At 37.7% G+C, this 57,867-nt stretch overlaps 1 protein-coding gene across 2 annotated transcripts; it reads left to right on the plus strand.

Annotated features, from left to right (window-relative positions):
- The first annotated feature begins 16,592 nt into the window (after positions 1-16,592).
- On the plus strand, positions 16,593-41,352 carry LOC128218265 (uncharacterized). 2 transcript variants are annotated; one of them, XM_052925880.1, is made up of 2 exons: positions 16,593-17,036; positions 24,347-25,521. In XM_052925880.1, exons 1-2 carry the CDS (start codon positions 16,702-16,704, stop codon positions 24,822-24,824), a joined length of 813 nt encoding a protein of 270 aa, XP_052781840.1. In that variant the 5' UTR covers positions 16,593-16,701; the 3' UTR covers positions 24,825-25,521. The 2 variants fall into 2 exon arrangements, with proteins under 2 accessions (XP_052781840.1, XP_052781841.1); XM_052925881.1 differs by lacking the exon at positions 24,347-25,521 and adding an exon at positions 40,993-41,352 and having other exon boundaries at positions 16,599-17,036.
- Positions 41,353-57,867: the final 16,515 nt, after the last annotated feature.

Consider the following 57,867-nt stretch of genomic DNA (forward strand, 5'->3'; position numbering starts at 1 on the left):
TCTGATTCTGACACCAGTATATCGGATTCAGAAAGTCAATCTAAGAACAATTCACCCACTGGGGCTTTAACTAAAAAAAACAACGTGATATTCAGCAAAAAATGAAAGAAGTAGGTTTGCAAATTTCAAACACCACAATTTCATACGCATTAATTTCAAATGAGCATTTGAAAAGGTACTCTTTAACGCTGAAAACTAGGTCATATTCAGATAAACATCAAGATGGGTGTCTGAAGAATATGCTGAGAACCATGCAGTTCTTTTCGAATGATAAAAATCTTAACAATTATGACCCGCGCAATCTGTTTGATACGAAGCGAATTCATGACTTTTATGATGCGCTTAAGAGCGGTACCCCTTAAGAGTGTATGTGTAGCTTCTGAGACAGTAAACAATTATTGTTTCGCTCTCACGTCTGTGATCAAGGACGAGAGTACAAACATTCAAAATCCGCCCAAATTAAGGGACGTGTTTCAATAATCACATAAGACGTTTATTGATGAGACTAAAGGTTTGAAAAGTAGATATACGTCTTCATTAAAAGAAAGAAGACGGGAATCTGAAATCTCTCCTGTCGACTATACAAAGACTTTAGCTGAGAACGCGTCTAATCATGAATACTTAAAAAAAGAAAGCCGAAAAAAATCTTAACGAAACTTCAGACTTTCCAGACGCTACAGATCTCAGAACTGTAAACATGTTTTTCTATTCGCATTTCCTGCAGTCCGGTCAGCGACCGTCCGCGTTCGAAAACATGGCATTAGACGAGATTAAGAAATGAGATAAAAGAAACCAAAAAGAAATAAATCTAGGCTCTAATCCGCTAAGTCGCTACTTAGCCACGGACGAACATAAAACCGGCACAACATTCATAGCGAGAGAGTGTGCCTTTTTAAAAAAATGATGGCACATGTCAACTCCTTCTTCTTTACAAAAAGAGCAAAATACTATTGTTTCTCAACTCTAAAGGAAAGCGTATTCGATCCGCGTCGAGCGATTTTCGTGACATATGTGAGCAAGAATACTTGCCTCACCATTCTTCTACGGCAATAAGACACGCGTTGGAAACATACAGTAAAAATAAATTTACAGATTGTCTACAGGGTTGTATTGCAGGGGTATTAAGTCATTCTTTAAAAACCACAAACAAGGTATACGTTGACGACCGGAGAAGTGAATTCTATGACGGCATTCGTGCTCTCGATTCAATGTACGAAGTCACTGGGAAGACTGGTGGAAAAACTAATGTCTGTAAACAGTTCTCTAAGCCATCAGATACTGTAAGTTCTACCACCGAACAAACACCAGGCACATCTTACCTAATCCCAGCAGGTTACGAAGGTTTATTGCCGGGCAACACAACTAGCTCACAATCTCCTTCACTGTCTGTCTCGTCTGCGGGTTCGGATACAATTCATGGTACTTTGGTTGAAAACAGAAATTAATTCATAAAAATATTTTGGCCTGATATTCAAGCAGAAACGGAAACGCCAAGTGCTGACGAGTACTCAAACTTGTTAAGAAAAATCCACAATTCAGACTAGGCACAACGGTTAATGACAGAAAAAAAAATCAAAATGCGTTTCTAGGATTAGTTATTAAAGAAAGAGCTGTCGAAATAGTTGGTCGAGAAAAAATAACTGATGCCAATTCTAAGTTCGAGGCATTACTTAAAGAAAGAAATTGGTTTTCTAAAAAAAAGCTTGTCCGAATGTATAAAATTGTATGAGGAAAATAGTCCAAAAGAAACGGAATCAGCGAAAAGACTGAAAACGCCTTATTAAGGACACAACCATTTTGCCCTCTATTGAAAAACAAGAATGGCCCGCAATTTCCCAATGTAAAACGGAGTTTAAAGGTACTGGCATCAAATCAATCGCTGATATAGAGGCGGGAACAGTTATTTGTAATTATCACGGAGAACTTCTGCCATTCAAAGAAGGCCATTAAAGATATTTAGAAAATACGTCTGACCAAAATGTGTACATGTTTAAATTTGATTTTTGCGGTAATGTGTATTATATTGATGCAAATGAGGATAAATGTAAATGCCACCCTGGCAAGACTCTGAAAGGTCGGCTCATCAACCATCCGGAATCTAATCCAAGCATAAAGCCAGTTGTCTATCATTTAGAAGATGAATATCCTATCATATTATTTATTTCCCTCAAGCACATAAAAACGCGTGGAATTATATTTCAACTACGGTTGCAAAAATGACAGTATGTCGGCAAAGTTAGACTGGATGTCAGTGTAAAAGTAAAAGAATTACAAGATGCCTGCACCCAGTACTCAAAACTTTTTGAATCAGCTTGCGTTTAAAAATGCCCCTAGCCAGCCCAGCATATCACCAAATGGATAAAAAAATTATAGTGTTATAACACATTGTATTCGTGAGTTGAAGTCGCTGCATGCACTTTGCAGGATTTCGTTAAAATAAATATAAAGGTAATTGTATTCGTTAGTTGAAGTCGCTGCATGCACTTTGCAGGATTTCGTTAAAATAAATATAAGGGTATTTGTATTCGTGAGTTGAAGTCGCTGCATGCACATTGCAGGATTTCGTTAAAATAAATATAAGGGTAATAGTATTCGTGAGTTGAAGTCGCTACATGCACTTTGCAGGATTTCGTTAAAATAAATATAAGGGTAATTGTATTCGTGAGTTGAAGTCGCTGCATGCAGTTTGCAGGATTCCATTAAAATAAATACAAGGGTCATTGTATTCGTTAGTTGAAGTCGCTGCATGCACTTTGCAGGATTCCATTAAAAAAATACAAGAGTCATTGTATTCGTCAGTTGGAGTCGCTGCATGCACTTTGCAGGATTTCGTTAAAATAAATATAAGGGTCATTGTATTCGTTAGTTGAAGTCGCTGCATGCACTTTGCAGGATTTCGTTAAAATAAATATAAGGGTCATTGTATTTGTTAGTTGAAGTCGCTGCATGCACTTTGCAGGATTTTGTTAAAATAAATATAAGGGTAATTGTATTCGTGAGTTGAAGTCGCTGCATGCACTTTGCAGGATTTCTTTAAAATAAATATAAGGGTAATTGTATTCGTAAGTTGAATTCGCTGCATTCACTTTGCAGGATTTCGTTAAAATAAATATAAGGGTAATTGTATTCGTTAGTTGAAGTCGCTGCATGCACTTTGCAGGATTTCGTTAAAATAAATATAAGTGTCATTGTATTCTTTAGTTGAAGTCGCTGCATGCACTTTGCAGGATTTCTTTAAAATAAATATAAGGGTAATTGTATTCGTAAATTGAAGTCGCTGCATGCACTTTGCAGGATTTCTTTAAAATAAATATAAGGGTAATTGTATTCGTTAGTTGAAGTCGCTGCATGCACTTTGCAGGATTTCTTTAAAATAAATATAAGGGTAATTGTATTCGTGAGTTGGAAGTCGCTGCATGCACTTTGCAGGATTTCATTAAAATAAATATAAGGGTAATTGTATTCGTTAGTTGAAGTCGCTGCATGCAGTTTGCAGGATTCCATTAAAATAAATATAAGGGTATTTGTATTCGTGAGTTGAAGTCGCTGCATGCACATTGCAGGATTTCATTAAAATAAATATAAATGTCATTGTTTTCGTGAATGGAAGTCGCTGGATTTCTTCAAATACATCAAAATGCATAACCTGTTCAGATATTGAATCCATCTTGTATGTATGTGAGTATGAGAGAGATGAACATGGGTTGAAACTTATGACGTGGTTGTGGTTTTGATTCTATTCTTATCAAAAGGGTTGCATAAATTGTCAATATTTAGATCGAATATTAGCAGGAATTTAAAGAAAACACAGCTTATAGTTACATTCAGTTCTTTTTGGTTGTTTTTGATTGGTTACAAATGGGTTTTTGGCACTAACCATCTAAATTCAAAATTATGGCCGAAAAGGGTTTGCCTCCTCGTGGCTCGGCTGGGAACAAAACACACAAAGTGCAGACTGTCAAAAACAGCAAACAAGCTGGGGATCATTTTCTTGTATAGCTGACAAAAATAAACTTTATCACTTAAAAAAATGCAATGATCCTAAGCTTGGCTAATATTATTACACTGTATGTGTTTTGGCTAAATAACCCGTAGCAGGTTTCTATTTCTCTAAAAACATGAACACATTTTATAGTTATATAAATCATAAATTGATTTAAACAATGACGCCACGTGCCCCTCCGTGCATTATTTCATCACGAGTGGGCACACAGGAAGAACCACCGACGTTCCATAAGCCAGCTGGATGGCTTACTCACATGAAGAATTCTTCGCCACGCTTGAACCCAGTTAAAAGAATCTAACCACTCGGTCACGGATGTCCCTCAAATGTTAATGTAGACCTACAGGTCTCTTCATTACCAATTCATTCCACCTTCTATGTCATTTAAAACAATACAAAAAAATGTGTGATCAAGGAATACATGCGTATTCTATAAACAGAATGACCACTTATATACATGATTTTGCATGACGTACATTATCATTATCGACATATTTCTCAGTTTTTGAATAAAGTCATAATTTAAAAGTGAGTTAGATCAAGACGGTCTACATATTTCTGAATGCATTAAATGTGTTTTGTATCAGTTTTGTAGATCACAGCTTCTATCGATTCTATGAATTATTGCACAAAACTTTCTCTGGGAAAATAGAAAATATAGCATTTCATATGCTCTAAATAGCTTTCTGCTAATAGTCCTAAAGTCTTTGTAACTTACTGATTTAGGAGCTTTGGTTCGATCCCTACTATACTGATATTTTTTGTGAAGCAATAGTATACATATAGTTATACATGTGTCATTTGAGTGATCAAAACCTGCATAGTATAGTTGAATAAGTAGCACCTGCAAAACGTGCGCTGACCCACGTCTGACTCCAGTTATGTGTATTGGATCATGAATTTGTTTTGTGCGTGTACCAGAATCATGAAATAAATACATCATTGACTTTAACTTAACAATTCACAGAAACATCTTCTCCTAAACATCTTCATCAATGTTGTGAAATCTTTACGGTAATGATCCTCCAGTCATTGTTTTATTTTCATTTACCTTATTTGTATACATACTTGCAGTTACAATTCCACCTTAAAAACGGTTTCTTAGTATTGTAGAAACCCTTTGGCTCGATATCCCAGGGACCGGCCAAAATACTTCTAGCCTTGCGAATATCGAGCCAAGTGGGAATGCTTGCAAAGAGTAAAACAAAAGCGGTTCTTATCATCCAGTTCTTGCCAACGAGAAAATCGAGCCAAGAGTTCAGCGTTGTCATGACGTCATATTTGTCTTTCGCTGAACGTAAAAAAATCGGCTTGATTCGCAAAGGAAATTCGCTTTTTTTATATTTTTCTACGATACCAGGCCCCAAGTCAACTGAAGTCAAATCTCAAACTCATTCTCAACTCATTTTACCATAAACGTGTACTTAATTCCATTCGTATGATCTTTGATTATTGTAGCTCATTATTTAACATTTTGAAAATCAGCGAGACTAAGCCAAATGCCGCGTATATTGTGATTTTTATTTTTTTTTACTTGTTTTGACTTCTGCAAATCAGAGATTACTTATGGTGATGATTACAAGATGATTTTATGAGTAACATATTGTGATAAGCTGTGATTGACAGTACTTTTATGTTTTAGCTGCGATTGACAGTACATGCATGTGTTAAGCTTGTTTCTGAACTTGACTTCACTCAAATTTTCAATAAGAATCTGCTCTTGATAGGTTTAAGCCTTTACATTTTCAATAGCTTATAAAAATGTACAATTTCAACATGACATCATATCTTATACTGTTTCACGTGTGCAAAACAATTTTAAAAACTTAGTCTAAATTAAGTTATATATCTTGTCTTGAAAGAACAAACACCAAGTAGCTTTTGGCAGAATTTTGTAAATCCAAGCCTGAGGTCATTCCATCTTTAATGCTTGTCGGCACAGGGGGTATTTTCTGTCATATTAAAAAAATATTAACAAAACAGCTTCAACATGAATATTATCATCATTTTGTGGACATATAAAAATAAATGGATGTTTTTCTGTGATGTTTAAGCCTTAAAACGTGAACAAGCCTTTAACTACACTAACATTTTATAAGATGTTCTTGCAATAATGTGTGTGTCTAATTGTATGTGTTTATTTTACTATTAATCAAACAAAATAAACATATATAACATGTTTGAAATATTTAATTTGTTCATATTTTAAACAGTTTGCGTAGGTCATGAATGCATTGTTCCATACAAAACATATTGCCTTGCAATTTCTCAATTTTAAAATGCGTGTATTCATAGTTGAACAATTTAGTTAATAAATTATTGAATACAACTTGGAGAAAAAAAGTTATTAATTTATCAGTTGGTACATATGTATACTTTTAAGTATGGTGTTTATGATGTGTATGAACAAACTATTTTACATGTACCTCAGTATTTCAAGACCATTTCGAATGAATAATTAAGGAGAAACAGGTCCTAATCAAAATTATATTTTAAGTATCTATCATTTGTTTCCAGTACACACACTTGCCCGAGGGTCGGATTTTTCGACCCGGACCTGAAAAACATGGTTGATATTTTTTCTTGCATATGTAAAATTATAAACTTGTGGAAAAGTTGACGTAGAAAACACACTTTTGTACAGTTCACCAAAAAGGGCGTGCGACGTAATTTTAAATCACTAGTGACGTAAAATAGTTCCTCTAAAATGAGAGAAGTCTAGTGGAATAGCCTTACACCTTCAAACTAAAGCAAGTATGTGCCTTGCCTGAAGTTTCACCTCGCATCTCGCGAGATCCTGGTTTCCAATTTTCCCTTGCACTAATCTACCAGCTGGGAAGCAATATAAAATTATACGGAATGCTGTTAGGGCCATCGCCTATGAATGTGTTAATCTGAAACACGATACTTGATAGTATGATGAAAACGAGAACTCACGAAACTACGACAATGAAAACGCGACAATACAATGATGAAAACGCGATAGTACGACAGCGATACTACGGCAGTTCGATGGTGATAATGCGACTATCGTTTTTCACCATCGTATTGTCGCATTTCACCAGCGCTTACATAATCGTGGTATCGTATTGTCGCGTTTTCAACGCCGTATCCTCGCGTTTTCATCATCGAACTGTCGCGTTTTCATCATCGTGATATCGCGGTTTCATTATCGTACTATCGCGCATTCATCATCGTACTGTCGCGTTTTCATCATCGTACTATCGTGTTTTCATAATCGAACTGTCGTCTTTTCATCATCTTTTCTCAAAAATAAATGCATTGACAACCCTGTATAGAATTTGACGCTTAGTTTCTCATGACTTTTAAGTTTTAACACATTGTTTGGAAGAAAAACATATAAGTGTTTGAGTCACCTCTTTGAAGATGAAAGGCTTATTAGAATCGATATGTCTGAAAGTCATTAAATTTAAATCATTTATAAGCAAAGATGCTTTTCAATACCTGTCATACACACAGATCGCAATTCAGTATGCATATAATATAATAAGACTTAAAGGCCCAATCCTTGTTTTAAAGGGACTCACTCATGGACTGTAAAATGCACTTTTTTAATTACGGAATAAAGTGTGACAAATCATAAGGAGTGTTAAAAGTTAAAACAAAACTACCAAAAGCCCGAACCCTTCAGCAAATGGCGATTGAAAATTAATAACGGCTGTGGTGTTGGTTGATTGATATTATCTCGTGTTGTCATCAATGTATCCTTAAGATGTTAACATATCCTCGTCACTTTTTAACGTCCCGGTGGCCGTTAGGACTAAACGGATGTACTCTTCTTTTTTTCTTGACGTTACCGGCGTGGGGTCGAACCCCACTAAAACCAAAATACTTTTTAATGCTATAATTGTATTTTTTTCTGCAATTTCGATATCATAGAGTCAAATAATGATACAATAAGTGTTTCATGATGCATTAACAATAAAAGTAATTTTTGGTAAAAAAGACATGAGCGAGTCACTTTAAAGTGGCACTCAGTAAAACAGAATGTCCTAGCCAGAGCGTTAATAAAGCTAACAGAAATATACCTGAAGTACTTGAAATCAGTCTTATCTTGCATGCAAATTGCTCAATTGACTATACATGTATAATATATAGGAAATGTATTAATTGGTACCTGAAGTTAATGTTTAATGTCGCTGTCTGTTGGTAACCATACACAATACGGTGTACTTTAAGTATGTGCTGGCTGATTTCTAATACGTTCAAAAAATAACAATCGACAACACATCATACATTAAGTTATGTACAGTTTGTATATTTGCTATTTTGTTCCAATTTTAATGGATGTTAACGCCATATTTTGCAATCTTTGAAGGGCCTAATAAAAAACATTTATTTTTGGTAAAAATAATTCTGGACACAAAACCCTTTCAAGTGATATCAATATAATATAATGTCACCAGGCAACTGTAGTTCACATCTGCTTGGGTCGAATACCTTTTTAAGGTTGTCGTATAAACCCGTTGGCTCGATAGCCCAGGGACCGGACGAAATAATTCAAGTCTCGCAAATATCGAGCCAAGTGTGTATCCTTACATAAAGTAAAAGATAAGCGGTTCACAACGTTCAGTTCCAGCCAACGAGGAAATCGAGCCAAGCGATATCGAGCCAACGGATTTCGACTGGATGATTTATAAAATATTTCCTACGAATGGTATAAACCATTCATATATACCAAGAAGAGCGAGTTTGGCACTTTAAACATAATGTAGTGAAAGGACACGTTTCACTGGTGGATCCAAGGGCGGCGCGCCCGGCAGACCCCGCCCCCCCCCCTTAAATCTCAAAAGTTAACTTTTTATTTAAATGTATGAGAAAAGTACACCAAAAAAGCACAATTTCGGACTAGAAATTGTTAAAATTTGTTTGGGGATTGCCCCACCCTCAACACTTTAAACCAAATGCATTTTGGATCTGAGGGAGGTGCGCAAGTCATATGGTTACGCCCCCTAAGTTACGCCACCTGTAGCCGTCCCTACATTTTACTTCAACAAATGTCTGACGCTTCTCATAACACAAAATATTCGCAGACTGTAATGAGTTTTATAACATCAAAGAATAGAAATTGTGTCAATACTTGACAATGTTTGTACCTGCATTTCAGAGGTAAATGGGGACCGCATTTAAACTGTATAATTGTTATATTTTATACTTATATTTTACAAATAACATATGTCGAGCGTGATTTAATGCCTAGTGTTAACTTGAACTAAACTATTTACGTATTACATACAAATGTAAACGACTTACCTGGTATGCAAATTCGCGCCAAACACTAAGATTGTTTTTGTTATTTTTGCTGCTATTAATACACAGTGATTTGATGGGAATGAACTCCTGCTTTGGTGCCATTTGACCTGTACACAATTTAGTGACATTTAACCTAAAATATTATTTTTTCTTCATATTTATCAAAGGGGTCGCTCCTACCAACTATCTAGCATAAAATAACTATGAATTAGTGCAAATTAACAATGTCAGAAAATCTCAAAATCCTATTTAGGCATTTCGAGATTTTCTGACATTGTTAAACTGCAGTTATAGCACTGTCACACAGGACACTTATTTTACGTCCGTCCCGGGAGACGATTAGTATTTTATTTTAAGTGGCGCGGCGGGGAGTCGAACCTGCGACCCCTGGATTGACAGTCAAGTGTGTTACAATAGACCACGGATCCTCCACGTGTGCTATTTGTATTGACGAAGTATCCTTTAATTGGTTCATTGAATGGTTAAATGCCAATGAGGGTCGTGTTTACTGGCTGTATATAGGCAGGGGCGCCCTTAGGCATACTCTAGTACGCACGAACGTACAATATAATTGCAATCTACGTTACCCCGAAATGGCAAGTGCTTAAATCCCTACATCAAAAACAAAAATCGAAGACTAACGGATTGTATATCTGATATATTGTAGGAAGACATCTTAAATGAAACTCAAAAAGTGTCCGTGAAATCCAAATGAAATTATTCGCGGTTCTAATTGTTTCTTATTAATTATAGTTGTTTGTGCTAGAAACCGGTACTTGTTAGCGGGAATATTATTCTCGTGCACGATTTTCCGTGCACGAGATTTAGGTTCAGTATATAAGGCTTGTGCGGGGCGTATTCGTCACTCGAGGTTTATTGGTAGCACTCAGCAGGTGTATATTCCCACCCGCCCTCCAGCGAGAGGACTAGGTATAGTGAGGTCAGTGCGGCGATCTAGCGTCATACAATAGACGTTCGCATATCATTCCGTTCTGACGTACCTATACGTTACAGATACTACCTATATGGCAAAGACGAACGAATAAGACAGACTCAATCTATTTATCTTACAATGTGAAATTTGCTACCAATTACAAACCTTATTCCTAGTTTTGTCTTGTTGTTTTGATTTGGTGTCTGGAACAAGTTTGATTAGCGAATAATTGTTTTACTCACGATAACGTGAGTAAATCTAAATTAGCTGTTAGATTTTCATCCAAATTTTAATTTTAAATTTGGTTGGGCGGGGGAGGAGGGTTGACATTTTATTTTCTTCGATGAGTGTTTCACCGTCGAGTATGTGTTCATGCGCTTTCTTATTGCATAAGGGACGGATCGATACGCAACAAAAGACCCTTATTCAACATTTTTATTTGAGTCAATAAAATTTCAAGATAGGCGGAAAAAGAGGGGGCTGGCGGGGATTATAGTCTAGCAATTAATTTATAGTCGCCTTAAATGGTTAAAGTTTATGTTAATTTAGGTGATTAATAGCGATCAGAATGCTTGAAAATGATTTTTTGATAACTGGATTCTTTAGTACTAATGAAAGATGTTCATACTTTAATGTGTCTCTCAAGTAAAAGGGGCATACAATTCAACATGTTTCCAGGGGCGTAGCTAGCCCTCTATTCATGTGGATTCATTATTGTGCTATGGGATTCCGGGGGCATGACCCCTCGGAAAAAATGAAAACAATGGTCCAATCTGATGCATTCTTGGCGTTCTGATGTGCTTTATTTAGTACTGGAAAATGGACATTTAATAATGGACAGGATTATGGAGTCAAGTACGCATACTGCAACTTTGGCTGTTTTTTTTCTTAATATTTTTGTCAGAATCATGTGGATTCAGCCGCGTACTCGCGTATAAGGCAGCTTCGCGCCTGGTTTCATGTACGTCTATTATAGGTGAACGAGTGCTTCATGCCATCTTAACTTTTTTATTATATTTTATTTCTATTTTTTCAGACCGCGCATGTGCGATGCCGAAGCACGGATACATGACGCATTTTTACTTTAGCAGTCATCCCGTGCACTTGAACGATTCGCTCGTTCGTGAACTAACAAACCGGTGATGAGCCTGATCAACGCTATCTTGCATGTGACGTCAATCTTGTGACTTTATAATGATGATTATTTATCCTTTACACTTTTGTTTGACCATGGTCCATTATATCCTAATGCTAACTGTATGTATGTATTATATGCTTTCCGGTGGGATAAATCAGTGAAATAAAAATGTATAATTCACTGATTGAAACAGTCGGAAAATCAAATGGATATTTTTCACTGTTTTGATAAGCACAGGGCTAGGGCATCGACGCCATTTCCGAAATGACGTTACGTGAGCATACACATTGGCGTATTTGTTTCTAAAAAAGAGTAATTAAATGACTTCTAACTCCATTGTTAGGCATTTAATAAAATAAAAATTGTTTGTTTCAAGTAAGATAGCAATATACACTGTGATCACCAAAAGTAAATATTTCACTCGAGGCTTCGTCATGCGTGAATAATATATAGTTTTTGAGCTCAATCGGTGAAATATATTACGACCATTTTCTCATGCATTTATGATTAACTTATAACTGTTTATACACAATTTAATGTTTACTCTGAATGTTCGCAAATTAAGTCAGTTTACTTTGAAATTAAACCTTTTTTTTTAAATTTCAATTTTCAAATTAAAGGTTGTTTTTAACTGCGGAAAGTAGTTGAATAAATGGGAATGAACGGTCCCGTACATCTTGAATATACGGGCGTGGCTGGACCCGTACACTTAACATGTACGGACCCCGTACACGAATACGAATACGGAACACCACGTGTACGGACTTCTGTACATCCACACCCGGAACTTGTAAATATATGGAGTTATTATTACCTTAAATAATTTAACACTTATGCAGAAAAATATATTTTAACCGTTAATTTTTTGGCCAAAAAATATGGATGTACGGAAGCCGTATCCCCGGGACCCCGTGCATGCAACGTGTAAGCTATGGGAAGACGGACCCCGTGCATGCAATGTGTAAGCTATGGAAATACGGACCCCGTGCATGCAACGTGTACGCAATGGAAATACGGACCCCGTGCATGCAACGTGTAACTTATGGAAATACGGACCCAGTGCATGCAACGTGTAACTTATGGAAAGACGGACCCCGTGCATGCAACGTGTAAGCTATGGAAAGACGAACCCCGTGCATGCAACGTGTAAGCTATGGAAACGGACCCCGTGCATGCAGTGTGTAAGCTATGGAAATACGGACCCAGTGCGTGCAACGTGTAAGCTATGGAAATACGGACCCCGTGCACGCATCTTGTAAGCTATGGAAATACGGACCCCGTGCACGCAGCGTGTAAGCTATGAAAAGACGGACCCCGTGCATGCAACGTGTAAGCTATGGAAATACGGACCCCGTGCAGGCAACGTGAAAGCTATGGAAATACGGACCCCGTGCACGCACCGTGTAAGCTATGGAAAGACGGACACCGTGCACGCAACGTGTAAGCTATGGAAAGATGGACCCCGTGCACGCAAGGTGTAAGCTATGGAAAGACGGACCCCGTGCATGCAACGTGTAAGCTATGGAAATACGGACCCCGTGCACGCAAGGTGTAAGCTATGGAAATACGGACCCTGTGCACGCAAGGTGTAAGCTATGGAAAGACGGACACCGTGCACGCAAGGTGTAAGCTATGGAAATACGGACCCCGTGCAGGCAAGGTGTAAGCTATGGAAATACGGACCCCGTGCACGCAAGGTGTAAGCTATGGAAAGATGGACCCCGTGCACGCAACGTGTAAGCTATGGAAAGACGGACCCCGTGCACGCAAGGTGTAAGCTATGGAAATACGGACCCCGTGCACGCAAGGTGTAAGCTATGGAAAGACGGACACCGTGCACGCAAGGTGTAAGCTATGGAAAGTCGGACCCCGTGCATGCAACGTGTAAGCTGTCTAAGGGAACGTAAATACCATCGATATGAACATCATCTCAGTCTATCCAAACGTGAATTCAATTTAACAGAAAACTAACGTTTGTATGGAATTTGTTTCATTAAAGATTGACGCAAATGTAAAGAAATAAAGAGTCATTAAAGGTTGATTTCTCTCATTAAATATGTTCAATTTCTTCATATATTCTGATTTTATACAAAAAATATTATCTAAAGGATACAATTTGTGAAGAAAATGATGTCGAAATTGTTTACGACCGAAATTTCACGGTGCGGGGTGATACAGAATCCAGTGGATTTCACGTGGAATCCACTCAAAACGTGAAATCCACTCAGAACTCATTTATTTTAATTAATAATATTTTTTATTATTGTAAACATATTGGAAAGTGCCTCATGAAGGGTTTATATTTCAAATTTTATTGAAATTGGTCAAAAAATGAAGAAATAAGAGCAATTTTTCGATTTTTTTTCGAAAATAGATCGTCAGAAATCGAGGTGAATCCAGTTTTCGACAAGTGAAATCCACTCATAACTCATTAATTTTAATAAATAATTTTGCGTTTTTGTAAACTTATTAGAAAGCGCCTCATAAAGGGTTAATATTTCAAATTGTATTGAAATTTGTCAAAAAATGAAGAAGAAAGAGCAATTTTTCGAAATAGATCGAAAATCGAGGTGAAGTCCAGATTTCGAGAAGTGAAATCCACTAATAACACATTTATTTGAATATGTATTTTTTCTTTTTGTAAATATTAAAAAGTGCCTGATAATTGGTTTATTTTTTGAAATTTTATTTTTCGAAAATAGATCGGAAATCGAGGTGAAATCCAGTTTTCGAGATGTAAAATCCACTCATAACACATTTATTTTAATTATTTTTTTTCTTTTTTGTATACATATTAAAAAGTGCCTCATAAGGGGTTTTTATTCCGAAATTATTGAAATTGGTATAAAAATGAAGAAGTAAGAGCAATTTTTCGAAAATAGATCGGAAATCGAGGTGAAATCCAAATTTTGCAAGTGAGATCCACTTAAATTTTTGAGACGTGAAATCCACTCATAACTCATTTTATTTTTACAAATATTTTTTTTTAAACATATAATTGAAAAGGTTTATAATTGATTTATTTCAAATTTTATCACAACACATTTATTTTGAAATCCACTCATAACACATTCATTTGACACCAACATTTTTTTAATTGAACATATAAATGCAAAAGGCCTCATAATAGGTTTATATTTCAAATTTTATTGAAATTGGTCAAAAAATAAGAAAGTTGAAAAATAGTTTGAAACACTATCGGAAGTCGAAGTGAAATCTACTTTTTGAGAAGTGAAATCAATTTTGGAGAAGGAAATCTTCTTAGCATAAGGAAATAAATACAATCAAGTATGTATTGGATATTAATCAAGTAGAATCGCTCCTACGTTAACGTTATCAGCTATGACTATCGCGGGTTATTATTAGTCAGAACCTTGTAGACATGCATATCGAGTGACAATGTTTGTTTAGTTAAAGGACAATTTATTGGGGTTGTGAAATGCATTTAAAATATTGACAAATTAATAGTTATGGCATTTTCTATAAACATTAAATGACATAAATCAATCTTGTGTAATCCGTTAAATTGAAAATATAAATTTATTCAACTTCTGCTGATTTTATATATATAAGAATTAAGGATTTACATGTTTTAGTTCTAATTTGTTAAAATTATATTTACAGCCTAATAGACGCCCAGAATAAAAAGGTTTAGATCTATTTTCTTATTTTTATCAATTTCAATAAAATTTGAAATATAAACCGATAATAATGCATAATTATTCAATTAAATGTTTAATTAAAAATACTTGTTACAAAATAAATGATTTATGCGTGGAATTCACTTCTTAAAAAGTTGATTTCACTCTGATTTCCGATCAATTTTCAAATTATTTCTGTATTGAACTTTCTTATTTTTTGATCAATTTGAATAAAATTTCAAATATAATCCGATTATGAAGCCTATTTCATTATATGTTCAAAAAATATTTATTTGTTCAAAATAAATGAGTTATGAGAGGATTTTACTTCTCAAAAAGTGGAGTTCACTTCCAATATCCGATCTCTTTTTAAAAATATTCTACAACTTTCTTATTTTGACCAATTTTCTTTTTAAAAATATTCTACAACTTTCTGATTTTTGACCAATTTTAATAAAATTCAAAATATTAAACGATTATCAAGCCTTTTCAAATATTTATTCAACAAAAAGAAATATTTGTTAAAAATAAATGAGTTATAAGTGGATTTCACGTCTCAAAAAGTGGATTTTACTTCTCGAAAACTGGATTTCACTTCGATTTACGATCTAATTACAAAATATGTCTACAACTTTCTTATTTTTGGATCAATTCGAATAAAATCTGAAATAAATCTATAATGAAGATTTTCAGTTATTTGATCAACAAAAATAAATGAGTTATGAGTGGATTTCACGTCTCAAATAGTGGATTTCACTTCTCAAAATGTGGATTTCACTTTGATTTACGATCTTTTTACAAAATATGTCAGCAACTTTCTTATTTTTTGATCAATTTAAAAAAATTTTAAAAATAAACCTATTATGAAGCCTTTTCGGTTATTTAATCAACAAAAATAAATATTTCTTAAAAATGAATGAGTTATGAGTGGATTTCACGTCTCAAAAAGTGGATTTCACTTCTCGAAAAATGGATTTCACTTCGATTTCCGATCTTATTACAAAATATGTCAGCAACTTTTTATTTTTGGATCAATTCGAATAAAATTTGAAATATAAACCAATTATGAAGCCGTTTCAATTATTTGTTCCACAAAAAGAAATATTTGTTAAATTTAAATGAGTTATGAGTGGATTTCATGTCTCAAAAAGTGGATGTCACTTCGAATTCCGATCATTTTTCGAAAACTTGCTCTAACTTCTTTTTTTTGGACAAATTTCAATAAAATTTGAAATATAAACCCTTCATGGGGTTCTAATAAGTATACAAAAAAGAAAAAGAAATATTTATAAAAATAAAAGAGTTATGAGTGGATTTCACTTGTCGAAAACTGGATTTCACCTTGATTTCCGATCTATTTTCGAAACAAATCGAAATATTGCTCTTATTTCTTCATATATTGACCAATTTCTATAAAATTTGAAATATAAACCCTTCATGAGGCACTTTCCAATATGTATACAATAAAAAATAATTATTATTTAAAATAAATGAGTTCTGAGTGGATATCACGTTTTGAGTGGATTTCACTTGAAATCCACTGGATTCCTGTATCAGCCTGTACCCGAAATTTCACGTTTGTATAGAATTGAGATGTCAATGCTTTTGATTGTATAGATTTGAGACGATAAGGTGTTTATTTAACTTCCTGGTTGGAAGAGAAGGCCAGGGAGAGGACATTTATAAGTTAAACCCTAAATGTGACAGGACTATGGCATCAAATTTTGAATCCTCCATTCAGAGGGGCTGTGATTTCATCCACGATTTCGTCTGTTCCCCATGCGAAGAAGATGACTTGAACACGGAAGCTCAATATTTCTGTAATCAGTGTACGAAATATTACTGCGTAAACTGTGTCCTAGTTCACAACAAGCTATTCAAGAGACACTCGGTGCTCGACCGGACGGACATGACGAAATGGGCAGCAGCACCAGGGATGGTGGACGTCCTCGAGAGATGCGAGAGGCACCCCGGGGAGGCTCTCAAGCTGGTCTGTGGTGACCATGACCAGCTGTGTTGTCCCGTGTGCGTTGCCATGGATCATAGGTATATTTCAAAGACAACCATTAATTATTGTATTTGACATAAATGTGTACTTTAAAACTATGCTCTAATCTTATTGGTCATTATTGTCAACTAAGACTTGCTTTATAGCACACTTCTTGAACTCGTTGAATAAACTGTCTGTCTGTGTGTCTGTCCGTCTCTCTGTCTGTTTGTCTGTCCGTCTGTCGGTCCGTCTGTCCGTCTGTCTGAGCGTTTGTCTGAGTGTATGTCGGAATATACATGTAGCTCATTGAGCTAATATTTCTTGTTAACACATACCCAACTTTAAATAAAGATTATAGTTTCTTTGATGTCTGACTGTGTGTCCATCTGTTTGTCTGTGTGTATGCAGAATATTACAGTTTTATCTGTTTGTGTGTGTATCTGTCTGTGTGTGTGTGTGTGTGTGTGTTTGTGTCTGTCTGTCTGTCTGTGTGTGTTTGTATGTGTGTATACAGGATATTCCAGTCAGTGGTTTTGCGATTCTCCAGTCAAATTTTATTAGTTAATTGCAAACAACAGCTAAATCATCGAAATTTAATGGCCATTACGCCCAGCATGAATTGCATGGGAGTTATTATTTTGGTCAGTTTTTGGAAAAATCTAGTTTCTTAGGTTTAACGCTTCATCTCAATTTGTATATTTTGATACTTGTCAAAACTTAAACAAATATTTCAACAATAGTTTTTTACTATATTTACAGAATATAGACATGATTTTCTGAACTATAACTAAGCTAAGAATTAAATCTTTGATAGTGTTTATAATCTCTTGGGCCGTATTTAACTCTCTAAACCACACCCTTGAGTTATGTTTAAAGATTGAAAACATCAAGTACAAGTGTAACTAATTAATGATTATATTTCTTGAACTCGCAACATCTAAATGTATCAATACTAGTAGCGCCTTAAGCTTTGATTGTGTCGATTAATTTAACAACTTGATTACAGTATTGTTGTTTAAGGGGCTATTAGGATTTGGCCTTCGTAAGGATATATTTTAACCCAAATCACGACCCAGTAATAATTCTTTACGAGCCAAATGAACCAGTCAATTGTAACCACGCGACCCCCCCCCCGGTCCGGGCCGGGCCGGGGATAGCCCTTACCTAGAGTCCCTGGGGTCGAGGGCATTTGTCGGGGATTTTACCAGCAGTATATCCCCGCAGGGCGGGGATTTTACCCGTAGTTGGCTGGACCGAAAGTCCCCGCTATTCGCCGGACCTTGGGGGGGGGGGCGTGGTTACAATTGACTGGTGCAAAACTTTATCGACTACCGGTTAGTTGTCCGGTTAGCGCAGTGGTTAGCGCACTCGCTTCTCACCTAGGCGACCCGGGCTTGATTCCCGGCTTGGTCGCATGTGAATTTGGTTTGTGGTCACGAAACCGGACATGTGGGTTTTCTCCGGGTTCTCCGGTTCCCACCACAACACAAGACCCCACTCTCGCGTGAAATCGTGTCAACGAGAGTAAATAATAAAATGTTGAAATAACATTTTTTTTTACACAATCGTTGTATATGAATAAATAATATATATATAAAATAAATATGTTTAAACTTATATTTTGACTCCTGTACACGAAGAAAAATGATTCGGGGAGTCGTTTTTCTTTGAATGTAAAAATCTGCGGAAATAATGTTTTTTTTCTTCGAACCTTCATCATTATAAATACATAAATGAAGGGTCTTGCATTGAGACAAAAACGTAGTCCCTTCGTCCACAACTGCATATAGTTAATTATCGCGAGATTAGCATCAGTAGTATTAGGTATTGGATAGTTTGTAGTTGTAGAAGTAGCTGGTGCTGTTGAAGGGGCAACAACAACAACAACAACAGTATCAGCAGCAGCGACAGTTGTTTCAGGGGATGCAACATCACTTTATCGGTGGTGGTACTGGTTGTGGTGGTGGTGGAGGAGGTATTGTGGTGCTGGCGGTCACAGTGGCAGTAGCAGTAGCAGTAGTGGAAGTATTAACAGCAAAAGCCGCAGCATTACCAGCATTATTACTAAGATTTGAGAGCACAGTTTTAAATGACCAAACATGTTGACCTTATATATTTATTTAAACTTCAATAGAACATAGTCGGTTCTGTTCGGGGTTGTATACATTTTTACAGACAAGATCGTGGGGAATCATTTTATTATTTGTTTGGGGGAGGTGTAGGGGAGGATGGGGGAGTAAGTTTTTTACATTGGTCACGGTATGAAGACAATGCAAGATGCACACAAAACAAAGCAATTTTCTTGATTGAATCATTTGCAAAACAAATCTTTTTTTAAGAAAATGAATTTGCAATGCCCCAGAATGTGTTCATAATGATGTAAACATAATTCAAGTAAATGTTACATTCGGAGGTTCAGTTTCACATATGATGTATTTTCAACAAGTTTCGATTGAATTTTCCATTGTGTTTACGTATACAGTCGAACCCGTTGACTCGAATTCGTTTGGCTCGAATTCCTCCTTGGCCCGAACTGGATGTTATGGGCTTGTTTCATTATACTGGAGATAAAAACTACCGCTTGGTTGGAATTTCCTGAGACTCGAGGTATTTTCGCCGGTCCCTAGGAGTTCAAGCCAACGGGGGGGGGGGGGTTCGACAGTAGTATAGGGGCCCCTCCGTATTCAAATTTGCATAATGACATCATCAGTTATAAATAGCCCTGCGTAGTCAATAGTAGGGGTCACGCCAGTCCACAATAAAGTAGGGGTCACGCCAGTCCAACTCTTTTGAGCGGATGATATTGAATAGCAGCAATGATGAAGAATCTTTACGGGGACTGATTTAATGTATCAATAAAGTAGGGGTCGCGCAAGTCCAGCTTTTTTATTAATGTTAATCATGATATTGAATAGCAGCAGTGAATGAAGAATCACAAAGCTTGTACTTTACGGGGATTGATTTAATGTATCAATGAATTAGTAGCAGGGGTCGCGCAAGTCCAGTTTTTTTTTTAATAAACAGCGGATGACATGTTAATCATGATATTGAATAGCAGCAACGGTTGAAGAATCACAAAGTGTGTACGAGGACGGTTCGTCTTTATTAAACACTTGAAATGTCAATGATCACTTAAAAACCTGTGCATGAATTCAGCACTTATGTTAAGAGCTCCTTTATATAAAGTCTTGACCCTTCGCGCCTATCATTGTAGTGAGATCAGTCATTAACACACAAAGAAGTCAACTTCAGAGGTAACTACATTTATTGTACATACCAATTTGAAAATAAATGAACAAAACCTTGTACACAATTTTCAATAATCATTTTCTCAAGGAAATTCACTAAGATGTATGTTAGAAATATGAGTATGTACTTGATAGTTTAAAAAAAAACATTGATAAGAATAATGTAAATTCATAAGTAATAATGTTGGTTAAATGTTTGAAGCAATAAAACGTTATCTAGGCGACCATTTACAAAAGTCTTTGTTACATTTCTACTGGTTTTATAAAACGTATTTCAAACAAAATTTCAGATAATCACTTGAAATTGTTAATCTTTGGAGACTACACGCCATAAGAAAGAAAAAAACACAGGCACTCTACAGGCAGTTCTTTGTGTCACTACACAGGCACTATACAGACAGTTCTTTGTGTGTATTTTTGATAACAGCAGATGACGGTTAGGGTCAAGTGAGTGTTACTTATCTTGTAGCAGCTGCTTGGTGAATACAAAGCTGGCTAATTGATCTAGAGAAAAAGCGTTTCCTACTGAGATTATTAGACGCCGTGGAATGTATGTTTTATTTTCTTTGTGTGTAACTATTTTTAATAACAGCAGATGACGGTTAGGGTCAAGTGAGTGTTACTTATCTTGTAGCAGCTGCTTGGTGAATACAAAGCTGGCTAATTGATCTAGAGAAAAAGCGTTTCCTACTGAGATTATTAGACGCCGTGAAATGTATGTTTTATTTTCTTTGTGTGTAACTATTTTTAATAACAGCAGATGACGGTTAGGGTCAAGTGAGTGTAAATTTGGAGCATTTCATAGCTGATTAAACGCACGGTCCGTGTCTCATTGACCACACTTTAACTGTCAAGGGTTTGAGTGGTTGTGTAAATTAACCCTTTGTCCCGTCACTTGAAAAGGCACTTATAAAGTCCGATTCAATGAACGATATCAATTTTCACCTGCCCTATAAATTGGAGAGTAGAATATTGCTCTCATTATTGTGCGAGCCCTGTCAAAACGACCATAATAATTAAAGAAGCAACTCTTGCAGGTAAATCATATGTATTGTACAAACCAATTAATTTGACAATAAATGTACAATGTTAAAATGTTGTATGTATAATATTTACAATAATGAGAGTTAACAAACTTTGAGAGATTATAGTACATTGCATTATTGTATGTATGACATATTTTTAACACATGATTTTTTTACTAGATAGTTTTTAATAAAAAACAACAACAATGTTTTCCATAGGAGAAATGCAAATGTTGATTAAATGAAAGTCTATGAAACAATAACAAACTATATTATATGGTGGGTTTTTTTTCCAAACTCTTATCAAATGAGTATAGTATCAGTTACATTTCTACTCTCTGGTTATTAAAAAGTGTGCAAAATGAATATTTCAAACAAAGTTAAACGTCAAAGTTTAACGTCCCTAAAAACTTGTGTACATGTCTCTGTAAAAGGTTTGTTAATTATGTTTTTAACTTACCTCCGTTAAATCAATTACGTTGTGTGCATCAGACCGATCTGCAGACATGGCGTAAGTTGAAACTTTAGACCACTGAATGATATCGGTGTTTATCAATGATGACATATGATGTAAAAACAGTGTTTTAACTGCTATAAACAGAGAGTAGAATTCTAACTGATGATGCTCATGATTAAAACCTTCCAGGAAATGGCTAAATTCGTGTAGAAACACACTAATCAGCTGATCAGTACAAGGAATATAATCTAAATTCAGTACAATCATAACCGTTGTTGAATCCTCTGTCTTAATTGTAAAGCCAATGGCCTTAGTGTCAGATGAATTTATGAACTTGATTACCAAGGTTTCAAATTCGGTGGACCTTTGACCAATTAATTGCGTATACAAATTGAATATTTCCTCTACTATACGGAATGCTTTGTCAATTGAAAAAATATTTTTTTTATAAATTGTATCGTCAATGAGTCCATACCGAATTTTGTATAAATTATCAGGATACCTGAACCTTTTTTTCCGTGCTTTCTGTTTGTTTGGATATTGTTGTCCATCGGGTATCACCTTGATCAGTTTCAATTTCTGGACAACATATTGTCCCATTCCAGTTTGAACCAACATCAATAACATCAAACAAGCACTAGAAAAATATACGCCTTCTGATACATCACATAAGTATGGTATGTGGAACCTTTGAGCGACCTGAAAAAAAAACCCAACAACAATATTTAAAGGTATTATCCTGTTTAGAGACACACGTACACACACACACACACGCACGCACGCACGCACGCACGCACGCACGCACACACACACACACACACACACACACACAGAAACACGCACGCACGCACGCACGCACACACACACACGCACACGCACGCACGCACGCACGCACGCACGCACGCACACACACACACACACACACACACGCACAAATAAAGAGAAAAAAACAATGATAAATTGTGTTTTAAAAACCAGCGGTTTGATTATTTACTATGGTTTAAATCAATGTTAAACTTCACTGCACCTGAACAGTCAGATTGACCAGAGACTTAGTAATTGCCAACCGCTGGTTCATTTAAGGACACATTAATCTCACAGAACTGGTCAAGCGATTTTATGATTTAACAGGCAACCCCATGTTAATATGTTCCTGTCTATGTTCGTTAAGGGAATTGTAGATAAAAAGACTTATTTCAATTATAGTTTTTTCGTAACATTTTAAGAATGATATTTTATCTTTATTATGATACACTTTTTATTTTTATTGAAAGGAATTTTTCTCTTCATTACATAAATTTTGAAAACATCTAATAGTTATCTACAATGACTGTTAAGAATTTTAGATATAAAGCAGCACTCTCAACACAGTTTAACTTGTTTATGTATAACAATACAACCAAACACCGACATACTGGTTGGCTACATTCATTTTGACCTGAGTAGCTTACTGTACAGGGGAATAATCTTTAATGTTTTTGAACATGACATGGTTAACAAAGTATTCTCCCATGATCTGAGTAGCTTACTGTACAGGGGAATAATCTTGAATATTTGAACATGACATGGTAAACAAAGTATTCGCCCATTGATTCACCTGTTAATTGAAATTTTGTCTAAATTGGGTCTATTCTTGAATTATTCCTTGAAAAGAACACTGAATTTTTCCAGTTTTTACCATTTTCCTTCGCTTGATGAATTATGATGATAGTTGATGTGTAGATGTGGATTGTTAGCTTGTAATTGGTATGCATTAGGGTAGCGAACAATGTCACTTTAACAAAAATAGAAAGAGTTGTTGTTTTACCCAACAACTTTTAGTTAAAATTAATGAATAGTGATGAATCATAGTGTGAATTAAAGCATACTGATTGGACTTGCTACCAATGTTGTAGAAGTAGATCAATGATTTCCGTACATGTAATTCATTGACTATAATTCCTGATTACCCATATTAAAAACATGGTTTTGTCGCATTGTGACGTCTCTTATTCATTCTTTATTCACTGTCAGAATAAATATTTAAACCTAAATTCGCTAATTCGAATCTGTCTATTTTGAAATAATATTTTGTCTATACTATCTTTTTATGTGTATTTTATCAATCTTTATTTCCAATTCGAAATTGTACACACTGTCAATTTGTGTCCACTATTTGAAATACCCCCACAAGATAAAATATCAAACCTTACTTCTTTTATCACAACTAGATTTACATAAGTCAACTAAGACTTCATACATATTTAATCTATTCGAAATAGTAATTTTTTAAATCTTATTTACAATAAAAAGTTGACAACAATTTATTGTTAGACTTTTTGGTGATGTAAAAATGAGAAGCCATTTGTTTGAAAGCCAAGCTAAGCTTAGTTTAACGTGATTATTTAATTTGCCTTAATGACTTACCAGGTATTTCACAATCGCTATGAAATGATTATATGTATGGTTGAACATGTAAGTCTATAAATAGACCAGTGACTTCATTCATGTTACTATAATTAACTATTCTAGTATGTAAATATACCCACATTTAATCATGTTCATTTCTATTGTGTTGTGTTTAATTATAGTAGTGTTATATATTGAGTGTTACATTTAATAAGGGCGTCCTGTAAACATTGGAAATCATTTTACAGAAACATGGATCTACTGACCTCAACCCTCGAATTCATGCTGAACACCATTTCTAGTGAAGATGAACTGATGAATTTTGCCGCTACATGGGGTATTCAAGAGGCTTCAACTGTACGGTTACGACTTTTACAGATACGAAATCCTGAGTACGGTGGCACCTTTGTCAATGAAGAACTTGACCTCATACTTCAACATTTTGGGGGAGCATCTACATCAACTGATCAACAAATTTCTTCTGCCATGAATGCCGATTTAGACTTGGCATTTGATTATGTTCAAGAACAAGATGAAGTGGAGGGTGCCGTTCAAGCTATTTTGTTTGACGATGAAATAGAAGAGGCATCACATGTTTGTGTTGAAGACGGCCCATGGAGTCCGGTGACAGCTGTTCAATGCGGAGCAGGAGACGAACCGGGTCCGTCCAATAGATCCGACCATCTCCACAAGGCCCATCACATGAATTGGATACACCTAAACTAAAGTATACTATAAGAAAGAAAGGTGTGCGAACCTTTGCCAAAAATGCGGCAAAGGATACGACCTATGAAGTCAAGATAGATGAAGAGTATCACGGTCAACGTCTCCACGATGTACGAATTGGTCTTCACCAAATGTTTGACGATCTGTTAGGTCAGGCGCGGGGGAATTTAGCGGGAAATGATTTGGGTAGGGTCATCATTCATCACGGGGGACTCCACGATCCGATCATTATTCCATTACAGAAATGGAGTGAACTCTGTGCCGATGTGGTCATGTCTACTATCGAAAAGGTACTTAATAGTAACCAGGGGTTGGCTATTGACTCAAGTTTTGAAATAACTATAGGATCGATCAATTTACCCAAAGGAGGCACTAGACAAAGAATCATTAAACTTAAAGGAAAAAATAATTCTTTACAACTCAAAACTTCCATCGTGACTATAGAAAATGAAGATCAACTGTGTATGGCCAGAGCTATAGGGGTCAGCTGGGCAAAATTAAATAGATGTTCACCGGAAGAATGGAAAGAGATTGTCAAAAACAGAGGAAAGAAAAGTAATTTGGAACTGATTCTGAAACACAACAAGGTTCCAAAAAGTTATTTTTCGAATTTGCTGATAAACAAACGAAATGAGCAGAGACAACTTGCAGTCATACTCAGTCGAATGGCGAATGTACCTCTGGATTGCCCAGCCAGTCTCAGTAACATAGAAGCCTTTGAAGAAGTTCTTGGTGAAAATAATGATAATCAGCGCCCGATTAGGTAACAAATTTATCACCAACCCTAATACAGGCGAACACCCGTGTATATATCTGTATTTGGTCGACGACAATCATTTTAACGCCATAACCAGTATCACCGGATTCTTCAGCGCAAGCTACTTTTGTGACAAATGTCTCAAGCACTACAGCAATCTAGGAAGACATGAATGTGAGATTAAATGCTGTATGTAAGAAGGACAACTGTCTCATGTCAGAAAACACCGTGATATGTAAAGACTGTAACATGAAATGCCGATCGCAAGAGTGCTTCGATAGACACCGTCAAGGACCAGAGGGACTTAACCGTCAGCGAGATGACGACCAAAGTAAAGAGGTGTCACAGTGTGAGACATTCTGGAAATGTCGTACCTGTTATAAAGTCATAAATAGGACAAAGCGTAATATAAAAGATCATAGATGTGGAGAATACTTATGTAATTCTTGTAAAACATATGTGCTCGAAGATCATCTCTGCTTCTTGAGAGCTACACCATACAAACAAAACGATTCTAAATTTATCTTTTTTGATTTTGAATGTACTCAAGATGAAGTATTAGAATGTCAAGAAGGATACCGTCCAGTTGAGTGTGAACACAGTCAACCAGATTGTAATACTTGCCTTAAATGTCAGAACTGTAAGTCTTCTTGGTGTGGAAAGTCGACTCATCGACCCAATTTTGTTGTCGCCCAAACAGCATGTGATGAATGTAAAGACGAGGCGCCAGACACACCGTGTAAAAAATGTGGAGATCGTTGCGAAAACTGTCAGAAAGAGGAAAAGGAACCTTGTTTGCCGAGTTGCGGACAGCGTGAATTTATTTTTGAAGGTTGTGAGACGTTGGAAACCTTTGGGACCTGGTTATTTTCACCTCAACACAAACACTATAAAGCCATTGCTCACAATATGAAAGGATATGACGGTTATTTTCTACTTGAGTATCTCATTGACCAGTCCATACGCCCGAACAAAATCATTTACAGTGGTTCAAAAATTATGTATATGACGATAGAAAAAGGTCTTAACATCACAATTATAGACAGTTTGAATTTTCTCCCCATGAAGCTTGCTGCCCTGCCAAAGACGTTTGGCTTAACAGAGATGAAAAAGGGTTGGTTTCCTCACTTATGCAACACTAGGGAAAACCAGACTTATATTGGACCGTACCCAGACGCTAAATATTACGGATATGATTTCATGAGTGCCAGAGAACGAGAAGAATTGTTGGCTTGGCTCGATTCTAAGAAAGAAGAGACCTTTGACTTCCGAAAAGAAATGCTTGAGTATTGTCGTAGTGACGTTGATATTTTAAGAAAAGCTTGTTTAACCTTAAAAGATTTGTTGAAAACCGCCACGCAGACTTCTGCCTTATTAACGAAAAAGAAAAAGGGCAAGATTGTTAAAGAGATGTGTCCCGTCTCTGTTGACCCCTTTAACTATTCAACCATCGCTTCCGTTGTATGGGTATCTTCAAAACCAAGTTTTTTGAAGAAGAATGGGAGGTCAAAATCAATGACGCCAAAGAGTGGACACCTGCCCGATACATTGACGGTAACTTAGAAATTCTGAAGAACGATACTTGGATTAAAGAAGGGCATCTAGAAGACGACATTATCAAAACTAAACGGTTTATAAAATCTCCTATTGCTCAAATTCCGTCTGTCAGAAAAGACAGTTTCAGTCGGATGTCTCTACAGTGGCTGGAGTTGATGTCCAAACAAGATGGTATCACTATTCAACACGCTCTCAATGGCGGAGAAAAGACATTACCGGGAACACGGTACAAATTGGATGGCTACTGTGCCGAAACCAATACGGCTTACGAGTACCACGGTTGTGTCTTTCATGGTTGTCCCGTCTGTTACGCAGAGGACACAATTCACCCATTAACTAGCCGGTCAATGCGAGAACTCTACGTTATGACCCAGAAGAAAAAGACGTATATTGAGCGTCTAGGAATGACCTACAAATGTATTTGGGAACATGAATTTCAAAATCAACTCCATTCTGATCCGAAACTTCAACAATATGTGACCTCTTTGGACTTTACTGACCGACTGGATCCCCGAGATAGTTTCTTTGGTGGAGAACCAATGCCAGTCGGCTTTACTATAAAACTACAGGTGATGAACAAATCAAGTACATCGATTTTACTTCACTCTATCCGTGGGTCAATAAATACTGTCAATACCCTGTAGGACACCCTGAAATAGTAACATCAAATTTCAAAACAATCAGTGACTACTTTGGTATTGCCAAAGTAAAAATACTACCGCCTAGAGGACTCTATCACCCAGTACTTCCTTACCGTTCAAATGGAAAACTCAAGTTCCCACTATGTAAAACATGCGCCGATACAGAAAACCAAAATGATTGCATCTGTTCGAAAGATGAAAGGGCGATAATTGGAACCTGGTGTACACCGGAACTTCAAACGGCTGTACAGCAAGGATACACAATCATTCAAATCTACGAAGTGTACCATTGGTCTGACACGACAAAATACAATCCCTCTACACAAGAGGGGGGTCTGTTTGCCAAGTACATCAACACCTTTCTCAAGTTCAAACAGGAGGCAAGCGGCCCTCCCGACTGGATCAAAACTGAGGAGGATGTCCTCAAATATATCAATGACTACTTTCAAAAGGAAGGCGTCTCGCTACAGAGTGATATGATCCTTAAAAATCCCGGATTGAGGGCGTTGGCCAAGTTGTGCCTCAATAGTTTCTGGGGTAAATTCGGACAACGTCTTAACATGCGACAAACACAGTTTTTCCACCAGTCGGAAGTGGACAAGTTTTTTCAAATATTCACTGATCCTATGAAACAACCCAAACTTTCACATCGTCGCTGAAGACACACTTCAATGGAATGGACGTACAAAATGACTGTCTACCTGTGATAACAACCAACATTTATTTGGCCACATTCACGACCTGTTGGGCCAGACTTAAACTCTACAGTGTATTAGAAGATTTGGATCGTCGAGTAATCTACTTTGATACCGATTCTATTGTCTACGTGAGTCAACCCGGTCAGTACGATCCACCACTAGGTGATTCTGGGTGAACTCACCGATGAGCTGAGTGAAGGTGAACACATTGTCGAGTTTGTGTCTGCAGGTCCAAAAAACTACGCATATAAGACCAATACAAACAACGAAACCTGCAAAGTGAGAGGTTTCACTTTACATTTTACAAACAGTCAAATGATCAACTTTGACAGTGTGAAACAGATAGTTACATGCCCAGAAGCGCTATCAGCAGTAACAGTAGTTAATCCGAGAAAAATATGTAGGGACAAAAGAAAACGAAAGCTCTACAATAGAAAAGAAGAAAAAACATACCAAATGGTATACACGAAGCGTAGAAGAATAGACAACTTTGATACTGTACCTTATGGTTACTGAAAGTAATTAGTTTTGGATTGACCTTTGTTTAACATTGTAAATAAGATATGTACGTGACTATTTGTTTTTTATATGGTTTTGGCATGTTTTTGTACTGTTATTGAATAACCATTTTATTACCTGATTGTACATATCATATTTGATATTGTTTTACTGTGGCATGTGTTGTTTGAAATAAAAGAACATATACGATATTTCTCAGCTTTTTTTTTTTTCACACAAATTAAACATTATAAGGGTCAGTTACAATGTACAAGGACCATCGTGGACAAATAAGACGTGTTTGAATAAACCATGAGCAGTAAACATGACCTGTCACATGAAGTACCGACACCACCACTCCAACCATTACCAACATCACCACCACAGAACAACAATATCCACCCCCACTCAGCGTCCAGTGAAATACCCTTACTTCCGTTCAAACCGTGTTCTAGTATGACTGTAGTGGGGCCAACCGGAAGTGGAAAAACTCGGTGGGTGAACCGGTTGTTACATCATCTTGATATGATGTATGGAACAGAGCCACCCCAGAAGATCATGTGGTGTTATGGAGTGTATCAGTCTCTTTACGATGAGATGGACAAGACTATACCCCATTTCGAACTTCATCCGGGACTTCCGACACAAACAGAAGTGGAAGAGTTTGCGAATGGAGACCATTGTTTGATTATCATAGACGATCTCATGCATCAGGTGGTTGAAAGTAAAGAGACACAGTTGCTGTTTACGCAAGGGTGTCATCATCGCCGTCTGAGTGTCATCTACTTGTCCCAAAATATTTTTCAACAAGGTAAATCAGCCAGAACAATCGCTTTAAATAGTTGGTATACTGTGCTGTTCAAAAATGTACGGGGTACGTCTCAGATAATGACCTTGGGACGTCAATTGTTTCCAGGTAAAGCCAATGCGTTATTGGAAGCTTATCAAGACGCAACAAATGACGTCTTTGGTTATTTAGTTTTGGACTTAACGCCAATGGGTCAAGATAAGTATAGAATGAGAACAAAGGTGTTCCCCCGCGAGAACCCTATAATCTACACACTATTATAAGGGGATAGAGCACTTTACCATTAAAGATGAGTCGACTTGTCAAAAAACATTGGAGCTACTTACAGCTTCTGATGAATACCTCGTCCAAACAGCAACGAAAAGTACTGTTGGATACCATTACCAACGATCAGTTGCGAGCGTTGACCCAGGTCGTGGTAAATTTGCTTGGAAGTATTCTCCCTATCACACCGTCACAAAAACAGAAGCTTAAGAAACACAAAAACATTATTCGCCGAATTGGAGATACGAAGCTTGGTAGTAAGAAGAAAAAAGAACTACTGTGTAGACAAAGTGCGCTTATTGCTCAACTGTTGAAATCTGTGGAACCCGCCCTACGGGACCTTATAAAATGAAATTTATACAAAAATCAGTGCTGTTAAGTTACGACAAATACCAAAGGTTACTGAACCGTCCTATCACAACCCCTACATCACAGACAGGAGGAGTAGCTGAGATTGAAACCATGGAACATGTAGAAACATCAAAGGACTCTGGCTTGACCATTTCAGAAATCTTGGAAGTGATACCAAAACGGTATCGGTCTAAAGTAGAAGCGATACTGACCTTTACGTCACGAGATCCAAATGACACAATAGGGTGGAATTCAAAGGGAGAACTTATTTATAAAGGGTCCACAATTCTTGGATCTCATATAGTCGACTTGCTGAAAGACACACAGTATCAACACAAAAGTTACACGCCCGTCGGTGCCACACAATTTTACCAGGGACTGAAAGAATTACATATACCCGTCACTCTCATTGTTAAAAGTGATATAACATTGCGACCCCCAGGACGCCCAGTTGAAAAGAAAGAAAGACAACCTAGAAAAAAGTGGATACATGTATAATGAATTGGAAAGACTATTTAGCCACCATCTACTTCAACCCCAACCATCCTGCCAGTTTTTCGGGACCAGACAAAATCTATGAGGTCGTTAAATCAGAGTCCAAATATAAAATTGGGCGTTACAGAATCCGAAAATGGTTACAAGACCAAGAAGCTTACTCACTCACTCGAGGGGCGAGACGACATTTTCAAAGATCAAGAGTTATTGTGAATGGGATAGATAGCATGTGGGATATGGATTTAATGGATATGGTTTCATTGTCCAAAGAAAACGATAATTTCAAGTACGTACTCGTGGTTATAGATATCTTTTCTAGGTACACTTGGTGTCAACCATTAAAAGTGAAAACAGGGACGGAAGTGATTCGAGCCTTAACAAAAATATTAAATGGAGATAGAAAGCCAAATACCATACGGACCGACAAAGGGAGCGAGTTTAAAAACACACAAGTATCTAAGTTTTTAAAAGGACTGAATATAAACCATATTGTGACACAAAATGAAACCAAAGCCAACTACGCGGAACGGGTCATCAAAACCATTAAGCACAAACTGTTTAGATACATGTTAAAAACAAGAAAAAAGGAGTATATGAACAAGTTACAGGACTTTGTCTATAGTTACAATCACACCGTGCATAGAAGTCTGGGCAAAAACCCAGCGTCTCTTGGTAAAGACAACGAAAGTGAAAGTAGACTACAACAATACCTACTAAGACAAAAAGGTCAAAAGAAAAATGTAATGAAAGAGGTAAAGAAGAAGATAAAAAGAAAAATAGGATATAAGTATAAATTAGGTCAAACGGTACGTATTTCCCACGTCAGAGGAATGTTTGATCGAGAATATTCCCAAAAGTGGACAGGGGAACTCTTTAAAGTCAAGTCACGATATAAAAGAGAGGGAATACCTGTTTATACACTCGAGGCTGGGATGGTGAGAGTATAAATGGAACTTTTTATGAACCAGAGTTACAAGCGGTAAACATCAATGAAACCACTGAGTATCATATCGAGAAAGTGCTGAAAAAGCGAACGCGTTACAAACAAAAGGAAGTCTTAGTGCGCTGGTTACACTGGCCAAAGAAATACGATTCGTGGATTCTAGCAAAGGATGTGACAGATTATAGTTTATAAGGGTTGAGGACGGTCTTGATTTTTTATACCATAATCATGACGACCAATGCTCTTATTATGGATTGTTTGGAAGAAGGCGAGGAAAGGGTGAAAGGCACTTTTAATGTCATGAAAGGAATAGGAATTGTACTGATTGCCTTAGTATGTGTCATACCGGGTATTGTGATGATAAGTGTGTCTGTCTCACATCACCCCCTAGACTATGAAATCAAACCCATAGATCTCAACCATACATCGTGTCTGTATGTAAAACAATACCACCTTCAGGAGAATGTGTACGGAACCCTATGTAACCAAAACGGACTGATATTTCTGGACATTCGACGCTTTTTGAACGGAACTGCCACACCTATAGGAATTCAATTGGAATTACAACAATGGCTCGCACTAAAACAGTTGACTCCACTCATCGACGAAGCCATATCCGAAGCGCGTACCTATTGGAAAACGCTGAAATCGTATAAGGGGCGCTAGGTTGACACTACTGATAATCACCATGGAAAGTCACTACCTGTTTCTGTCTAGTCAAGATTCTAAAGAACAATACCCGGCTAATACTGCTACCGATTTTACTATAGAATTACCTAAAGTGTATAACTTGGAAGGACGCTGGGAATGTGCCTTGGTAGAAATTGACCCTGGCGTCAATGCAAACACATTGTACGTATGTACCGATCTTTGTCAAGAATCTTATGTAGAAAACACAATGGCTCCCATATTGCGACGATTAAGTAATATTAAAAAAGGAAAGAAACAGTTTGAATATTCTGTACCCTTCTATGTAGAGGTTAAGAAAACACAAGTCGATCGAATTCGAATCTTTATAAGGGGAGGAATAGACACGAACAATACTATCACGCGTTGTGTTCTTCATTTACGACGATGGATGTAAACAAGTGGACACAGCATTTCAAAAGTATGGCTGAAGGAAAGCTTAGACCTAATTATAAGGGACAGTACATTGTGGGAAAGGAACAGTCTGGTGGTACTGTAAGAGAACCTACAATACAATTTGTCACACCCATTGCCCAAGCGGTAGAATTAGCCAAGTCGGAACTTAAAGAAGTTTATAAGGGCAGGTCAGAAAAAACTCAAGACACGAATCAAGACAGGAACTAAACGTCCTGTAAAGTCGAAGATAAAAAATACTAAAAAACGTTCCAAGATACACTTTAAAGATCAACTGTCCTAATGGAAAACATTCACGGTGACAATTTAGCTTTATTTCAAAACCCTGAGGTCCACGTGGGGTCACAAAAAACGGAATGGCTTATCTATAGACCTATAAATCAACTGACTGAAGGTGCCGCTATCGAATTCAATGTGCCGGGGACATCCACGAGCTATATAGATTTGGCTAATACCTTGCTACATGTAAACTTTAACATTGTTAAGGCCAATGGTGAGGTCTTAGAAGTAAACGAGAAAGTGGGCGTGACCAACAACATTTTACATTCTATGTTTTCCCAAATCGATCTTCATATTCAACAACACCCTACCAGCGAAGTGGGTAATAATTATGCTTACAAGGCTTACTTGGATACGTTATTGGGTACGCCGACCAAACACGACTTAGATTGTATAGGATTCATCAAAGACGATAATGATTGGCCCGATGACACTGATCCTTCGGGAGGAAATACAGGATTGTATATGAGGTCGGTTTGGACGGTACAAAGTAAAACGGTTGATGTCATAGGTCATCTACAGGTAGACATGTGTCAACAAGACCGTCTTCTCTTAAATGGAGCACCAGTCAACGTCAAATTATGGCAGAGTAAGGACCCCTTTCGTTTAGCCGCTGCCTCGGACACCGAAGCTTACAAATTAGTAATTCGTGACGCTGCTTTAAAAGTGGCAATGGTAAAAGTTGACCCTGAATTGATTATCGGGCAAGCCAAAACACTTAAGAACTCAGAGGCTCTATATCCCTATACCAGATCCATCGTCAAGACCTTTGCGGTGCCGAGTGGACAATACTCCTTTATTACCGATGACCTATTTCAGGGTGAGGTTCCAAGACAATTGATTGTAGGATTAGTGTCTTCCTCGGCCATACACGGAAAGTACACAAAGAATCCATTTAACTTTCAACACTTTAACTGTAACTATGTGGGGTTCTTTGTTGATGGACAGTCAACCCCTTCTTCGCCGTTACAACCCAATTATAACAGCGATACCTACGTAGACGCTTTTAAGAGACTGTATAGCGATAGGATTCAACGTGTTACTCACTTGACTAGAAGAGATTTCAAGTCAGGAAGCTGCTTATATGTGTTTAACCCCGAGGGGGATTTGAATGATCGATCGTCTCAGAGAGCTCATACACGTTTAGAACTTAAATTTTCCGAAGGTCTACCTGAAACGTGTACAGTCATTGTCTACGCCAAGTTTCCAGCACTCTTGAAAATTGATGCCAGTCGAAACGTTACGTTGGAATCATGAACTCGTCAGAGATAAATTATCGCTTAAGACACGTGAACCAGTTTGGCGGTGTGAGACCGGCTGACAAACTTCCAAGTAAGATCAAGAGGAGACCAAGAGCGTATATTGTGAACACGGACAAAAGTCATCAACCAGGTCGACATTGGGTCGCCTTCTACTTTCCCTCGAGAGGACCTGCTGAGTTTTTTGATTCCATGGGACGCCCTCCTGATTTTTATCACAAACGTTTTAAAAACGTATTACTAAACAATTATATCTACAATGATAAACGTCTTCAACAGTACGGAACAAGGACCTGTGGACATTTTTGTTTGTATTATGTCATTCTTAGATGTCGTGGATGGAGTATGAGACGGATTGTTAATACGTTTGACTTTGTGAACTTGAACTATAATGAACGAATTGTAAATAATATTGCTAATGTGTTTTAAAATAAAATTGTAAAACTTTTATTGGTTTGTTTTCTTTTTCACAACAAGAAGAATTGGTTTTATATTTTATTGACCCCGCTCAACACAGTACGCCAGGGATTAGGGTAGTCCCCCGAACGTACTTTACAATAATGGTAGTTCAATAAGAACAGGTATACAAACATTGTACATTTGTTTATCAGTTTTAATCCCCGTCATCAAGACGGAACCACTATGGAAGCATGTAAAATGTACAGAGTCTTTGACAAACATGACAGCTGGAAACCGTTCAGGTTCGTAACTTCCACTATAGTAGTTCACAATCTGTGTTAAATTTAACGAGCCTTCCAGTTTGAACGAGGCAGATATGGTGGTGACTTTAATATGTGTTAACTTAACACACCAGCCCGCCTTTTGTAAAAGTCGAGCATAACGTCTAAGACGCCGCTTAGCTTCTTGAAGTGTTGAGACTTTTCCATTGACTATCATTTTTCCGTTGGGGAATAACATACAATGGCCACCGACTTTCTTGTGTTTCCACTGAACTCCGGAAAATAATCTTGGATTGTAGACCATATTACAATTACGTAATGTAAGGTCTTTTAAATCGATGTTACACTGTAAGTCGGCACATACAACAACGTTGTTAATCATCCTCCTTCAGATCTCGTTTTATCGCAAAAATAATGATCAAAGAGGAGTACAAATTGTTCCGCTGCTTCTCTAGCTTCCCGTCGTCTTTCATGTAATGTTAGCCACCAGCCCACTTCATCTACTAAACGGTATACCATCCACAAGAGTCCGAACCATAAGAGTCCGAACATAATGAGCGTGTGGTCGTCCAAATCAGTGTTTATATCCAGTGTGTTACAATTGTTCAACAGCATACGTCTTCCGCACTACTACTCGGGCTTGTGTTTGTCTGTCTCACAAACATATTTGGTGTTATTTTACTTTTAAAGCGAAAACCACACTGACCAAGCAAACTCCGTTTCGGAACACCCACCATCTTCAAATATTGACAGTCTGGAGACCATTTTTCATGTTCGTTTAAAGCGTTGTCGCTTTTATCCCAGTCTTTCAATTTAATGTCACATCGAAAACAAATCACCCGATCCGAAAGTCCGGTATAATAAAACCCGGCTTTAGCCAATTCGTACTTGTCAGGAACCATCTGTGGCGGATAGGTGTCAAAGGTTCGTAATCTATTCTCGTAATATTCCATTCCAAAAACTCCGGCTAGCGATGAATCTGATGAGTTCATGTTTTCAAAGTGAAGATCGACTCCAAAATGAGACTGTTAAGCGAGACACACTCCTATATACAAGGAATTTTAAGTCACGTGATGTCTATTAATAGAGTATGAAAGTAAATTCTGTTTTTAGACAGACATGTTCTAACGTGTCCATTTATCTGTCACGTGATGTCTATTTTTGGTGAATGAGTTTATTTCTATTTATAGACAGACACGTTCAAACCTGTCCATGTATCTGTTACTCAGGACTAATGGTTGTGAAAATCACAAGGATTACACTCGGAACATTTCAAAGCCCCCAACTGGTTCATGTGGTCACTCTGTAGGTAACAGGGGACCACCCCGTCTAGTTCTGGTAGCGTCCGGCCTACTTCAGGAATCAGTTCCTTTAAACGCTGGTACTCTCCAGGTCTCAAACAAAGACCTTTCTTGGTAGGGACCACTTCGTTCTCGGGTTTCCAAAACTGTCTGATGTCCACACATACGCTTCCCGCTCCTATACATATGTACACATTTCCTCCTAGATGAGTTTTATAGCCGTCGTTGTTTCGAAGTCCCTGATCCACATACTCTATAGCATCGACCAAATTCTTCCATCGCATCAAGGTGAGACTGATCCCCTTCTTTGTCGGTTGGCCATTCTCCCACTCTCGAAGATCAACCCTGAGCTCCCCTTTCCACTCTTTTACTTCAATGTATCGACAGTTTCCCAATTGAAATTTCATTTTGTCGTACAAGAGGCAACACTTTTGTGACTGTTGAAACATTGTGTTTTATACACAGCAACCCACTCCCATTGGTCTAATATTTTATTTCTGATTGGTTGTCTGTATATAGAATTAAGTCATCTTCTATTTATAGTTTGTTCAAACTTGTACTCCACCACCGTCACAGGTAAAAATATATTTGATAGTTATGGATCCCTATAGAGGGACCTTATCCCTAAAAAGGGTAAATGCCTGCGAGAGGCTTGCTTTGTCTACTTTATTGGATACGCTGAAACAACAAAATCCTTTTTCTTATTGCAAATCACCCTGACTTTGTTTGTAAGGGTTTTGGCATACCCTAAAACGTCAATGTTAGACTGCATGTCTTTTTCTAAAACGAATTTATTTGATGTTAGTTTACTCTATCTGGATCATTGAAACATTGTCGAATACAAAACATCATGATGTCCTTATTCAAAAAGACAGAGGCGTCGGTATTCTTCACCAAATGTTTTTGAGTAACGTGAGCTGATATGCACCCTTTCATGATGAAAGCAGCAAAATAATATAGCAAACTATTTAATGAAAAGACTAACTGACCATTGCATTTTCATTGGTTCCCGCCAAATATGAGGATGTTATCAAGATCACCGTCGTGTTACAACTCACATGATTAACATTAATAAAAAAGCTGGACTTGGGCGACCCCTACTTTATTGATACATTAAATCAGTCCCCGTAAAGATTCTTCATTCATTGCTGCTATTCAATATCATGATTAACATTAATAAAAAAGCTGGACTTGCGCGACCCCTACTTTATTGATACATTAAATCAGTCCCCGTAAAGATTCTTCATTCATTGCTGCTATTCAATATCATCCGCTCAAAAGAGTTGGACTGGCGTGACCCTACTTTATTGTGGACTGGCGTGACCCCTACTATTGACTACGCAGGGCTATTTATAACTGATGATGTCATTATGCAAATTTGAATACGGAGGGGCCCCTATACTACTTTCGACTGAACTGAAAAACAAAGCTTTTAAAATGAATAAATAAAAGAGTATTTGTTTTTTCATAAAATGCGAAATCAATAAATCTGCCATTGTAAAATCAACATCTATACGCTTAGTAAAGCATTCCCCTTAATACAATTCGACCTATGAAACAACAAGATTCATATATAATTAAGAAATATTACACTCCACTGAGGGTCATATGACATTATAAGGACCGGCCAGTCAGCCCCAGAAGGTGTTTATGGACCGAGGCGGTGTGTTTTATTTCTTATATTAAACCGAACACTTTTTTACCACTTAAAATTTTTAAAGTACCTTTTTTGTGTTTTATTGAACAAATCTAATAATGTTTACTTGCGAAAAAATGCCCTTGAGAAAATTACAAGCAGCACTCACCAGTTTTATGACGTCAGCGGTCCATATTGTATGACGTCAGCGGTCCATATTATTTTTTTTTGGCGAGGTCCGGATCGGCCAAAAACATGATATGGACCGCTGACGTCATAAAAATAGTTTTTTTTATTAAAATACATTGTTATAAGGACCGATCAACTTTATATACACAAAGAAGAGACACATTTATGTAAGGTATAATATTGCAATATAGGTAACATTTACATTCCAAATAAAACGGTTGTTAGCAGTTCATGTTACTCATTATAAAACAACAAATTATATATATATATATATATAAGTTTGTAATAAGTTTAACTTGTCAATAATTATGTAAAACACTGAATACTTCTTCATGTTTTTATTGCCAAATTTAATACATTCTACCAAATCTTGACCCAAACAACAGCAATTCCCAAAACATGATATCATGAGAATTTGACCTAAGATTCTCGGTCAATTAGGGGTTAATGTGTAGCTGAAGTTAACTCTTGTTTAGAAATGAAAAGTGGTATTTCTTGGCATGTGTGACTTTCTTTTTGTGTGCTTGTCTGTCTGAAAGTATGTCTGCCTGCCACCCTGCCTGAATAAATGTTTGTCTGTGTTTCTGTGTGTGTGTGTGTGTGTGTGTGTGTGCGTGCGTGCGTGTGCGTGACTGTCTGCCTGCCTGCATGCCTGTGTGTATGTCTGTCTGTGTGTCCGTCTGTCTGTGTGTTGTCTGTCTATGTGTCTCTGTCTGTCTGTGTGTATGCCTGTGTTTGTCTGTGTGTCTTTATATATGTGTATCTGTGTGTCTGTCTGCCTGCCTGCCTAACTGTGTGTATGTCTGTCTGTGAGTGGGTGAGTGTCTGTCTGTGTGTCTTTCTGTATGTGTGTTTGCCTGTTTTGTTTGTCTGTCAGTATGTCTGTCTGTCTGCCTGGCTGCCTGTGTTTATGTCTATCTGTGTGTCCGTCTGTCTTTGTGTCGGTCTGTCTGTGTGTATGTTTGTCTGTGTTTGTGTGTTTGTCTTTCTTTCTGTATATCACGGTGTCTGTTTTTATTTCTCTCTCCTTCCTGCCTGTCTGCCTGCCTGTGTTTATGTCTATCTGTTTGTACGTTTTACTGTGATTCTGTCTGTCCGTGTATCTGTGATTGTCTGTTTCTTTCTATGTGTATGTGAGTATTTGTGTGTGCGCGGTGCCTGCCTGCCTGCCTGCCTGCTTTACTGCCTGTGGGTATGTCTGTCTGTGCGTCCGTCTGTCTGTGTGTCTGTCTATATATGTGTCGGTCTGTCTGTGTGCCTGTCTGTGTGTATTTCTATATGTGTATCTTATATCTTTGTGTCTGCTCTCTTACCTGCCAAATGTGTGTCTCTCTGCCGTCTGTGTGTATGGCTGTCTGTTAGTGAGTGTCTTTCTGTGTGTCTATCTGTCTGTATGTCTGTCAGTATTTCTGTCTGTCTGCCTGCCTGCCTGTGTTTATGTCTCTCTGTATGCCTGTCTATCTTTGCGTCGGTCTGCCTCTGTGTCTTTCTTTCTGTATTTCAGTGTGTCTGTTTGTATGTCCGTCTGTCTGTTTGCCTGCCTAACTGTGTATATGTCTGTGTGCGTGTCCGCTGTTTCTGTGTATGTTTCTGTCTGACTATGTGTTTGTGTTTGTCTGAGTTTGTTTCTGTCTGTGTGTCTGTTCGTCTGTCTGCCTGACTGCCTGCCTGTGCGTATGTCTGTATATGTGTCCGTCTGTCTTTCTGTCTGTCTATCTGTCTGTCTGTGTTTGTGTATGTTTTTGTGTGTGTGTGTGTGTGTGTGTGTGTCTCCCTCTGTCTGTCTGCCTGAGTGTGTTTGTGTGTGCGTGCACGTTTGCGTGTTAATGCGCGTGCGTGTGTGTGTCTGTGTGTGTGTGTGTGTGTGTGTGTTTGCGTGTGTGTGAGGTTGTGTGTGTGTGAGTGTGTTTGTTTGTGTCTTTGCCTGTGTCTGTCTGTTTGTCTGTAGGTGTGTCTGCCTGTCTGTATGTGTTTGTCTGTGTGTATTTCTATATATGTGTATCTTTTATCTTTGTGTCTGTCGCTTACCTGCCTAACTGTGTGTCTGTCTGCCTGCCTGCCTAACTGTGTGTATGGCTGTCTGTGAGTGAGTGTCCTTCTGTGTTTCTATCTGTCTGTATGTCTGTTTGTCTGTCAGTATTTTTACTGTCTACCTGACTGCCTGCCTGTGTTTATGTCTATTTGTGTGTCCACCTGTTTTTGTGTCGGTCTGTCTTTGTGTCGGTCTGTTTGTCTGTGTGTGTCTTTATTTCTGTATATCAGTGTGTCTGTTTGTATGTCTGCCTGTCTGTCTGCCGAACTATGTGTATGTCTGTGTGCGTGTCCGTCTGTTTCTGTGTGTGTATGTTTGTCCGTCTGTCTGTATTTTGTCTGCCCGTGTGTCTGTGTTTGCCTGTGGTTTTTACTGTCTGTGTGTCTGTCCGTCTGCCTGCCTGTGCGTATGTCTGTATATGTGTCCGTTTTCTGTGTTTATGTCTGTCTATGTGATTGCGTGTCTGTCTGTATGTCTATTTTCTGTGTTTATATATGTGTTTATGTAGGTCTGCCTGTTTGTCTGTCTGTGTTTGTGCCTGTCTGTCTGTCTTTCTGTCTGTCTGTTTGCAAGACGACGAAAACGACGACGAAATGTAAGTATTTAAATTAAGTGATTTTAGAAAAATGTTATAAACAAGCGTCTTCATGAAAAACAAGTTTTCCTTCTTTCATTGCAGACTATGTTCATCAATACAGCACATTCCAGACGTTGCAAGGGACATCCGCAAAGATCCCGGGTTTCGCCAACTACCTCAACAGGTTGCTGTTCTTAGGAAGCAGATAGAAGATATGAAAAACGACCGAAAGAAAAATAGTTCCTCATTGAGGAAGACTCGAACAGCCATTGTTGATGAAATCAAAGCAATTCGTAAAATGATCAACGGCATTCTTGACAAGATGGAGAAAACAACCGTTCAAGAATTAGACCGTCTGGTAGCTGATCAGGAAATGTCCATTAAGAAAGATATGGAATCCTGCACTCAGATGCACGACGAATTAAAGAACATTAGATGACATACAAAGCAAAGACTCATCAGGCGAACCACCCCTATATATTGGTTCAAAAAATGTGAAGAAAAAATCAAACAAGCAAAAGAAATTCTGCAAAACATGTCAAGTGTTGTCAAATACGATTAACTTTTCGTAAACATAATGGAATAGAAGATAATTGTCTTCGATGAAGACATTTGGAGAGTTAAATGAATGAATGTTTTTGGTAAACAACCATGATATCGCTATTCCCCGAGATCATGTATTCGGTACAAAGGTTACAAGGAGTACAACGTGAAGATGGTTCAGACAAAGATGGATGTAATATTCTAGGGATATGTGAGCTGCCTGGTGGAGAGATTGTTATTACAGACATAGACAACAGGAAAGTAAAACTGCTGGACCAGGAGTACAGGGTTGTCGACCACTGTGATGTTCCTAAGTATCCCAATGACGTGTGCCACATTGGCGGAAATGAGGTTGCGCTTTGTGTTAACAATGATGATAGTTATGAACTTCATTTCATTAACATAACAAAAGGGAAACTTGTGACTACGAGAAAATTAAGTTTCACCCATGGATGTTACAGCGCGACTCATCACGGGAACAACCTTTACATTTCATCATTCACCGCGCTGTACGTCTATACGATGACGGGGAAGCTGGTGAAGAAGCTGTACGAGGATAAGACCGATCGTAACACGGTGGCGAGAATTGCCATCAGTAACGACGGGAAGACTATCTACATCACAAACGGCTCAAACCATCAACTTATCACCCTGGACAACCTCGGCAACAAGCTGGCTACATTCATTGATCCTGACTTGAAGAGACCGTACGGAGTACACGCGACAACTGCTGGACACGTGTTCGTCTGCTGCTGGAATTCCCACTCAGTGCTGCAGGTTGACAAAGACGGGAAGACGAAGTTGGCCGCACTGGCAAGAAAACAAGACGGAGTGTACAAACCTACCGCTTTGTACTTCAGCAGTAGTACTGCCTCTCTGGTTGTCGGAAGATGGAAAGACACGCTCCTCGTTATTAACGTACGATAAAGAAAAGATCCACTTACAAGTGACAAAATGAAAATTGAATATATATATATGATTTTTCCTAACTTTTTTCGTGTTAGTAATAAACAGATAAAGATTGTTATATATAATACGGCCCGTTTTGCCATGTGCCTTTAAAAAGCTTCAATACTTTTACTACAACTACAAGAGAGCCAGTTATAATGTTAACTACTTTCACTGGACACCTAGATGAACCTAGGCGGAAGAATTATGCAGAGTTGCTATAAAGTTAAAACAATAACAACATATACTATGATTATAGTTGGTTTTATTTTCAATTAAAGGCACACAATCAAGATGGATTCAAAAAACATTTTGTTTTATATTAAATGCAGAATTATGTTGAACTCATTAGACAGTATGATCAAAACATTAACAAACATAACGGATACGTTTTGGGTAATAAAATACCTTTAATAAAATATTTTTAATTAATAGCTACGTGGCCATTAAAACGCGCAAATACATCCTTACACAAATTATGTTTATTGTTTGTTTTAGTAATTATTATCGAATGAATTAAACATAATACGGCATTTATAAAATAATAATATTGCACCAACGTGTTCGGAGTCTATTTTTAATCCGTATATTCTCCCCGTACACGTTACAGGGTCCGTATTTTCATAGCTTACACGTTGCATACACGGGGTCCGTATTTCCATAGCTTACACGTTGCATGCATGGGGTTCGTGTTTCCATAGCTTACACGTTGCATGTACGGGGTCCGTATTTCCATAGCTTACACGTTGCATGTACGGGGTCCGTATTTCCATAGCTTACACGTTGCATGCATGGGGTCCGTATTACCATAGCTTACACGTTGCATGCACGGGGTCCGTGTTTCCATAGCTTACACGTTGCATGCACGGGGCCCGTGTTTCCATAGCTTACATATAGCATAGCTTATACGTTGCATGCACGGGGTCCGTATTCCCATAGCTTACACGTTGCATGCACGGGGCCCGTATTTCCAAAGCTTACACGTAGCATGCATGGGGTCCATATTTCCATAGCTTACACATTGCATGCACAGGGTCCGTATTTCCAAAGCTTACACGTTGCATGCACGGTGTCCATATTTCCATAGCTTACACATTGCATGCACAGGGTCCGTGTTTCCATAGCTTACACGTTGCATGCACGGGGTCCTTATTTCCATAGCTTACACTTTGCATGCACGGGGTCCGTATTTCCATAGCTTACACTTTGCATGCACGGGGTCCGTATTTCCATAGCTTACACTTTGCATGCACGGTGTCCGTCTTTCCATAGTTTACACGTTGCATGTACGGGGTCCCTTTATCCATCCCGTACATGCTACGTGTATTGGGTCCGTATATCCATCGTGTTCACGTTGTATGTATGGAGTCCGTTCTTCTATCCCGAGCATGCTAGGATACGGTTTCCGTACATCATATGTATATTTATATATTATTTTTGGACCAAAAAAAGTTACGGTAAAAATATGTTTTTCTGCATAAGTGTTAAATTATTTAAAGTCATATCTCAATATATTTACAAGTTCAGGGTGTAGATGTACAGAAGTCCGTACACGTGGTGTTCTGTATTCGTATTCGTGTACGGGGTCCGTACACGTTTAGTGTACGGGTCAAGACACCCCCGTATATTCAAGATATACGGGACCGTTTATTCCCATTTATTCAACTACTTTCTGCAGTTAAAAACAAACTTTAATTTGAAAATTGAAATTAAAAAAAGGTTTAATTTTAAAGTAAACTGACTTAATTTGCGAACATTCAGAGTAAACATTAAATTGTGTATAAACAGTTTTAAGTTGATCATAAATGCATGAGAAATTGGTTGAGGGGGTTTCATCAATGAAATAGGGGATAACTGTTTATTTCAGTGTAAGATCGTGATATATTTCACCGATTGAGCTCAAAAACTGTATTCACGCATGACGAAGCCTCGAGTGAAATATTTACTTTTGGTGATCACAGGGTATATTGCAATCTTACTTGAAACAAACAATTTTTTTTTATTTAATGCCTAACAATGGAGTTAAAAGTCATTTAATTATTATTTTTTAGAAAAAAAATACCCCAATGTGTATGCTCACGTAACGTTATTTCGGAAATGGCGTCGTTGCCCTAGCCCTGTGCGCGCTGACGTTTGATTTGGAACTGACAGCGGGCAAAAATTTCAAAACAGTGAAAAATATCCATTTGATATTTCGACTGTTTCAAACAGTGAATTATACATTTTTATTTCACTGATTAATCTCTTAAAACCACCGGAAAGCATATAATAAATACATCTACAGTTAGCTTAAGGATATTATGGATCATGGTCAAACAAAAGTGTCAAGGATAAATAATCATCATTTTCTGAAAGTGCACCATGAGCTTTCGGTCTTGTGACGTCACAAGATTGACGTCACACGCAAGGTAGTGTTGATCAGGCTCATCCGGAACCGGTTTGTGAGTTCAAGAACGAGCGAATCGTTCACGTGCATGGGTTTTCTGCTGAGGTAAAAATGCGTCATGTATCCGTGCTTCGGCTCCGCGCATGCGCAGTTGAAAAATAGAAAGAAAAAACATACAATAAATAAGCAAAGATGGAATGAAGCACACGTTCACCAATTATGGGCGTACCTGAAGCCAGGCGCGTAGCTGCCTATACGCGAGTACGCGGCTGAATCCACATGATTCTGACAAAATATAAAGAAAAAAATCAGCCAATATTGCAGTATGCGTACTTGATTCCATAATCCTATAACTGTCCACTTTCCAGTACTAAATAAAACACCTTAGAACGCACAGAGTGCACCAGATTGCACAATTGTTTTCTTTTTCCGAGGGGACATGCCCCCGGAATCCCATAGCACAATTATAAATCCACATGAATAGAGGGCTAGCTACGCACCTGAAAGCATGTTGAATTGTATGCCCCTAGGCTATTACTTGAGAGGCTCATTGAAGTGTGACCATCTTTTATAAGTTAAAAAGAATACAGTTATCAAAAACACATTTTCAAGCATTCTGATCGCCAACAATCAGCCAAACAAAAATAAACTTTAACCATTTAAGGCGACTATAAATTAATTGCTAGACTTTAATCCCCGCCAAGTCCCCCTTTTTCTGCCTCCCCTTAAATTTTATTGACTCAAATAAAAATGTTGAACTAGGGCTTGTTTATGCGTATCAATCCGTCCCTTATGCGATAAGAAAGAGCATGAACACATAGTCAACGATGAAAATGTCATCAACGAAAAACAAAAAATAAAATGTACAACCCCCACCCCCCTCCTTCGCCCCCATTTAAAAACATCTGTATGAATATCTAGCCATTAATTTATATTGGATTCCACGGACACTTTTTGAGTTACTTCCTAAATTGTTCAGATATACACTCAATCAGTCTTCGATAATTGTTTTTGATATCGCTACGTATATTGAGTTGTACGTTCGGGGGTACTAGGGTATGCCTAGGTACGCCACTGCCTGTAAACATCCCCTTAACAAGACGCTGATTGCCGTTCTACCATTCAAATGAACCATTCGGAACTCCTCGGCCATTTTTCTCGAAAACATGCTTTTAGTAAGTCGTATTTTTTAAATTAAATCAGTAATTAAATGTAGTGATCTAGCTTGTATTTATTGATCTTAGTTTAAATTGATTGCCAGTAAAGTGTATTAATTATTGCAAACATACTTAAGATTCCCAAGACTTAAGTCATAAAGTTTAACTGCTAAATTACGCGATCTACTTGCAGCGGACTAAAACATACCGATTTCTGAGTATGTAAACCGCCCATATACATCCGATGTTGTTGTCGAGAAAAATGACCGAGGAGCTCCGAATGTCACATGACCAATGAAAGGATATTTCGTCAATAAAAGTAGCACATGGTCCGTGGTCTATTGTAACACACTTGACTGTCAATCCAGGGGTCGCAGGTTTGATCCCCCGTTGGACCACCAAAATAATAATTGTCGTACTGACGTTAAATTCGGGTCCCTTGTGACAGTGCTATTCACTGGTGCACGTTAACCAGGGTAGCTCTAACCAGGGTTACATTTTGTCTATGCACTATGCTCCAATCACGTAAAATGACTAAGAATTACATCGGAGCACTCGCCGAATGTGCCTTGCGCGAGTGCGAGTATAAATAAGCTTACATACACAACCAAAAATAGCACATGGTTGTAAAATCAAATTGATTACTTAGACTACCTCTTACAAACAAACCCTACAAATGACTAGTCGGAACAAAGTTTTTCTTTACGTCATGTTAATTTCTAATTTAACTAATTTTTACTTAATAAAATCTATCACTTTTTCATGGAAGTGCACATTATTAGATTATATCACGCCGCAAACATAAATAACGTAACGCCATTGGTCGAAGAATGGTCACGCGATGACCCAATATTTAATGGCGTTTATTTTCTGATTCCGATGAATAAATGAAACATGTAAACGGGTTGTCGACGTGATATATACGTTGAGGGGTTAGTAGGTGACCCGATTTGGGATATGTGACAGGCGCATGTGAGTTTGGTTCGTGGTCACCAGGTTATCCGGTTAGCGCAGTGGTTAGCGCACTCGCTTCTCACCTAGGCGTCCAAGGTTCGATTCCCGGCTCCGGCGCATGTGAGTTTGGTTCGTGGTCACCAAGCCGGACAAGTGGGTTTCCTTCGGTTTCCCCGACAACACATGACCACACTCTTACGTAAAATCGGGCCAACGGCAGTGATTAATACAATGTTGTAATAACTTGTTTCTCAATCGTTGTAAATAGATATGTTTAAACTATATGGGATATATGGGCGCAGGAAACCATATTCGGTTACGAGCTTCGCTTTGTTTTTACCGGATATGGTTTCCTTTACCCAGTATATCTCATATAGGGGCACCAACTCATCCCGTAACTTATAACATTTTATTTGTTGTGAAAGACCACACCCCTGACCGACGGGGGTATTTCTTTGAAAATGAGTGTTGTTTTCAACCTAAAGAGTGTCGAGTCACAATTAATGGTCCTCATGATTATGATCAGGGACCAGTAATAGTGATTTATTTAAAAAATAAAGTAATACTTAAGCAAGTTAAAAGAAATATTTGTATACGAAGTCTGTATACAAAAGTTAAACCCGTTTTATACTATACCTTAGAGTTTACGCTCAAATGTCCGTGAACGGGATCGCCGTACGGAGCCCATTTCAATAACCTAGAAAGTCTCTGTCTAAAAAACAACGGCAAATTTATATTCATTGAGTCATTTTTTTTATTTGGTCAGTTATTCAGCGTTCCGCACATGCGTGCTGGTTAATATAGAGACATTCACAACAACACTAAGGACTGTATTATTTAGTGAGTTATTCAGCGTTCCGCACATGCGTGCTGGTTAATATCGAGACATTCACAACAACACTAAGAAATGTATTATTTAGTGAGTTATTCAGCGTTCCTCACATACGTGCTGTTAATATCGAGACATTCACAACAACACTAAGGAATGTATTATTTAGTGAGTTATTCAGCGTTCCCCACATACGTGCTGGTTAATATCGAGACATTCACAACAACACTAAGGAATGTATTATTTAGTGAGTTATTCAGCGTTCCTCACATGCGTGCTGGCTAATATAGAGACATTCACAACAACACTAAGGAATGTATTATTTAGTGAGTTATTCAGCGCTCCTTACATGCGTGCTGGTTAATATCGAGACATTCACAACAACACTAAGAAATGTATTATTTGGTGAGTTATTCAGCGTTCCCCACATGCCTGCTGGTTAATATAGAGACATACTCAACAACACTAAGAAATGTATTATTTAGTGAGTTATTCAGCGTTCCCCACATGCGTGCTGGTTAATACAGAGACATTCACAACAACACTAAGTAATGTATTATTTAGTGAGTTATTCAGCGTTCCTCACATGCCTGCTGGTTAATATCGAGACATTCACAACAACACTAAGGAATGTATTATTTAGTGAGTTATTCAGCGCTCCTCACATGCGTGCTGGTTAATACAGAGACATTCACAACAACACTAAGTAATGTATTATTTAGTGAGTTATTCAGCGTTCCCCACATGCGTGCTGGTTAATACAGAGACATTCACAACAACACTAAGTAATGTATTATTTAGTGAGTTATTCAGCGTTCCGCACATGCGTGCTGGTTAATATAGAGACATTCACAACAACACTAAGGAATGTATTATTAAGTGAGTTATTCAGCGTTCCCCACATACGTGCTGGTTATTATCGAGACATTCACAACAACACTAAGAAATGTATTATTTAGTGAGTTATTCAGCGTTCCCCACATACGTGCTGGTTAATATAGAGACATTCACAACAACACTAAGGAGTGTATTATTTAGTGAGTTATTCAGCGTTCCCCACATACGTGCTGGTTAATATAGAGACATTCACAACAACACTAAGGAATGTATTATTTAGTGAGTTATTCAGCGTTCCCCACATACGTGCTGGTTAATATCGAGACATTCACAACAACACTAAGGAATGTATTATTTAGTGAGTTATTCAGCGTCCTCACATACGTGCTGGTTAATGTCGAGACATTCACAACAACACTAAGGAATGTATTATTTGGTCAGTTATTCAGCGTTCCGCACATACGTGCTGGTTATTATCGAGACATTCACAACAACACTAAGGAATGTATTATTAAGTGAGTTATTCAGCGTTCCCCACATACGTGATGGTTAATGTCGAGACATTCACAACAACACTAAGGAATGTATTATTTAGTGAGTTATTCAGCGTTCCGCACATGCGTGCTGGTTATTATCGAGACATTCACAACAACACTAAGGAATGTATTATTTAGTGAGTTATTCAGCGTTCCGCACATGCGTGATGGTTAATGTCGAGACATTCACAACAACACTAAGGAATGTATTATTTAGTGAGTTATTCAGCGTTCCCCACATACGTGCTGGTTAATATCGAGACATTCACAACAGCACTAAGGAATGTATTATTTAGTGAGTTATTCAGCGTTCCGCACATGCGTGATGGTTAATGTCGAGACATTCACAACAACACTAAGGAATGTATTATTTAGTGAGTTATTCAGCGTTCCCCACATACGTGCTGGTTAATACAGAGACATTCACAACAACACTAAGGAATGTATTATTTAGTGAGTTATTCAGCGTTCCCCACATACGTGCTGGTTAATGTCGAGACATTCACAACAACACTAAGTAATGTATTATTTAGTGAGTTATTCAGCGTTCCCCACATACGTGCTGGTTAATGTCGAGACATTCACAACAACACTAAGGAATGTATTATTTAGTGAGTTATTCAGCGTTCCTTACATGCGTGCTGGTTAATGTCGAAACATTCACAACAACACTAAGGAATGTATTATTTAGTGAGTTATTCAGCGTTCCTCACATACGTGCTGGTTAATATCGAGACATTCACTGCAACACTAAGGAATGTATTATTTAGTGAGTTATTCAGCGTTCCTCACATACGTGCTGGTTAATATCGAGACATTCACTACAACACTAAGGAATGTACTATTTAGTGAGTTATTCAGCGTTCCTCACATGCCTGCTGGTTAATATCGAGACATTCACAACAACACTAAGGAATGTACTATTTAGTGAGTTATTCAGCGTTCCGCACATGCGTGCTGGTTAATATCGAGACATTCACAATAACACTAAGGAATGTATTATTTAGTGAGTTATTCAGCGCTCCTTACATGCGTGCTGGTTAATATCGAGACATTCACAACAACACTAAGGACTGTATTCACAACAACACTAAGGGATGTATTATTTAGCGAGCTATTCAGCGTTCCGTACATGCGTGCTGGTTAATATCGAGACATTCACAATAACACTAAGGAATGTATTATTTAGTGAGCTATTTGGCGTTCCTCACATGCGTGCTGGTTAATATCGAGACATTCACAACAACACTAAGGAATGTATTATTTAGTGAGTTATTCAGCACTCCTTACATGCGGGCTGGTTAATATCGAGACATTCACAACAACACTAAGGAATGTATTATTTAGTGAGTTATTCAGCGTTCCTCACATGCATGCTGGTTAATATATAGACATTCACAACAACACTAAGGAATGTATTATTTAGTGAGTTATTCAGCGCTCCTTACATGCGTGCTGGTTAATATCGAGACATTCACAACAACACTAAGGAATGTATTATTTAGTGAGTTATTCAGCGTTCCTTACATGCGTGCTGGTTAATATCGAGACATTCACAACAACACTAAGGAATGTATTATTTAGTGAGTTATTCAGCGTTCCTCACATGCGTGCTGGTTAATATAGAGACATTCACAACAACACTAAGGACTGTATTATTTAGTGAGTTATTCAGCGCTCCTTACATGCTTGCTGGTTAATACAGAGACATTCACAACAACACTAAGGAATGTATTATTTAGTGAGTTATTCAGCGTTCCTCACATGCGTGCTGGTTAATATCGAGACTTTCACAACAACACTAAGGAGTGTATTATTTAGTGAGTTATTCAGCGTTCCGTACATGCGTGCTGGTTAATACAGAGACATTCACAACAACACTAAGGAATGTATTATTTAGTGAGTTATTCAGCGTTCCGCACATACGTGCTGGTTAATACAGAGACATTTACAACAACACTAAGGAATGTATTATTTAGTGAGTTATTCAGCGTTCCGCACATGCGTGCTGGTTAATACAGAGACATTCACAACAACACTAAGGAATGTATTATTTAGTGAGTTATTCAGCGTTCCGCACATGCGTGCTGGTTAATACAGAGACATTTACAACAACACTAAGTAATGTATTATTTAGCGAGCTATACAGCGTTCCCCACATACGTGCTGGTTAATATCGAGACATTCACAATAACACTAAGGAATGTATTATTTAGTGAGTTATTCAGCGTTCCTTACATGCGTGCTGGTTAATATCGAGACATCCATAACAACACTACGGAATGTATTATTAAGTGAGTTATTCAGCGCTCCTTACATGCTTGCTGGTTAATACAGAGACATTCACAACAACACTAAGGAATGTTTTATTTAGTGAGTTATTCTGTGTTCCTCACGTAAGTCCTGGTTAATATAGAGACATTCACAACAACACTAAGGAATGTATTATTTAGTGAGTTATTCAACGTTCCGCACATGCGTGCTGGTTAATATCGAGACATTCACAACAACACTAAGGAGTGTATTATTTAGTGAGTTATTCAGCGTTCCTTACATGCGTGCTGGTTAATATCGAGACATTCACAACAACACTAAGGAATGTATTATTTAGTGAGTTATTCAGCGTTCCTCACATGCGTGCTGGTTAATATCGAGACATTCACAACAACACTAAGGAATGTATTATTTAGTGAGTTATTCAGCGCTCCTTACATGCGTGCTGGTTAATATCGAGACATTCACAACAACACTAAGGAATGTATTCAATGCCGTCTCCATTAACCTCTGAAACGCAGGTGCAAAATTGTCAGGCATTGTCACATTTTCCATTTTTGGATACTGATATTACAGTGTGTGTATACCACGTGATAAATTACGTCATATATGCTACGTGGGAAGGCAACATTTTGCTTAAAATGAAGACTTAAATCAAAGATAACTTTTCTTTTACTACACCATTTTAAATGAAACAACGGACAGTCTGTGCCACTTAAAGATTCCCGCCTTCTTTTTATTACCGAAGCTTGATAATGTGATTAGTTTCATCAAACACTTCGACAAACCTGCATCCAAAACAATGTTTTGACAGTGCTCCGTCAGACGGCCGTATTGTCAAAGGGTTTGTCGAAGTGTTTTAAGAAACTTAACTCTCAATCAAACTCTGGTTAGGGTTAACCGAAGGGTTAGAAAACTCAACAGTCACGGTCTGCGAATATTTTGAGTTATGAGATGCGTCAGACATTTGTTAAAGTGAAACGTAGGGAGGATCCAGGATTTGATGTTGGAGGTGGCGTTACTTAAGGGGGGTAACTATAAGTGTTGAAGGGGGGGGGGGCGGGCAATCCCTCAAGAACATTAAATAATTTCTAGTCCGAATGGTGCATTTTGGGCGTTTCTTTACTATTTTCCATATATATTTAAATAAAGAAAAAAACTTTGTATCCGCTAGTGAAACGTGTCCTTTAATCTACTTGGTATATATGAAAGGTTTATACCATTCGTAGGATATATTTTATAAATCATACAGTCGAAACCCGTTGGCTCGATATCGCTTGGCTCGATTTCCGCGTGGGGTCGAACTGGACATTGAGGACCGATTTTGTTTTACTCTTTGTATACAGTAAGGATGCGCGCTTGGCTCGATATTTGCGAGACTCGAAGTATTTCGTCCGGTCCCTGGGATATCGAGCCAACGGTTTTCGATTGTTCATTTTTTTCCCTTCTGGTTTATAAGACAACCTTAATGAGATATTCGACCCAAATAGATGTGAAATACCGTTGTCTGGTAACGTCATATTATATTATATATATTTTTTTTACCGGAAATAATTTAAAATGTTTTTATTAGGCCCCTTAAAGATCGCAAAATATGGCGTTATCATCCATTTTAATTGACAAAAATAGCAAATATACAAACTGTACATAACTTTATGTATGATGTGTTGTCGGTTGGTAATTTTTTGAACGTATTAGAAATCAGCCAGCAAATACTTAAAGTACACCAATTTTGTATGGTGGACAACAGACATCAAATAAACATAAACGTCGGACACCAATAAATACATTTCCTATATATTCTATAGCCAATTTAGCAATTTGCATGCACGATAAGAATGATTTCAAGTTCTTCAGGTATATTCCTGTTAGCTTTATTAACGCTCTGGCTAGGACATTCTGTTTTACTGAGTGCCACTTTAAAGTGACTCGCTCATGTCTTTTTTACCAAAAATTACTTTTATTGTTAATGCATCAGGAAACACTTATTTTATCATTATTTGACTCTATGATATCGAAATTGCAGAAAAAAATTATAGCGTATTTTGGCTTAAGTGAGGTTCGAAAGCAAAAAAAAATAAAAATACAGCCGTGTTATCCGCACGGCAACCGGGACGTTAACAAGTTATGGGGATATGTTAACCTCTTGAGGAAACATGATGATGATGATGATAATGATGATGAGGAGGAGGATGAGGATGATGAGGCTGAGGATGATAAGGATGATGAGGATGAGGATGATGATGAGGATGAGGTTGATGATGATGATGATGGCGAAGCCTCGAGTGATCCCAGGGTATATTGCTATCTTACTGTCAACGATTTTTTTAAAATTTTATTAAATGCCTAAAATGGAGTAGTCATTTAATTAAAAATTTCTTTTAGAAAAACACGCAAATTTGTATGCACACGTAACGTCATTTAGGAAATGGCGTCGTTACCCTAGCCCTATGCGAGCTGACGTTCGATTTGAAATTGAAAGCGGGCTAAAATTTCAATACAATGAAAAATATGCATTTGATTTTTCGACTGTTTCAAACTGACAAGTATACATGTACTGCGAAGTCGGAACTGACCGCATGCATGTACTGCCAACACGTAACTGACCGCATACAAGTACTGCCAACACGGAACTGACCGCATGCATATACTGACAACACGGAACTGACACTAGTCTAAAATAATAGACGTGTTATACGGGATTCTTCCAATCCCTAACGTCTAAACGGGTTTGTGCAAAAACCGGGGGTGTTTGAAAATTATTGAAATTGTATCAAGTAAAGTATTTTACGGTTGAAATTGATCATAAAGGTTTTAGATTTATATTCATATTTTACCATGTAAGTGAAAAGTTATTTTGCACAAAATAAGCATTTAATGCATTAAAACACATTATTTACCTTTCCAATAAAACGAAAGTTGACTGACACAGACAGCAATTATGACAAGCGGAACAACTCGACCCAATCGTAATAACTCGGCCACCTCCGACAAGCTTCGAGATAGACCTCGTTATTACAATCGTAACAAGTCGGCCCTGGCCGAAATGTTTCGATTGTTTTAAAATTGTGCCCTGAAGCCTTGCAGGTGCCCTTCATGTATATATCGTTATGTTTTGACAGAATGAAATGAAGAACACCCGTCAAACTCATAATTATTCGTTGGATATTTATTTTTTGTGTACGGAACTAATATAAAGTAACCTAATCTGGTGATATTTCTTGTTTTTATGATATTTTATAGACGCAATATGCTTTAACCCGGAATCCCGATCGGAATAACTACCCACTTTTCGTACAAAATAATTTGTACATGAAGGATTTGCCATATCAAAAATCGTAAAAAAAATCCGTCAACGTACAATTATTTGGACTAGAACTGACACATGCAAACATTGCCAAGCAAAATGATAAGCTTGCACTCACAATTCCTGCCCTTTTTGCATTCACATTCAATTGTCGAATTCTTTAATTTTAAGAGTTTCACATTAATTAATATAATTAAATGGTGTAATGTACGTGCTGTCCATAATACTATTTATAATAAGTTTAAAATGTCAGTTTTAACTATCTAATCTTCGCACAAAAGCAATGACATGTACCAGCCAAATGCATACATCTCCGATAAGATGTCCACAGGTTATCATTCGTTTGTTTGCATATTTAAATGATTTGGTTTGATATCAATTAACTTATCAATACACATGTCGAGCTAACCGTTTGTCCAAACAAGAGATTGAACCAGTTAAATACAATTGGCTGCATATTTCTATCACATATTCTTTCTCAATATCTATATCATTGACCGTTTAAAACCTTAGAGCAGTAAATTGTAAACTTCAAGGTAACACCATCTATAGCCTTAGAGCAGTAAACTGTAAGCTTCAAGGTAACACCATCTAAAGCCTTAGGGCAGTAAATTGTAAGCTTTAAGGTAACACCATCTAAAGCCTTAGAGCAGTAAATTGTAAACTTTAAGGTAACACCATCTAAAGCCTTAGAGCAGTAAACTGTAAGCTTCAAGGTAACACCATCTATAGCCTTAGAGCAGTAAATTGTAAACTTTCAGGTAACACCATCTATAGCCTTAGAGCAGTAAACTGTAAGCTTCAAGGTAACACCATCTATAGCCTTAGAGCAGTAAATTGTAAACTTCAAGGTAACATCATCTAAAGCCTTAGAGCAGTAAATTGTAAGCTTCAAGGTAACACCATCTAAAGCCTTAGAGCAGTAAATTGTAAGCTTCAAGGTAACACCATCTATAGCCTTAGAGCAGTAAATTGTAAGCTTCAAGGTAACATCATCTAAAGCCTTAGAGCAGTAAATTGTAAACTTTAAGGTAACACCATCTAAAGCCTTAGAGCAGTAAATTGCAAACTTCAAGGTAACACCATCTATAGCCTTAGAGCAGTAAACTGTAAGCTTCAAGGTAACACCATCTATAGCCTTAGAGCAGTAAATTGTAAACTTTAAGGTAACACCATCTAAAGCCTTAGAGCAGTAAATTGTAAACTTTAAGGTAAAAGCCTTAGAGCAGTAAATTGTAAGCTTCAAGGTAACACCATCTAAAGCCTTAGAGCAGTAAATTGTAAACTTTAAGGTAACACCATCTAAAGCCTTAGAGCAGTAAATTGTAAGCTTTAAGGTAACACCATCTAAAGCCTTAGAGCAGTAAATTGTAAGCTTCAAGGTAACACCATCTAAAGCCTTAGAGCAGTAAATTGTAAACTTTAAGGTAACACCATCTAAAGCCTTAGAGCAGTAAATTGTAAACTTTAAGGTAACACCATCTAAAGCCTTAGAGCAGTAAATTGTAAGCTTCAAGGTAACACCATCTAAAGCCTTAGGGCAGTAAATTGTAAGCTTCAAGGTAACACCATCTAAAGCCTTAGAGCAGTAAATTGTAAACTTTAAGGTAACACCATCTAAAGCCTTAGAGCAGTAAATTGTAAACTTTAAGGTAACACCATCTAAAGCCTTAGAGCAGTAAATTGTAAGCTTTAAGGTAACACCATCTACAGCCATAGGGCAGTAAATTGTAAGCATTAAGGTAACACAATCTATAGCCTTAGGGCAGTAAATTGTAAGCGTTAAGGTAACACCATCTATAGCCTTAACGCAGTAAACTGTAAGCTTTAAGGTAACACCTTCTATAGCCTTAGGGCAGTAAATTGTAAGCTTTAAGGTAACACCATCTACAGCCATAGGGCAGTAAATTGTAAGCTTCAAGGTAACACCATCTATAGCCTTAGAAAAGCAAATTGTAAGCTTCAAGGTAACACCATCTATAGCCTAAGGGCAGTAAATTGTCAGCGTTAAGGTAACACCATCTATAGCCTAAGGGCAGTAAATTGTAAGCTTCAAGGTAACACCATCTATAGCCTTAGGGCAGTAAACTGTAAGCTTCAAGGTAACACCATCTAAAGCCTTAGAGCAGTAAATTGTAAGCTTTAAGGTAACACCATCTATAGCCTTAGAGCAATAAATTGTAAGCTTTAAGGTAAAACCTTCTAAAGCTTTAGAGCAGTAAATTGTAAGCTTAAAGGTTACACTACCTTATGCCTAAGAGTATTTCATTCAAAGCTTTAATGTTACACCGTCAAAAGCCTTAGAGTAGTTCATTTAAAGCTTTAATGATACACCGTCAAACGCCTAAGAGCAGATCATTTAAAGCTTTAAGGTAACACCGTCTAAAGCCGTAGAGCAAATCATTTAAAGCTTTAAGGTAACACCGTCTTAAGCCGTAGAGCAGTTCATTTAAAGCTTTAAGATTACACCGTCTGAAGCCTTCTGATGAGCAGATCATTTAAAGTTTCAAGGTAACACCGTTTAAAGCCTTTAAGTAGTTCACATAATGCTTTTAAGTAACACAGTTCAATGCCTTATATAGTAGTTCACATTAAGCTTTAATGAAGCACCGTCTTCAACCCCTTGGAAGTCCACGAACAGCTTTAATACAGCATGTTTCACATTATTGAGCCCCAGTATGTTTGCACATTGTTTCTATCCTGTCACATTTGGGCGCCAAACGGGGGACCGTGGCTGAACGTGAATTAAAAGGGGCGCCCAACGGGGTCCATGATTGACGTGTACTTGATGGGGTGTCCCAAAATGGATTACGACTGAACGTGTTCTTAATTGAGCTTCAAACGGTGGACAGTGGCTGAACGTGTTCTTAATGGAGCGCCCAACGGGGGGCCGTGGCTAAACGTTTTCGCTATGGAACGTCCAACACGGGACCGTGGCTGAACGTGTTCTTTATGGAACGTCCAACGGGGGACCGTAGCTGAACGTGTTCTTTAGGAAGCGTCCAACAGAGGACTTTGGCTGAACGTGTTCTTAATGGAGCGCCCAACGGGGGCCGTGGCTGAACGTGTTCTTAATGGAGCACCAAACGGGGAACCGTGGCTAAACGTTTTCGCTATGGAACGTCCAACAGGGGACCGTGGCTGAACGTGTTCTTTATGGAACGTCCAACGGGGACCGTGGCTGAACGTGTTCTTAATGGAGCGCC

Source organism: Mya arenaria, chromosome 14 (genome assembly GCF_026914265.1).
Source record: "Mya arenaria isolate MELC-2E11 chromosome 14, ASM2691426v1".
Taxonomy (NCBI): domain Eukaryota; kingdom Metazoa; phylum Mollusca; class Bivalvia; order Myida; family Myidae; genus Mya; species Mya arenaria.

Excerpts from the sequence above, each read along its gene's own strand:
- LOC128218265 (XM_052925880.1), top strand. The coding sequence starts at position 16,702 with ATGGCATCAAATTTTGAATCCTCCATTCAGAGGGGCTGTGATTTCATC. Across the intron at positions 17,037-24,346 it reads TGCGTTGCCATGGATCATAG|AAACATGGATCTACTGACCT; the intron begins GTATATTTCAAA and ends ATCATTTTACAG.